The following is a 62,528-nucleotide window of genomic DNA, read 5'->3' on the forward strand; positions in this document are numbered from 1 at the left end:
CCCCCCCCGTAAACCCTCACCTCCTCCTGGCAGTCTGCCGTGTAGGGCGGCCCTGCAACGTAGCCGGCGAGCTCAAGATTTGGGTCACCCGACGCCTCCCCCCCGCTCCTTTGGAACATGCCCGGCGTTTGCGCCGCGGGGAGCCGTTGGCCCCATCGCGGCATATTTCCCTGTGGGTCGGGGAACAGAATACGCCCACAGTAATCCCTGCTTGTCGTAAGAGGCGACTAAAAGGGACAGGCGAGACCGGGGGCTGTGGCACCCGCGGTCAGGTGGGGAGGTATTCACTCCCCACCGGAGATGGCACTCCTCCCTTCATTGGGGGGGAGAGGCGCGGGGGGGCACCGGTAGCGTTCGTAAGAGATCCCGGTGCCCCTCCCCAATGCGCCGTGGCCAGCCATCGTGAGGTTTTAGTGGGTATTCCCCTTGATATCAAATCAAGGGGCGAGTCCCACACTACCCCCTCCTTATGAGGGGGCGTGCGTAAACGCATTTCCTCACGTAAAAAAAAAAAAAAAAGAAAACAAAAAATGGGTTGTATGTGTGAGTCTCAATCTTGGCGATGCTGTCGTTAAAGATCGGTTCACCTCCAATGTTTAAGATATTAGCCATTTCGTACAACGAAACCCAACGATTTCAGAAATTCAGAATTGTCTTTTCGCCCAATGGTTTTAGACCGCCAATATTCGATACAGTGAATTTCGCAGGCGATCGAATTGTTTTCTCTTTATTTTCACGTGTCGTCTGCTCCGCTTCGTCCAATACAAGCATCTCCCACTACGACCGTTGTCTCCGTACATGCAGTCGAACGGTGATCTGCTCCCCTCGAAATTTAACAATTGATCGTCTTGATCCACGACGCGAATCGTTATATCCGAAATGCTTCGTGGAGTGATCGGAAGGTAAATGATCTGTGTCGGTCTTTCCGATATCTTATATCCAGGTGGTACTGTAGGCGAAAACTCGTGTATCGTGTGCACGCTCTTGTTATTGCTGTAAGCACCGGCCATCACGTTGCATTCACTGCGAATAATATTTACGTTCATTATATTGATTGGCGCATCCGATTCGTGCCATTTTCGCGGTTGCAGTAACCGATTCGTCGAAAACCCCAGCAACGAGCCAATAGTATTGGGTTTGGTAAAATTAATGCTGTAATCGCACTTGATCTCGCTCTTCATCGTATTGTTGTTAGTTCTAAGTATCAAGGGGTTCCCATCATTACCCTGCGAAAGCGATCGTCGCAAATACATGTGAATGTCATCCAGCTCGTAAGATCTTTCGGGAATAATGATTTCCTTATCATCGTTATCGTAGTAAAACTTATTATTCGACAAATTTACATTCGGTATGGTGTAATAAGTCTCAAAGTCCGTAAGGCCGAACTCGTAATTACCATTGCACAGATCGATGGCCGGAAAATAGCTAGCTGCGAGAATGCTACCTTGCCTGGTGAGCGTTAACGTCAGCGACATGTTCAAACGAATACTGGAGTTAAAGTGTGCAATGACTGCTCTTAAATTGATTGTAAACCGTCTGCAGAAACTGCAAACATAGCTGTCCGCAATTGCTCTGATTATAGCGCTGATAAGGCCTTTTTTTTCTTTTTCTATCGTGGGGAAATGCACTACGCATAACTCGGCTTCTCGGGGGAGAAGCCGAGGCTATGTGGGACTATCATCAAAGATGTGAGCGTCGAAGCTCGCCCGTCCCCGATGGCTACCCACTAAAACCCCACGCCCGTCTAAGCTACATGGGAAGCGCCTGGATCACGCGAATAATCAACAGGACACTTCGCAGCTAACATGAATCCCGGGGGGAGGGTGTTAACCTCCCCCACGCCTTACTCTATAAGACCCCGGTCGGAGGGACTCGCCCGGTGTCGCCATCCCCGGAACCGCCGATATGGGGTTTTCGAGCCACCGCTCGGTCGACCGACGGCCCCCGACACCTTCGTGCCCATTCCGCTACAGGAGTCCCAAGGGTCCCCATGCAGACTGGGCAAGAAGATGCCGACACCGGTAAGGGAGGTTCGTCGCATGATCCTGCACGCCCCAAACCTCCCCACCCCAACCCTCACGGGCCCCAAAAGGACCCCGTGGTCCTAGTGGGGACGGTCCGACCACATTAGATCGGTCCGTCCCGAGGCGAATTGTAACCCCTCCAGGGGCCAGGGTCAGCTCACCCCACAATCGCTGCCTCCGTGCGAGGCACATGTCGTTGCGGGGGCGCCCTTCGCGGCCCCCCACCATTAATACCTCCACGCAAGGGCGTACGCCGGCATGAGGGACGTCCTCACGCTCACATCCTCCTTGCCGAGCCCGGGTCTCTTTCCCGGGCTCGCTCGGCGGCCTCCTTTTGCGACATAACCTCCTCGCAAAAGGAGGCCGCTGCCTTCTACGACCTCTCGCTCGAGACCATGTGGTCGACCATGGCCGCGAGCGAGAGGTCCCACCCACCCATTGCGACTCTTAGGGCACGGCGCGGCGCGGCCCATGCCGGACACTCCTCGAGTGTATGCCACGCCGTGTCCACCTCCTCGCCACAGTGGTGACACTGCGGTGTCGGCTCCCGCCTCATCCGGTGCAGGTACACTCCGAAGCATTCATGCCCGGAGAGCACCTTGCGTGAGGCGGAAGGTCAACCTTCTCTGCATCCTACACCATGTATCAAATATGAGCAGGATGGCCCGAACAATCGGACGGCCCGATGGAGCAAGCTCTTGCTTCTACCGGGCCAGCGTGTCCCTCCGGGCCTGGCGCTTCTGGCACTCGACCTCACGTACCTCCTCAGCCGCGAGTTCCACCCCCAGAAGGCGGCAGACGATCGTGAACATCGCCGCCCGCTCCACCGCCGCCAGATGGAAGGGCGGAATCACGGCAAGGAGGCCCGCCGCCTCGACAGAGATGGTACGGTATCCCCCTATGGCCCGTAGGGCGAGCCGGCGCCGCATTCTTTCGAAGAGTACCTGGTTGCGCCGGCTGCCCTCGAGCGAGCGATGCCACACGGGGACCCCATAAAGGGCTATCGACCGCACCACCTCCGCATATAAGCGGCGAACCCTCAACTCTGGCCCCCCGATATTGGGCAGCAACCGCGCTAACGCGGTAGCTGTCCCTTGCATTCTGGGGGCCAGGAGGTCAAAGTGCTCTGTCGTTCCCCAGAGCTCAAACTCAGTTATTGGTGTCCCCTTGGGGTACACCCTCCCTCCAATAGCTCCATTAAGGGTTATTTCTCCCTTCTCCTCTGCATAGCGGGTGTCCTAGGCTCTCAAAATTTAAGGTATACCTGAATCATAATCCCAACTAGGAAATTATCGTCACCGCTGGGGCATAACGTATTTGCGAAACCGTCAGCGCTGAGGCATAACGTCTCGAAAAAAATAAACGGGCAGGCAACGTCGGCACATTACAATACCAGTACTTTTAATGTATGCATCAACATTAAATAGCAAATTTCACATTTACATAGATAATAATAAATGTATTGTTGTTAATTATGTTAAACTGGATTAGCACAGGTATTGAGTATAGAGTTGGATTAGAATTCGTACGCTGGACGTAGACATTATCAATAATAATTCTTGTTAACCTTCGTTAACGAGCTTGGATGCTCGTGGAAGTTTAGGAGAAAATTGGATTTGCGTACTGGACGTGGAATTTGCATTATTTGACACACTTTACTTCTGCTGAAGATAATATATGTAGGTTGTTGTTAACAATTGTTAACAACAATTAGACGCCTTATCGTAGGAATGGAAATCAAGAAGTAAGTTTGATTTTACCTTTGAATTGGATATTAGTATTATTTAATAAATTTCTCATTTATTAAATTAATAGTTTATGTGATTGTTGTAAATCAAGAATTAATGATCTCAGGCGCTTAATTATTAATATTGAAGCGAAGATTTGTGCTACTACGTTTCTCCTCTGTACATATAAGCATTAATTTATAATAATCTAGAGGTGAATTATTAGAAGGTAGAAATATAGAGGAGTGTCCTTTTGGTATCTCCAACTCCTTAGTTTATTAATAATTATATTATTAACATTTTAAATGAAGGAATAAATTTCGGGCGAGTATCAGGAGAGCAAGAACGCGAGGAGTGTCGCGTCCATGCTTCCCGCCACTCGGACGAGTACAAAGATCGCTTGGCGCGTGCCGCTTATCGGCAGGTAGGAAGAGTTCCGAGCGTTGAGCGTGGCTCGGCTCGGCGCGTGTCGCGTATAAGTAGGTAGGAAAAGCTATAAGCGTCGCTCGTGAACTTAGAATGAAATGTAAAATATTCGTACTTCGGTGTACGAGGATAAGGTATGATATTCTATTCGTATATGAGATTCTTATAAAGTATTCGGTAAGAACTTAATATTTGATACACGAATATAGGAATAATTAATGTTCGACTAATATATTATAATGCTAAAAATTGGGGTGGACAGACGGGTGACGTCACACTCTTTTGAGCTGCTTCCTTTTAATGCGGAACTCGACGCGCAGATCTTCAGCAATGGCTCTTCCCCTCTTCATAGCTCTTTGAAATCTCCTCCTGATGGAGTTAGCTTCTCTCCTTAGCAAGGCTATTTCAGGGGTCCACCATACTCTAGTGCGCCTTGAAACTGGTGCACTCCTTGTGGGTTCCATACTGCCCGCGCAAGCAGCTTCAAAGGCATATAACACCTTATCGATCTCCTCTTCAGTTAATGGGCCATCAGCCGGGACATCTGCCGTCATTTGATCCAGCGTGGCTAAGACAGACAGGCCCAGATCGCGACCAATATCTAAAAATAAATGGGAAATAAACCTCACATCGCTCCCTCCATAAAAGAGTATTAAGGGTGGGCACGTTCTTAGAAAAAGGGGGGCATCGCGCGCCCAGGGCTCTATTGAGACCCGACCACGTGATGACCCCTCGGAATAGGATCGTGCCCGAGGGCGAATTGCGGCAGCGAGTACTAAAAGGGTACAATACCATGTAATACATTTAATAATAATAATAAAAATCCGATTTTGAGACTAATAAGCCACGACTTCCCTTAGCAGGCTGAGAACCACTTGTGATTCAAGGCCAAGTGGCAATGCCCTTGAAATCACAGCGTAGGAAAATAGCACATGGCCTTGGCGATAGCGAACGGCCTTGATAGCGGACGGCATTGATAGCGTGTGACAGTCGGCCAAAATTTTTGGCCCCTCAAATTTTTCCTACATATATATATATTATTTTGCCCGACCAGACGCCTCGCAAGTGCACGCCGCTCTCGGAACACCTATAATTCTGAAATATTATACAAAACTTAGTTATAATCACGCATAGCATATCTAACGAGTTGAGAACCGCGTGCGAGAACCACTGCAATTCTCGGAATTCCTGGCATTGACGTCACGGGTTTTTGCCTCTTCTCGGAATCATCCAGAACAAAGGAAATTCCTCAACACGAACCACGGCGATTCTCGGAATTCCTGGCATTGACGTCACGGGTTTTTGCCTCTACTCGGAATCATTGAGAACAATGGAAATTCCCAAACGCAAGCCACCGCGATTCTCGGAATCGGCGTCACGGGGTTTTTGCGAGCGTTTTTGTCTCTTCTCGGAATCCTCGAGAACAAAGGAAATTCCTCGAGGCAAACGACGTGACATACGCATATAAATACCGTGGTTTCCTGCGACTCGCCCTCTTTTCGGTTTTGTCATTTGTACGCGCTAGTTGTCGGTGAATCGCTCTAACAAATCTTACACGTGGTCTACATTTTCGAATTTTCGCAAAAGAAACTTTGCTATTTCCGAGTATCTTTATTCCACGATTATTGTAAACTCGTTATTCCATATTATTGTAAATTCCGTTATTCTATATTGCAGTAAATTCTGTTTATCTCCGCGCACGTGGTTTCGCGTAATACAACCGATTGTAATTTCGGCTATCTCCGACCATAGTTTGTGCTCGTTTGACGTTGTCATTTATTACGACGACCGCAAGTTATTAGTTCTACGAATTTCTTATTACGCCCAGTTAATATTAGTATCTCGCTAGTCGAAAACGCGTGTAAGACGTATATTATGTTACTTAGATTTAGGAATTATTATTGTTATTGCGACGTGTAAAGTATCGGGGAATCGCCCCGGGTTTCTTATATAAAATTCACATAAGTGCCAGGAGCACATAATTATTGTTATTACGACTACTGTAAAGTATCGGGGAATCGCCCCAGGTTTCTTATATAAAATTCACATAAGTGCCAGGTGCACATAAATCTCGCCTATTCTTTTCTCGTCACGTTCACCCGCTATAATATTGGATAGTAACGTCACAATTCTGGGTACGACTGCTCTCCCAGTGTGTCAGGTACGTGGACTCCTCCTACAAATCTATAACATCATATTCACCCCATTTTTCCTCCCATCCCTTGGCGAAACTCGTTTTCTGCCGGGATCGAAATTTCCCCCTATCCAGACTCTTCACCGAAACCCTTATCGCTTCACCCCGCTTCTCAGAACTAAGACCCCCTCTCCGTTCCGATTCTGTGGCGAAACTAGTTTTCAGCTTGAATCAAACACCTTTTCTTAATTCCTAGGCGAAACCCGTTTTCTGCCGGTATTGAGATCTTCCCTACCATTCCGATTCTGTGGCGAAATCAGTTTTCAGTCTGAATCAATACCCTTGTTACGAATACAGAAACTCTCCGTTTTTAGAAGTTCGCGTTCATTAATTTTACTTTATCTACCCTTCTGGAATTTGGAGCTCGGTCTCAATGGAGTGCATCCTGCAGCTGCATCCTCTTAAGATCATTTTTGACTCGCGTTGCGTGGGATACTGTCTAATCTACCCTTTTCCCAGGGCACACAGCTGCCGACCTCAGAGCAACGAAAATCCTAACCGTCAAATTTCCTAATATGGAAATCACTGGCGGTTCCCCACCAACATTTAGGGGTATATAAACCCACAATTTTCGTTGCTCGGGGGCTAGTACGAAAGAGTTACTCGTTAGAGACACATTGATCGTCAGTAGAGTAGTACTCTAGTGAGATCGGGCTTCAGTTCCTTTCGATCATCGTTACCATATAGATCCGCGAAGACGGTTTTAAAATCTATTACGGCCATAAAAGTACTCTCGACCCCCGCATCGCCAGTGCGTCAACACCGCGCAACACTTAGGTAATCTTAACTTCATACACTAACCGCGACAACACGACACTGCACACTTGTAATTAGTGTAGTTATTTTTGAATATATACTTTTTGTGTAAACTTACAAGTCTGTAAGATCAATCATCAAACCTTTACTTTGAAATCACCAATCCTAGCCAGTGTAACGATCCCACAACGAAATAACTTTACCGCTCGAGTTATTATTCTATTAAATTAACAAGTTGCGAGGCTTTATTAACGACGCGTGTTACATTTTAACGATACGATTTAGTCATTGTGTACTCAACCCGAACTCCTAAACTTAACCTATCCTGCGGTTACCCTTTACTGGGAGATACCGATTCCTGCTAGCTATCTGACATCGCGCCAGAGTCGCTGCACTTTTTTCAACAACCTCACAGTTCGAACCTTACCCTACGGTTACCCTTTACTGGGAGATACCAATTCCCAGCAGCTACCTGACTTCGCGTCAGAGGCGTCTGTATTTGTCTCCAATAACCAAGGCAATCAAACACCTTAACCTACGGTTACCCCTCACTGGGAGATACCGATTCCTGCAACTATCTGACTTCGCGTCAGAGTCGTCTGCATTATCTACTCTATCCTCAAATCTTCGGCTCCATTGATACATACTAATGGATAAGAAAGTGAAATGTGTGTGGGAGGGGAGATTTGCTGTTTCAGCATTTTTTTTGTCCATCTGACAAAGAGTGGGGGTATTATATAAAAATGTCTAAACGCATTTTTTTCAATCTTTGTTCGCAACATCGTTTTATCGTCTCGTATTGAAACATCAGCGATGTGGTCCAATGCTGAAATCGCTCGAGCAACGTGAGTGAATCTTCCGAACAAGAAGTTCAACCAACCATTAACAAAGAAATTGTGCACACAGTAAGTTCTTTGACAACATATTGCAAAATATGCAGTCAAAATTCAATATCCTTTATAATTTTTTGTTTTTCTTGTCAGTGATAGCGATAATGTTCATTCGGAACGTGGAGTAATACGCGTGGTGCGTATACTGGGGAGGAGATATCCCCTGACGGATACATTCTACAAGTATCTCGATATCGGGGTTCGAATCGGTGGTTCCTGCGACGTAGAGCTGGCTATAGGAGACTCGTGGAAACGAAATTAAATTTTCTATGGATACGTGGAAAGGTCTACTACGAAAGAGGTATAACATTCTGCAGATTTTTATTGATACATCGGGAACCTCGAGCGAGCCGATAAGCATTAATGATGTAACAGTTAAATTCCGACAACTAAATGACCAAAAACTCGCAAAACTCTCAAATTCTACCGTCTCTATGTTCATGAGTGAAAAAACCGTACAAAAGTTGTTTGCTTTCGAGTATTGTATCGATCACATGTACAGTTGGCTGTCTGAAAACTTGTACCTGGTAGAATCTAAGTACAACAAGTTTATAGAAATAATACAAAATGCTGAAATTAAGGATTATGCAAAGGCAATTGTTGAACATGAAAATTTTGAGCATCATTCATTGATTGACTCTAAATTGTTAGCATTAGGTTTAGATATAATGGTGGAATACAGTTATCAATAAAAAGAATAGCTTGGATATGTGTCTTTCTTTCTAGCGCATTTCCGCCCATATCATATATTCATCCGGTGTAATGTTTTAAAGCACGTTCTTCAGTATTCTCATCGCCAATGAATGATGTCATCTCTACCGTTTCTTTAATATTTAGTCCTTGATAAATTGTATCGCGCAAATAAAAGATTTGCTGCCGGATTGTAATTTTCAAACTTTGCGTTTTTGGATCTTCTGCTCGAGACCATCGTCGCGAGACGTTCCTACCGATATCGTGCGCTGTATAAAGATTGTAATGTAATATTATATGTTGCACGGGGCATGAGTGCGAGGAAGAAAATACTCGGGCGCGAGAGAGAGGGAACCCGCGAGCCCGCAACGACGCCTCCACTCCTGCGCGCGAAGAGGACGGTTCTCCTCCCTTATGGCGTGCGCGCTTGCCTGCCGCGAAGACGACGAGCATCGTTTCCCCCTCCCTTACAGCATGCGCACTTATTTCGTTACATGTACCATTTGCGTGTTTCTTTTTTACCGATCACTGATAATTACCGACCGGTGGTGTCCCCCTTTATCTTAACGACCGTAGGTAATAATTGCATCCTACCTTACCGACCGTAGGTAATAATTAGCGACCCCCCACCACTCGTGCCCCCGCCCCCGCCCCCGCCCCTTGCCCTCGATTCCCCCTTCCCCCGCTCCCCCCTCGGAGCTCCTGAGGTAGAACCCGCCTATCTTTACTACTGACATCTCGAATTGCAATGATGTATATAATTCAAACAGTATTTAATTTATAATCAAACCAGCCTCGCGAAGCTCTTCTATGATTGACATAATTTCGTTGTCGTGACTTGTATGGCCGACCGCTCGTGATGACGATAGCAATCTCAGTCTATCTACTAATCATCAGTCATATCATCAGGCAACAACCCCAAGCACCCTCGTCCGTACTGTTGTCGCACGTTCTCTGAAGACGTACGCTTCAATTGTTTGAAACCGCTTCCTTCACGCTTGTTAAATAGCGGTGCAATAATTTTTTTATACTTGTATCCCCGGTTACCCATTATAGGATTGCTCGCCAAGTGAGCACACTTGTACGCGTTTGTAACGAGTAATATGTTCTTGCACGTCTGTAGATCGGCACTTGAGTACAACGCATCATCCGGTATTCGTTTAAATATTCATTCGTACAGACCACGAGTACCTCTGTACCTCGTACCGTTTATGATGATGTTGTCGTTGTTGTCCACATCAAAGTTAGAGTTACAAGCATTAACCCATTATTTTTAAAGTATACACCGTAAACGTTGTCTGTTTGTTTCTTACTGTCAACGAAGAAAAAGTTCAAGTATTCTCGTGACAGTGGTCCGAGATTTTCCGCTAAGAACTCATTCACATCTTTATGACTTTCAGGATTCTCAACGATTTCACGCATCGATGTTTGTCGCATTCATGTTTCGTAGTGGTTTAAAGTGGTTCGATAGGGATTCAAAGCGGTTCGATAGTGGTTTAAAGTGGTATCGTAGACGTTTTCCAAACAACTGACTCATCTACTGTACGACAAACTCGTTAAATCCTCGTCGATAAGGACCTTGATGCGTAGGACTATCCTTGTCTATAACCAAAAACCCATAGTTCCGTTGCCAACATTTCGCGCAAAGTTCGTTAAATTTTTGAAACGTTAAATCGGTGTTACATGATCATCATAAACGTGGCGAAAATTCATACTATCCTGTTTGAACAGGATCAGCAAATTGGTATTGTCGCGAATCAGGTGTTTCGGTATTCTCGCGTACGATTGACAAAGATACAGACAGTCTACATTCGAATGTCTACCCATGGGAAAATACTCTCTTATTACGTCCTGCTTGTCACATGCCACGTCATCAAATATAAATATAGAATTCGGTAAACCTTCGTTGGGTGGAACGTCATCGCTATTATTTGAGAAAGGCAAATATCTAATATTCTCCACGGATGGGAGCAGTGTTTCCAAATATTGATACTTTGGCTGTTGCAACGACTTTGAGAACACGTATACATTTTCGAATCGCACACCGTTCGGACTCTCCAGCAAGCTAATAACAACGTTGGTTTTTCCACAATTCGAGGGACCGCAGACTATACCATGTATAGTGTCGGGTAACAACGGTCCGTGTCTCTGAAAGCGTTGAACGGTGTCGTCGAACCTTCTGTCCGAAATTACTCGAATTTCGACAGGCTCTCGTATGAAACGCATATTGGTACCGCTGTTGACGTTGTTGCGACAATAAAAAGGGGCTAAAATGATGTCGCGGGTATTTATACAAGCGCCGTACAAACGTATCGCTTAGTGTGACAATGACTTTTGTACTGATCGATGGTGATACACTGTTTGATTTGACTACGGAGCAGCTGGAATACATACCAAAGATTGTACTCTTGAATCGTTTTGCTCGCGACATACATTACGTGTGGGACAAGCTACCGAGACATATCAGAGCCGATCCTAAAGTTCACTCTTATCGCAGATGCTTCTTACATTACAATCGGCCGGATCAACGTACGCACATTGACGGACCACCGCCCATGATCAAATACTGTTTTCTATGCATAAAAGGAGGGGAGCAGGACTATTGAACAAGGTGATAAACAAATTACCGTTTGAACTTCATATACCAGGATATCAATTTTGTGGGACGGGTACATATTTGCAAAAACATTTAGCTCGTGGTGATCGTGGTATCAATCCGCTGGACGCAGCCTGCAGACAACACGACCTCGCGTATTTGGAACGTAAAGATCTGGAAGACCGTCACGAGGCAGATCGAATTTTAGCCGATCAAGCGCGACAACGCATCGGAGCAAGGGGCGCGACTTTTGGTGAAAAAGCAGCAGCAGCGACGGTGTGGGTGGCCATGAAGGCTAAGACGAAACTCGGTATGGGACTTGAGGGAAAGAAGAGCGATAACGAGAAGAAGAAGAAAAAGAAACGAGTGTTACCCGTAGCAAAGCGTGGTGGTTTCCTCCCGTTCCTCCTTCCCGCCTTATCAGCCATAGGAGCGCTGACCGGTGGAGCGGCAGGTGTAGCTAAGGCTGTAAACGATGCCAAGGCTGCGCGGAAACAGCTGGAGGAGTAGCAACGTCATAATCGTGCTATGGAAGGTCGCGGAGTACATCTCGCACCGTACAAGCAGGGGCGAGGTTTGAAAAAGAAAAAAAAAACTTCGATCTACGAGAAAAAAAACAAAAAAATTAGGGAAAAAACCAATAACAAACATTCAACTAGAGAAACTTGGGAAGAAGAATATATCGTACTTTCGCGGGGTGTACATGCGTGATACTCTTACGACAAAGGTACGAGTCAATGAAAGCGGTATAGTTAACTTGGATAACAACGATGGGCCTGGTACACATTGGGTCGCATACGTGAAACGCGGTAGCAAGGTACGATACTTTGACAGTTTCGGGAATCTTCGTACACCTCGGGAACTGATTGATTACTTTGGGCAGAATGTAAAAACTGTATACAATAATACTCGGTTCCAGAATTTCAATCAAAGCATATGCGGTCAATTGTGTTTCAAGTTTCTTCAGGAAACCTCGATATAAACTTGTGATTTCTGATAGGTGCGCCCCATTATTAATTTCATCTTTACTAAACGAGGATGTCTCTAACATTTACCTTGACGGGTAAAAGCAGCGTGCTCTCGGTGACGTACTTTCCACCGATAGATTTGAGCGATGGACTGTATGAACTAGGTCTCATGGATTTCGCGACGTTTCACACGATACCCAACGTTGATTCGAGCAACAATCAATTTTATTTTGGAGAAGATGATGAAGAAATTGTGATTCCTGAAGGATCGTACGAATTGGAGGCGATCGATGAATACTTAAGACGTGAAATATTGAGAAGATATACTATCCCTCTAAGAATAATTCGTACGATGAATACCCTCTCATCGTGCGAGCAAACAACAACACTATGAAGAGCGAGATACATTGCTCGTATAGAATCGATTTTACGAAACCAAACAATGTGGGATCTCTGCTTGGATTTTCCCCGAACCGTGTTTTATCGTCCGATGTATGCGATGAGTCGGACTCACCCGTAAACATTACAAACGTTAACATGATTCGTATAGAGTGTAACGTAACTACGGGTTCTTACAGTAATGACAGACCTGTTCACACGATACACGAGTTTTCACCCAAAGTGCCTCCAGGATATAAGATTTCGGAAACGCCACCACGTGTCATTTATCTTCCAATCGTCACGCGATCAATAGATGATTTGACGATTCGTATCATAGATCAAAACGATCGCCTAATAGATTTTCGTGAAGAGGAAATTACCATCAGATTGTACGTACGACGACGAGACCAACGCTCTGCGTACGATTAAAAAGAGAGGGAGTAATATTATGCTAGTGTACGGTAACGTGATCAGTAAACCTAAAACCAGGACAAGCGTATCCGCGGTTCTTGATAACACCCTGAACCCACGTTCTGTCCTACCAAGAGGAAAAGAGCAAAAAGATACGAAGAAGAAGACACTGAGCGTGCAAAACAAGCGTTTTCTACAATCATTGGGATTCATCGTAAAGCAATAATGTCGGACATATTGGATATTGACGGTACACCTGTCTTTGACAATCGCATAACCAGCATAGAGACACACACCTATAATCCATATGCAAATACTAGACTTGGAAACAATGATGAGATAAGGATACCGATACAGTAGCAGGATCTGTACACGCTACCGTGTGAGAGTCACTTATACATCGAGGGAAAACTGAGTCTACTGGAGAAAAAACCGGAGGGAGTGAAGGAAAATGTTGTTCTTGATAACAACTGTGCTGCCTCTCTGTTTGATGAAATTCGATATGAAATGGATGGGGTTGAAATAGATCGTTGCAAAAATCCGGGAGTAACGACTGCGTTAAAGAATTATGTATCTATGTCTATTGAAAAAAGTAAAACGTTAGGTAATGCTGGCTGGTATCATAAGCAAAATGCTGCAAATCCAGATTTTAATTTTTGCGTGCCACTTGGTATGTTATACGGAATCCCTGGAGATTATAAACGCATCGTAATCAATGCGCGCCATGAATTGATTTTAATTCGATCGCGAAACGATGAAAACGCCCTGATTGGTCCTAGCGTTTTGAAACCTGTACTCAAATTGTTTAAAGTTCAATGGCGAATGCCTCACGTCGGTTTGGATGAATTGAACAAATTGGCTCTCTTACGTATTCTTGAAAGTGGTCGACTGATTTCGATGAGTTTCCGCTCCTGAGATCTGTATGAATATCCGTTATTACAAACAACCATGAAGCATACTTGTTCTGTGAAAACTGCAACACAATTGGAGAAACCGCGATTTGTGATATTCGCTATGCAAACCGATCGAAAGAACAAATTGGACAAAACATTTAATCACTTTGACAATTGTAAACTATCAAACATACGACTACATTTAAATTCAAAATCTTATCCATACGATGACTTGAATCTGGATTTTGATAAGAAAAAGTATGCGACACTTTACGATATGTACGCAAACTTTCGAAAATCATATTACGGATACGGTGAACCCCTGCTCGATATGTTAGAGTTTTTATCATGTGGTCCGTTTGCAGTCATAAATTGTTTGCGTCAGAACGAATCTCTAAAGAGTGTCACGACTGATGTTAGGATAGATTTCGAATGCAAAGATAACGTGCCGCTCAATACAACTGCTTACTACTTGATTATACACGATCGCACAGTCGAGTACGGCCGTCTGACGAATGTAGTACGCAGACTAAACTAATACAGTAAAAATCTCTGCTGAATGTTCAGTCTCTTCGAAACTGTCGATACAACAAAATGGCTCACCTAACGTTCGTAGACTTGCAAGGTTTCAAAACGGACTCGAATGATTTTATCATAAAAGAGGTGGCTGTCCTCACGCAAGGAAAAAAGTTATCGCATTGGATATTTGAACCTCCATTTGGATTGCATCGTCTAACGTCTAACGAAAAACGTGGTGTTTGGTGGTCAACGAAAAAACACCATGGAATCAGTTGGACGGATGGTTACGTACCCTACGCGAAGGCGAGCAGCCTGTTACGAACCGCGTTGGAATGCACTGACAGAATTTTAGTTAAAGGGTCGGAAAAGAAGAGATGGTTGTACAATTTAACTGGAATGGAAGTCTTCGATGTTGAAACGGATTTAGAAGACAGAGAAATACCGAAATTGTCTACAATGAGTGAAGGACATTACAGATGTACGTTTCACGATGGCGTTTGTGCCATGGAAAATGTGTTCAAAATATATACGCTATTTGATGTAGAAATGCAAACTGTTTTTGAAATATGAAATAAACATGACGTCATGGTACAGAAAAAAGAAATGCTGCATCATTAATAAATTCCTTAAATGATAAGGGGTGATGGAGGGGAGTGGATTCGATATAAAACGGAAATTTGCGATACAGCGGTTAGAAGATTGTTAGATTTTAACCAATTTAAATGTCAGTGATGTGGACTGCTGCTGAAGTTGCTCGAGGAACGGAGGAGAAATTTTTAGATGATAATTACACATTGCGTCCAGTTTCCAAGAAAATGCGTACATGATAAGATGTTCGTTTCCTCGATGTAAAACGTAGGAAAAATATGCATCATTCTTTTCATATTCTTTTCATTTACACAGTGAAACCAATGATTCGCCCGAATTGAAGTCGAGCCGCGGAGTACGTATTTTGGGACGGAGATATCCTTTGACGACTACCTGGTACAAGTATTTAGATATTGGAATAAGAATTGGTCGTCGCTGTGATGTGGAATTGGCTATTGGAGATAACCGCGGCAATGAAATCCAGTTTCCAATGTTTACCTGGAAAAAGCTATCGGAGAGAGATGGACATTTTACGGAACTTTGAAATGATCCGATACGTGTTTGCGATATAACGATTGAGTTTCGCTGCGTGGACGATGTTAAAGTCGCGAAACTCTCCACTTCCGTCAACGCCTTGTTCCTCACGGAAAAAATTAATTTCGAATACTGTATCAATCATATGTACACGTGGCTTTCCGAAAATACGTTTCTCGTCGAGCGCAGATATGAAACTTTTGTAAAATTAATACATAATGTAAAACCAAATGATACTGTAAGAATAATTACCGAAGATGAAAATTTTGAACGTCATTCATTGATTGATTCTGAATTGTTAGCCTTAGGGTTGAATGTAATTCAGCATGGTGATAAAATATAATGATGTATTTTCAATTGAATATTATTTCTTTCTTCATAAGCGCGAATCACTGGCGGCAGATGCTGGTAACACAGAACGTTTAGCTTGCAGTTTTTGACTTTGTCCCTGAGACAACGTATCGGTGTCTCGAATATTCCACGCATTCCTTCACGTATGTCCTTGAAATAGAGTATCCTGTATCCATGGTTCGATCGTGAGTCGGTATGGATATTTGATGATCTAATCTTCCGCGAATAATACATTTGCAAAGAATGCATTTCATTACGTATGACATTAAGATGGTAACACAGAACGTTTACCTTGCAGTTTTTAAATTTGTCCTCGACTCGCGAAACTTCGCGAATCTTTGCACGTGTCTTTGAAATAGATCCATTAGCGCACTTTTAAGGGGTGTGGGGAGAAGTTAAATGGCCCCTCGAAAAGGTGTTCAATCAAAAGTGGGCGGAGGTGGGGCCTTATTAACTAATTAAAAAACACGAAGAGGGGCAGCCAATTAAAAAACAAAATGGAGCCTTGAAGGGGGTGGTCAATCAAAAGTGACGTCACACTCCCCCACCCACGAAGCCCCGCCCCTCGCTTCCCCCACCAACAAGGCCCCACCCCTCGCTTCCCCCGTCCCCGCGCCGCCCTGAGATCTCACTGTTCCAGAATCGGCATACTTTACCTACTCATTAATTTTATTTGGACAAAAACTGGGTAAGACAATTATCGACAGTCTTACTAGGATTGCGAACACATGTGCGATTAGATACAGGTGCATCTCCCGCGGAATATGTTTACGGCACGACACTTAGAGTTCCCGGGGAATTTTGTCTTTCGGATGAGTACGCGCCAAATCCTCAAACTTTCGTGGAGGAATCCCGCGAGCACGTGCGTAATGTGAGACCCGTTCCAGTAGCACATAAACACAAGAAACGTGCATTCTTTTATAAAGAATTTCATACATGCTCCCATGTATTTTTAAAGACCGGAATGATTAAAAAACCCCTGGAACGACCGTATACTGGTCCACACAAAGTGCTAGAGAGAATCAGCGAGTAAAATTACAAAATTAACTCCAATGGTACACCGCGCGTAGTCACTACAGAACTATTGAAACCAGCGTACTTCGTTCCTGAAGATCTCACGACAGAGACTACAGCAGAAACGCTGATAGGTGAACCAAGTACCTCTACGCCAAAGACTTATGCGCGAAAGAAAGCGACAATTAACGTGGCGATGAACAAGACATATCAGATGTAGTTTATCGCAAGTAATATTATAGTTGCCGTCACCAGAGTCCATACCCGCTGGAGGACCAGTTTTTGTTCTTTCTTGTGCATCATTTCTCTGATTGGTGCCCTCATATTCCCACTCCCACACCCACGCGCATGCGCGTATCCTCTTGTGTTGTGGTGACGCGACGTCCCTGACGCCAAAATCGACCATTTGAGGCATTGTATATATTAAACACTGTTCCTTTCATATTCCATGAATTCCATCCATTTCACCGTACTTTTGTTTCACTCAGTATATTGATCACAGTCAATGAAGGGGGTTAGGAATCCGCGGAGTGGGATTATCGAGTTTCGATAAGTTCCTCCCACTACCTTCTAACCAGCGCGAAGCAGGTATGGACTCTGGTGACGGCAAGTATAAGTATGTAATCCGCTGCATTAGTTTGTAAGGTTGGCAAAATGTATAATTCCCTAAAGTATGTACAAAAAGGACAATAGGGGGGGAAACATTAGGGGGGGAGTGTGTGGGGATCAACCTTTACGACTACCCGAATAGTGGGGGAGAAACAATTGATGCGCGGGAGAATTGAAGACGGTAGAGAAACTATTCAGAGAGTAGAAACTGCGACACGTGGAACGTCTGCCGATAGAAATAAAGTTTTATTGTGTTTAATAACGATTTCGTTATTCCACCCCTACCGAAGAGAGTTGGAAGGGGGTACTGCATCATTGTGATCGACTCGTCCAGGGTGCAGAGCGCCCACATCACATGTTACACTAATACCCTCTGCAGGAGGGACAAGTAAATATTTCTTTAAGATCACAGGAGTGGGGATAGAGTCGGTCCACCTATCTTTCTTACACCGTGACCTTACCCATGTCAGTGAAATCCGCCAAAATCCCTATCCTCGCAAGCCGTGGCCGCAACACAACAAACTTCAAATCGTTATATTGTATCGAATTTTCTGTATACTAACTTGTACGGAATGTGACTTCAGTTTATAACGATTAAGAGTACAATTCGCAATGTATTCGATATGTAAAAGTACTCATCCTGCTACAGGAGTAGAACACGCTATTACATGTTATTTCTTTAATCGTTCAGAAAAATGTCTTGTTGTGGCCGGTGCAAATATTATCAGAGTATTTTGTTTAATACCAGACGTAGACATAACGAAAAGAGAAAAATATACAGGTATGTTTAGTTATCTGTTACTTAAAATTTGTTAATTATCTGTTTAAGTCAATTCTGTCTTATACTACTAATGTTTCTCTCTAGCGTGCTTTGAGTTAAGCATACTTCAACGTTCTTTTTCTTCAATAAATATTAATGAATTTTATAATAATTCTTAACTAAATAGAAATAAATCATTCGATGTTTCGACAGCGTAGATAAAAAATATTATTTGAGATATTCAACATATGCCTTACATACATGTATACAACTTGGTAGTTATTATATACCAGTCACTTAATACACCCTTCTAGTAATTATCGTCGATATAATTATTTTTATTTCCTATTACATTATCAAGTATATAATTTTGTTACCATCTATTTAAAAATCAAATAGTAAATTACAAAAGATATATATGTTCAAATATTTTTTAATTTGCAACTTTATATTGTTAAATGATTAATTTATTTTTTTCAGAATCACGTCCACCAAAAATGAAGTTGGAATGCTTATCTCAATACACATTACATGGAAATGTAATGTCAATGCAAGCCGTAGCTCTTGTTGGATCTCAAAGGGATTCTCTCCTGTTAAGCTTTCGTGATGCAAAATTATCAGTTGTAGAATATGATCAAGATACACATGATCTCAGAACAGTATCGTTACATTATTTCGAAGAAGAAGAAATCAGGGTAATTTTACTTTGAAGTATTTTTGAATATTTACAGTATAATATTTTATACATATAGTTTCATTTATAACATAAAATGAAACAAGTTTTTAGGAAAAGTAATAAAATACATTTATTTATTTCTTTAGGATGGATGGACAAATCATCATCATATTCCTATCGTTAGGGTAGATCCTGAAGGAAGATGTGCGGTAATGTTAATATATGGTCGAAAATTAGTTGTATTACCTTTTAAGAAAGATCCAAGTCTCGATGATGGAGATTTATTAGATAATTCAAAAGCATCATCTAATAAAATTCCTATATTGTCATCATATATGATAGTATTAAAATGTTTAGAGGAAAAAATGGACAATATAATAGATTTACAGTTTTTACATGGTTATTATGAACCAACATTGTTAATATTATACGAGCCAGTTAGGACATTTTCAGGGTAAGTTTAACATTTGTACAATTAATTACATTATATATACATTAACTTATTTCTGCAAGATCTTTGAATGAGTAACTAATACGATATAACATTGTAGACGTATCGCAGTCAGACAAGATACTTGTGCTATGGTTGCAATATCGCTAAACATTCAACAGAGAGTACATCCCATAATTTGGTCTGTATCAAACTTACCATTCGATTGTTATCAGGCAGTACCAGTGAAGAAACCACTTGGTGGGACTCTAATTATGGCGGTTAATTCTCTCATTTACTTAAATCAGAGCATACCACCTTACGGTGTTTCCTTAAATAACCTAGCAGAAACCAGTACAAATTTTCCATTAAGTTAGTATTAAATAATGTATTTAATGTATTCTTTATCCAAGATGAATAAGAATCTTTACCCACATGTTTTATAAATACAGAACCACAAGAGGGAGTAAAGATAAGCTTAGAAGGTTCCCAAGTTGCATTTATATCTTCAGATCGTTTAGTAATTTCTTTGAAGAGTGGAGAGTTGTATGTATTATCCTTGTTTGCTGATAGTATGCGTTCAGTGAGGGGCTTTCACTTTGATAAAGCTGCAGCAAGTGTTTTAACTTCATGTGTAAGTACATTTGAAAAATAAATTGTGTTTGATTTATATATATGAAATATGTATCAACAATGTGTAAACAGTGTATCATTCTGATTTTAATATGTCATTTCTACAATTTGAATGATATACTAGTTTATACATATGTGTGTAAAATTTAATTTATAGGTATGCATGTGTGAAGATAATTACCTCTTTCTTGGGTCACGTCTTGGTAATTCGCTTTTATTAAGATTTATCGAGAAAGAGTCAGAAAATTTGCAAAATACATATGAAAGCGAAATAACAATCGAAGAAGATGAAACCGAAGAAACTCCAGCAAAAAAGATAAAACAAGATTTTATAGGTGATTGGATGGCATCTGATGTACTAGATATAAAAGATCCAGAAGAGCTGGAGGTGTATGGAAGTGAAACACATACTTCCATCCAAATTACATCATATATATTTGAGGTATTTACATGTAAAAACACATTAGAATTTTTAAAAAATTTGTTTCATTATATAATTAAATCTTTGCAGGTATGTGATAGTTTATTAAATATTGGACCGTGCGGCAATATATCTATGGGTGAACCAGCTTTTTTATCTGAAGAATTTTCACACAGTCAAGACCCTGATGTTGAACTTGTCACAACTTCTGGATATGGTAAAAATGGTGCACTTTGTGTTCTTCAATGTGCGATTCGACCTCAGGTGATTGTTTCACGCTTTAATATTTAAATTAGTAATTTTACAATGTAATTATTCTAATATTGATCTAAGAAGAATATTATTTCATAATGAAACAGGTTGTAACTACATTCGAATTACCAGGATGTGAAGATATGTGGACAGTCATTGGCACATTAAATATCGATGAACAAGTAAGACCTGAAGCAGAAGGATCACATGCTTTTTTGATTTTAAGTCAAGAAGATTCAACTATGGTATCGTGTATTTTATACTTATTCGATAGTTTTGTTTCTAAATATAATATATGTTACTTAAATTATAATGTATGTAGATATTACAAACTGGCCAAGAAATTAATGAAGTGGATCAAAGTGGATTTAGCACACAGGGGAGCACAGTATTTGCTGGAAATCTTGGTGCAAATAGGTATATAGTGCAAGTCACTCAAATGGGTGTACGTCTTCTACAAGGAATTGAGCAGGTATCTATAGTATTAATACGGTAAATAACTACTTGTGCACATGCTTGTATAAAATCCTAGATATAGTTTCACGTATCATAATTATAGATTCAACACATGCCTATAGATCTTGGATGTCCAATTATACATGCAAGTTGTGCAGATCCTTATGTAACATTACTTTCTGAAGATGGACAAGTTATGTTATTGACTCTCAGAGAAGGGCGTGGAACTGCAAAATTGCACGCTCAAGCAGCTAATTTATTATTCGTAAGTTAATTACTTTATTGAAACATTTGCTACTTGTTATTTCTAATTTCAATTATCATCACTTAAATTTTAGCGCCCTCAAATAGAAGCATTATGTGGCTATAGAGATGTTAGTGGAATATTTACAACACAATTACCTGAAAATGTAGAAGACGAAGTACATGAAGAAGAACATAACATTGAAGAACCACCTATAGTTACTAATATCGACAACGAAGATGACCTTCTCTATGGCGATGCACCAGCCTTTCAAATGCCTGCACCATCAGTTGCTAAAGTATCCGAAGGAGCATCAAAAAAAGCTCCTTGGTAAATAGTTACTTTACAGTTGATTCCTTTATTAGAAATAATCGTTCTCCTAATTAATAATTGTTTACAGGTGGCAAAAACATTTACAAGAGATAAAACCAACATATTGGTTACTAGTATACAGAGATAGTGGAACACTAGAAATTTATTCTCTTCCTGATTTACGTTTATCTTACCTTATTCGTAATTTCGGATATGGACAATATGTATTACATGACAGTATGGAGTCTACAACGCTACAAACAGCAACTGTTAACGAAGTTCCCAATCCTGAAATGCAGGTATTGCAAATTAATTAAATGATTTTAAAAGTATAAATATATAATTTGTTTGGTATATTCAAGACAAATATTGTGGCATATACATGAAATATCATTCAAGGTCATTTCAATGGCTTGAAGTTTTCTTCTTCACTGCACGTCTAGAAAATGTTTCTTATCTTCTAAATTCAAAAAGATGGGTTTGAATGCTATTGACATTAATGTTTACAAACACAGAATATCTGCTAGCACAACGAATTCGAGTACTAATACTATTGATATTCATGTTGCAAGTTCTAGTTCTAATTCCTTCGAAGTGGTGAGTAGGTAGATACTACAAGCGTTCTTCATTTTGATAACGATTAATTTTACGATGGCTGATTATACGCCTAGTGAAATTGTTGATATGATTTTGGTTTTGGTAGAATGTCAACGAAATTATAAGCAAGCTGTCCGAGTGTATCAGGAAAGATTTCCGGATTACCAGAACAAGTAGCTTTGTTATTAGAAATTATGATATTCGGGCTCGGAAAGGATTTTTGCATTGAAATCGTCGTGGCTATCGTTCAGAAATATCGGAACTTGTAACGCTAGTAACGGTAGCAGCAGATCCTCATACTAGCACTCGGGTCATAGAAAACAGTGTCGGCGTATCACGATTTACGGTGTCAAGAATCCTTCGACGATATCATTTTCACCCGTATCACATTTCTTTACATCAAGCATTACGTGATGCCGATTATTGTGCCAGATTGAAATTTTGCCAATGGTCTCAGCGTAGGATAATGCGTGATCCTTTATTTTTCTCCTATGTGCTATTTTTGGATGAAAGAACTTTCAAAAACACGGGAGAAGTGAATCGTCACAATTTCCACTATTGATGTGATGAAGACCCTCACTGGCATCGAGCAATTGAACATCAGCGTTTAATGGTCTCTAAATGTTTGGTGTGACATTATTGGTGGCTATTTAGTTGATCCATATTTTTTTAGTGGTACACTAACTGGAGAACGATACAATAATTTTCTTCGTAATGAGTTGCAAATCCTTTTAGAAGACATTCCAGTGCCCACCAGAGTGCGTATGTGGTTTCAGCATGACGGTGCTCCAGCTTATTACGATCGCCGCATTCAACAATCTTTGAATGAAATGTTTCCTAGATGCTGGATAGGTAGAGAAAGTCCGATACCTTTTCCACCAAGGTCACTAGATTTAACATCTTTGTATTTTTACTTCGGGTTACATAAAAGATAAAGTTTATGTGGAATAGCCAACACCAGCCGAAAATATGAAGGCTCGAATAATAAATGCTTGCAGGCAAATTGCTAGGGACACTTTAGAACAAGTTGAACTGTCATTTAGAAATAGAATCAGGTGCTGGATAAATGTTCAAGGTCGTACTTTTGAATTTAGAAGATAAGAAACATTTTCTGGACATGCAGCGAAGAAGAAAACTTCAAGCCATTGAAATGACTTTGAATTACATTTCAAGGTCAATATAATGTAGATCAATGGATTTGTCTTGAGGTAAGCTATGTGTCTGGCGTGAAAAAAACTGCGTTTCCGTTTAAAAAAACAAAGGTCACCTTGAAATCTCGAAGGCGCCTCCACTCAGAAAAAATCAGTGTACACCATTGAATGTCCCCCTTCAGATAGAGCATATTTCGTTTAAAAATTTTTTTTGATGAATATTTTGCGAGATAATCGCGTGGAAAGATTATAATGAGACACCCTGTGTAGTTCAAATAAGCACTGTTCATTTATGTAGGTAAACATTTGTACTCTTAATGTAGGGTCTCTTTGGAACAGAAACATTAATTATTAATTTCTGCTATCCTCTGATTAAGAATTAAAACATTATATAAATAAGTGCATTATGTTCGTTTGAACTAAGTATAGTATAATATTGGAATGGCTTGTATATCAATTAAAGTATCAAGTACATCTTTTATACAAAAATATATTGTTACAGGTGCGTGAAATTTTAATGGTAGCATTAGGTCATCACGGAAGTAGACCAATGCTTTTAGTAAGACTAGATTCTGGACTTCAAATTTATCAAGCATATAGATATCCAAAGGGTCATTTAAAATTAAGATTTAAGAAATTAGATCATGGCATAATACCAGGACATTTAAAGTATAGAATTTGTTTCTTAAACTGTATAATTTTTAATTTTTGCATACTATAAATTAGTATTTTATTTTATAGGTCAGTACCTAAAGACGAAGATATGCCTTCAATGAATGAAACTCGACATTGTATGATGCGTTACTTTAGTAACATTGCTGGATACAATGGTGTATTTATTTGTAGTGATTATCCGCATTGGATATTTCTCACGGGACGAGGTGAATTACGCACTCACCCAATGGGTATCGATGGCCCCGTTACATCCTTTGCACCTTTTAATAACATAAACTGTCCTCAAGGTTTCCTCTATTTCAACAGTAAGGTATCATCGTGTTTATGTTTGTTTTATTTTCATAATTGTTATTGCGTATGGTGTGGTATTACTTCGTATGTTTATGAAGGTTTTCATGAACATGTTCGTGAAAAATGCTTAATGTGTATAAAAAAGAAATTATCTTATAAGGAGATGCATGTACTTTACCAATTCTGTTCAATTACGTGTCAAACATTATATTTTATAGTGGATCAGTTTCTATGTTTTTTTCCTTATGAGGTTATAATGTCGGAATATTAATAAACACATGAAGTAATGATATCACCGTCCTAGAACCATTGTCTATATTTCTTGTTTATAAGTTATGGTAACTATATGCATTCTTGCGTTGTCGTTATCGTTACAACTACTATTGTTAAAGTTCAAATGAAATGTAAATATTCATGTTTTAATTTTTTAGGAAGAATTAAGGATATGCGTTTTACCAACCCATTTATCATACGATGCGCCATGGCCTGTTAGGAAAGTACCATTACGATGCACGCCACATTTTGTCACATATCATCTTGAAAGTAAAACTTATTGTGTCATAACGAGTATAGCCGAACCACTTAAGAGTTACTATAGATTCAACGGCGAAGATAAAGTATGAACTTAGGAAATAACAATGATATTTTTAAAATGGTCGTAGCAACGTTACTACTTTAATTTTCTTCTTTTTGCTTTAGGAATTCACAGAAGAAGAACGATCAGAAAGATTTATTTATCCCTCTCAAGAACAATTTTCGATAGTGTTGTTCTCGCCTGTTTCATGGGAAACTATTCCTAATACTAAAATTGAACTAGATCAATGGGAACATGCCACTTGTTTAAAAAATGTGTCTTTAGCTTACGAAGGAACACGATCTGGTTTAAAGGGTTACATAGTAGTGGGAACGAATTATAACTATGGCGAAGATATTACAAGCAGAGGAAGGGTACACCTTACTTATATTAAATATACTACGTTTAATACGATTACGATTTCAGTTTTGAAATTCTTTTCCAGATCCTCATATTTGATATAATCGAAGTTGTACCCGAACCTGGCCAACCATTAACGAAAAATAGATTCAAGCAGATTTATGCAAAAGAACAGAAAGGTCCGATAACTGCTATCACGCAAGTATCAGGGTTTTTAGTCTCAGCTGTTGGACAAAAAATATATATTTGGCAATTAAAGGATAATGACCTTGTCGGAGTTGCTTTTATAGATACACAAATTTACATTCACCAAATGTTAAGCATTAAAAGCTTAATTTTAATAGCCGATGTATATAAATCAATTAGTTTATTACGATTTCAAGAAGAGTATAGAACACTATCTCTTGTCAGTAGGGTAAGTGTAAGTTCGCTAGCAGTAGCACGTTCTTACTCTAGAAAAATATTAAAAACAGAAATACTTTTTCAGGATTTTAGACCAGCAGAAGTATATACTATTGAATACTTGATTGATAACACAAATTTAGGATTTCTTGTGGCTGACGGCGAAAGCAATATAGCTTTATTTATGTATCAACCAGAGTCGAGAGAAAGCCTTGGAGGACAAAAGTTAATTAGAAAAGCTGATTTCCACTTAGGCCAGAAAATAAATACGTTCTTCCGTATAAAAAGCAGACTTTCGGATCCCGCAAACGATAAGAAACACTTTTCTGGTGCGGACAAAAGACACGTAACCATGTATGGTAAGCTTAAAAGTTTAAAGTTTAAAAAGTCATGAAAAAAATAATTGCGAGCTCAATTTGCAAGTAAAATTATATTAATTGTATTTTGTATTAGCAACTTTAGATGGAAGTCTTGGTTATATTTTACCTGTGCCAGAAAAAACATATCGACGGTTACTTATGTTACAAAATGTGTTGGTAACACATATTTGTCACATTGCTGGATTAAATCCCAAAGCTTATCGGTAATTATCTTGCTGCTTGGTATTCATAAAGCATATATTAAGATCAAAGTTATCTTCTGTAATTATTTTTCCCTTTTCAGTACGTACAAAAGTTACGTCCGAACTCAGGGAAATCCTGCAAGGGGAATTATCGATGGTGACTTAGTTTGGCGATATCTTTATTTACCAAATAATGAAAAAATAGATGTAGCCAAGAAGATTGGAACGCGTGTGCAAGAAATAATAGAAGATCTTACAGAAATAGATCGACAAACGGCTCATTTTTAAAATTGTGCCTTTCCGTCATTCATGCAACAAAAAATATTTTCTTAAAAAATACTTCCGAATAGCGAAATATTTTATTCAAAGAATATTTTTTCTGCTTTAAATAAAAATAACTTCTCGTGTGTATTTTTTTGCATCAAACATACATTTAATAATAGCAAGAATAATATTTGGTATTTTTCAAAAAATGTGAAAACCTGAAGTGTGAATAGAAACTAATATGAACAATATAGATATATGTATGTCAATTAGATTGAATTTTGTACAGATTAAAAATTTATTGTCGATTATTTTACTTGCTAAATTCACAAGTTATTTTTTATCACGGAAACGTACATAATATTAATTTAAAACGTAAGCTATTATAAAGACTGAAATATTTTAACTCTTTTTCGAGATCTATATAGACTATCACATTATAAACAGGTTATAAGTTAAAATAGACTTCGCAATACAATGCATTCAGTATCAAAACATGATTCCGTTCATCAAATGTCAAAATCGTCTAGAGGACAAAGCATGTTTTCGAGACGATCAACAAGACGCGATACTCTACGTAGTATGTATGAACAATTTACGTACATACGTGAAATATTTCGAACTATTAACGTTAATATCACAAATAAAGAATTGTATTATTGTAAAGAAAAAATAAATTTTATACACATATCGAAATCACATACATGTTTACTTTAAAAATGTATTGATCAAACATTTACAAATCAACTACAGTCAGTCAGTCAGTACGAGTGTAACGTAGTTTCTTTAGATTTATTAATGTATATAAATGCAAAGCAGAAAATGAGTGAGTAAAACATTGTGCAATATATCAAAATGACCAATAACATATTGAGAAGAGAAAGTGTTAAAATCGATACATTAATAAATTTATCACTTGATTTGTTTCCATATACTTACCTATTATGTATTGCTTTTTCTATTCTATAATTTTAAATCATAGATATCTATTATGTACTTTTCAGCTTATTTATGTTATTTCCGTACAGTGTCTGCTTTAGAACCAACTCTCCTAGAGAAAAGGCTTTGTGAGGCATTCAATGTATTTGATAGCGGAAAAGTTGGTGAAATAGATGTCAGTGATTTAGGAACAATTATTCGAGCATTAGGATGTGTTATTACCGAAGCAGAATTGCAAGAGATACAAGTTGAAGTGGAAAATGTAGAAAACAATTGCGTACCATTAAATAGATTCCTAGAGTATATGTGTAAATCTATAAACGAACGCAAGTTAGTTATTTGCATACTTCCATTTTACTTAAACAAAATAACAATTAGATATCTGATCTCTTCTATGGCCTTATCTAAAATTCAAGTTTATATATTTCTTCTAGATTTAAGCCAGCTGAACCAGAGAACTTGTTAAAAGCATTTCAATTACTAGATCGTGAAAACAGAGGATACATTATCCGCGATGTCCTAGAAAAAGCAATGATGGAAATTGCGGAACCATTTTCGGAACAGGAAATAACTGATATGATGGCTATTGCATGTGATCCGCAAACAAACAGAATCAATTACGAGCATTACATTAATTTACTAATTGTATGTATTGTATACTCTTTTTCGTATACACATCTACACTTACAATCCTACTATAGAAATTACTATTATTAAAATTAATGAAAATTACATATAGAACACTTTAAAATACCGTTTGTAGGTGAAAATATCTAACGAATTAAATGTATACTCTATCGTTGATGAAATGGATGCTGCTTTATTAGAAGCTACACCTAAAAAACGTAGACTGGAAAGTCTTCTTCAGAGCTTTCAGACTTAACTTACTGGAAAGACATAATTTTGTGATTAATCGAAGTAATATCGTCTACTAGTACAGGAAATACAAGTAGCAACGAAAATTTGTTATTAGTAAGCAAAGTTGTTGCCTTAGAAGCTGCAATAGTATTAACAGGTTTAAAAATAGTTCTTTATTACAATCTGTTTAACATATAAAATATCAAATATAATGTCCAAAAATATATAAGTATAACAAGTCATATATTTAAAAATCCTTCGAAGATATATTATGTGTGTCTGTATAATACTCGTCTGCCCAAACAAAACACACACACTCATCCCATATAGTAAATGCAATGCTTCTTGGTCATTACTTAGATATTTAATATTATATGCAATTGCCAAGGTTCTATTGTACATTTAAATCTCTTTTTATAATTTTGAGAAAAGTGGTGGATCAGATTTAGTAGCCAGTGACACAGAAGCATCCAAAAAATCCTCACTTTGAAGCATAACTTGATTATACATAGCCTGCAAATATAAATAAAAGAAATATAATTATATCCAAATGACGATAATTATACCATTACAGGTGGAGTAATATTGACGCTTACAATATGATCAAGACTATCTTGAACAGGATGATCTCTCGAATAAACTAAACTTAATTTCGAACCTTGTACCGCAACTGGACTTTTACTTGCTATCTGTTCTGCAAGTTCCATTGATCCTTTCAATAAACTAATTGGAATAAAAAATATTTTTAACTATGTAAAATTAAAAGTAAGTAAAATTGGCAAAATATAATATTATGTATTATTTAAATAAAATCAAGAAAATTGTTTACCTTTCCTGGTTATGAAATAAGCGACTAACAAAACCATGTTGTAATGCCTCGGAAGCTGCAAATTTTCTTGCAGTATATACAAGTTCTCTAACTAAACTGTCAGAGCCTACGATTTTTGAAAATCTTTGCAATATACCCACATCGGCAGCCATACCCAATGCAACTTCTTTTACTTGAAACCAGGCATCTGAGGAACAATATCGAATATCTGCTGCTGACACCATATTTATACCAGCTCCGATGCATGGACCATGTATGGCTGCAATTACAGGTTTTGGGCACTAAAGGATAATTTTATGAAAAACAGTTATTAAAACTGATTAATTATGAATATTAAGATTATAATTAACGAGTAACCTTTTCGATAGCATTAAAACTATCTTGATATTCTTTTATCTTTAGTTGTAAAACTTTGCATTTTCGTGCAACATCTTCATGTTTGGTTAATTCATTTCCTAGTTGCATCAAACTTTGGAAATCAATACCTATAAAAGTCATCTTACACTGTTTTTGCACTATTTTTTTTACTAAATTAAATGTTTATAAAATAAGAGCTATATATTTTGTGCTGTATACCTGCACAAAATGTTTTCCCAGCTCCTGAAATAATTATGACTCTGCATTCTGGATCTATTGCCAATTCATCAAAACACTTTTTGAATTCTCTGTACAATTACATAAATAATATAAAATTTTGAACGTAATATTAATCAAGATTTCATATAAATACATACTTCCACATAATATCGTTCATAGCATTAAATTTGTCTGGTCTGTTCATTTGTACCATATAAATAAATTCCTTTGGTACAGATACCGCTAACATTTGATATTTTTCAGAAATCTGTTTATTACTATAATTCATTTTAGAGTTATATTGCCCTCCTGGAAAATACACATTTTAATTAACCTTCTTATTTTTAATACACTTTAAAAATAATTCAAAATGCAAAAGTATATACATATTATAAAAATATTAACTTTAATACAACATATAAGTCAAAATAGAAGTACACAAGCTTCTTACGTGTTTTTTCTGTGCTCGATAACAAACAACGTCTGACCATATTTAAAGCCATTGTTACAAACAAAAAAATACAATGTAAAAATAAAACCAAGAATTCTACTTCTAAAGGTGCGCAGGATCCAGAGCCAAACTCCGAGTTGACTTCAGCGACAGTTGCGGAGAAAGTAGGAAACTCTGGGACAAGGACAGAGAGGGGGATACAACAATTGCAGGAGAAACGAGGACAGGGCGATTAGGCTAGCATGATTTTTGTCAAGGATATTGAAGCAAAGAAGCAATATTTTCTAATAATTCTGGTTTAAAAATATTCCTTATACCTTGGCGCACACCACTGCAAGGCCTGATTTTGGAAAAAGTGTTTGTAAACAAATATCTTCTATAAGAAAAAGAAAACCATACTTTTACTATTTATAAAGTTTTAAGACCGAAATTGCAAAATCGTGCTTTGCAGTGGCATGCGGAGTGATGTAAAGAATATTTTAGAAAAATAATCGTAAGAAAATATTGCTTCTTCGCTTCAAAAAACTTGATCAGCTTCGTTGCTGTGAAATTTTGATGATTTGTATGGTAATATGCCTGCCTCGTTATCGCGCTTTCTGTTGTGGCGCTGTCGTCGTCTGTTCTGTTGTTACTAAATCGTCAGTCTACACTAGAGATGGCTAGAACTGCTACTTGTGAATCACTCGTGATTCGATCACGGTGATTTTTCACAGTGATTCGTGATTTTTCGTGATCGCTTCTGATTGGTGAAGAACATAACTGTTCCTTGCATGCGTTGTTAGAATCTTCAGCCTAAATGTATATGCGCCGTAATGAAAAACACCCTACCTGTATATTTTACATATATTCTATATACATAAGTATGTAATTAACGACATCAAATACATCGCATAAAATAAAGTAAAGTAAGGAATAGTAAATAAAGGAATGCTTTAATGAGGAAGAGTGAAGAGTAATGAAAATAAGTCAATAATTATGAATTGCAAGTTTTAATTTAATTGTAAGCGTCTTTAGATTTTTACAAAGTGTAACACAGTTAGAAAATATAATTAATAGATAAAACATAATACAAATACTATAAATAAAATACAAAGAACAAAATAACAGCATAGATAATTTTTCTGCCTGTAATCTGTTTCTTTTTTCTGTTAAAATTAACCCGGGTTTAGAAAATAATCTTTCGCATAGCACTGAAGTAGCCACCATGCAAAATAAATTATTTACTAATTTAGTCAATAACGAAACTTAAAATTGATGGTCTTCCCACCAAATTAATGGGTCCCGAGTTCTGCCGTAAAACTCCTCCCTTAAATATTGCTGTATTTCTGTTGCTATTATGTTTTCTGGGATCATGACTTTCGGCATATTTTCTTTTACTTTATTTTTTAAGGCATCCCAAATAGATAATTCATCTGTATCTGTATCTGTATCTGGTTGTATATCTATTTCTATGTTTATTATATTTCCAGTTGTACTTGTGCTTCTATTGTCAATTAATATATTTATTATCTCTGTTTTTATTATATCAAGTTTTTCTTCAGAAAAAAAGGCATTTTTAAAACGTGGGTCTAAAAATGTGCAAATTTGTATTATTATGTCTGTTTCTACTTCTGTAAATCTTTCTAGTATTCCTATTTCAATATGGTGTATTATCTGTTGCGGTACTGTTGAAAAATCTTTTTGTTTTAGTTTCTGGCAGATGTTTTTTAATCCTGATGTCAATGGTATTATAATAGATATGGTTGGATATTGTTCTCCACTTATAATTTTTGTTGCTGATTCAATCGGTTTTAGTATGACTGCCAATTCATGCAATATTTCCCACTCTGCACTTGTAATTTGTGGTACGTTCTTATTAATGATTGCTATTGTTGCTTTAATCGGCTCTTCTAATATTATAAATCTGTCTATCATATTGTAAGTAAAGTTCCATCTAGTTGGTACGTCGTGTATCAACTTCTGTACATTTGTGCCTAAATTTAATTGGTATTTTTTCAATTTTTCTGCAGCTGTGGTGCTTTTTTAAAAATAATTAACAATTTTTCTAACATTTTCAAGGAGTAAATTAATTGCATCATTATTTAAACTAGATTTTACGATTAAATTTAAACTGTGTGCAAAACATGGAATATGTTTCCATCTACAATATTTTAAAATAGCGGTTTTCATATTTGAAGCATTATCAGTTGTAGCAAAGTCAACTTTATTAAAAATTTCCCATTCATTGCATATTATTTTTAATTCATCTGAAATATTTTGACCTGTATGGGAATCTGTCATTTGCACGCAAGTTAAAAGAATTGATTCTAATTTGAAATTATTAATAAAATGTGCAGTCACAGCTATAAAACTCAGTATTTAGTTGTGTCCACGTATCTGTTATAATAGAAACTTTAGTACTGTTTTCTAATTTTTCTTTGCAGGTACGTTTGACTTCCTCAAAGCGAGCCAGGATTAAAGAGTGTGAAATAAATTTGCGATTTGGAAATTCGTAACTTGGATTCAAAGCATGTACAAATTCTTTGAATTCAATATCTTCAACTATTTTAAAAGGTTGCAAATCATTTATAAACAGGCATAATAATTTTTCATCAATATTTTTGCAGTTTGCTGCTGTCATCTTTCGTGGTAGGAATGGTGTAATTCGCTGTTGAGTTGATATTGTTACTCAATTTACAGTATGTGCTGAAGTGTCTTGAAATGTTGACAGTGGCAATGGCAATACGTTACTTGGATCAGGTTGAGAATTTGCAGTATGTCCTGAACTGTCTTGAGTTGTTGGCAATATGATAATATTGCTTGGCCCAGCTTGAGGAACTTCTGGATTATCAGGATCAGTTGCGGACTGTGATGACTATGGCTAGAAAAAATGGAAACATGGAAAAATACATTCTACAATCAATAGATATATGAAAAAGCATGCAGGAAAATGTTTTTAGATTAGAGATAATTACAGTGTTAATACGTACAAACAAAAATAGATATTTTTGTAATATTTTTACATTTTTCATTTCATTTTATTTTATTTTAGCTTACACGTTTTAACACAAAATAAGTTATAATTATTTACTTATTAGGGGTGTGTGGGTACCCGAAAATACAAATCGAGACAGATTGCGTAGTTATCGGGTCGAATAGGGTATGATTCTGAAAGTATGCTCAATGCATACATTTTTTGGATACATGCACACCCATACTACTTATATATTTATTGATTATATCTTAATTAAGCTTACCTGTGTTTTTTGTCTCCATGCTAACTGCCATGGACTGGAATAACTAACATCATTTCTCGTCGAATACTTACTTGGGAGGATTCCGTTGATCCATCGTTGTAGTTTCCGCTCGGCTACCTCATCTGCCCTCCTCCTGGAATATTGGTCCATGATACCTGAAACAAGAAAGGGGAATTAATACCTATTCTAATCGTAGCTAGGACCTGTCGCTCCTTAGCTTCGAAATGGCGACCGAAGGCTCCCGACCCTGATACGCAACAGGATCGACGAACCCGGGGCGTTACAAGTTCATGGGGGGTGAAGTTAGTTGCTTTATGCGTGCTAGTATTATATGATAACATGGCTAGATCAAGCCACGTATCCCAATCTTGACCCTTGTCGGTTTGGATTTTCAGTTATTCCGATAGAACGTGATGTGATCTCTCCAACGAGCCGTTCGATTGCGGTCGGAATGCCGTTGTTCTGAGTTGTTTAATATTGAATCTCTTTGTCACATGTTTCATCACGGATGATATTAAGTTGGCTCCCTGATCGGTTAGTATCTCTTTAGGAGCACCAAAAATACATATCAATTTTTTTAACATTTGATCTGCTATCGCGGTCGCACTTATATTCTTTAAAGGAACTGCCAGAGAATATTTAGTTAGAAGGTCTTGCATCGTCAATATATGAGTTACCGTCCGTGGTCGTTGGGAGCGGTCCCATAATGTCTATCGCGACCTTATCGAAGGCTCTAGCGGGTGTATCTGTAATTATCATTGGTTGTCTGGTCTTTACTCGTGTTAATTTCTTGAGTTGACAAATTTTACATGCCCGAATGTAGTCTTGAATTTGCGTTTTCATATTAGGCCAAATGTACCTCTGTTTTATTCGACTGAGTGTCTTGGTTACACCCTTGTGTCCATTCGTAATCGAACCGTGTACGTTCGCGATAATAGATGATCGTTCTGTAACTAGAGGAACTGTTATCTCGCTGGTGCAATAGGTTATAGTGATTCTATAGTTTTCGAACAATTCTCTCAATTTAGTATTGACGAAGTGCCATGAGACGTCCCCTAGTGGGTCTATCATTCGAATAGAGAAAGAGTTAAGGTTCAACTCGTCCAGTACAGATCGTATCATACGTAAACCTGAAAGAAGTTGGCTTTTATTAATGGGAGCTGTCGGACGTTCTTGGATAGGAATGGTTATGAGGTATTTTTTGTTTAGATTCTTGACGTGTGGGACATCTGGGATTTGCGTAGAAATGGGAGGTGAATAAGGCGGGTTGGTCGGTGTTGGAGATCGGTCGAAGGGTTGATCCCTTGACGTGGATGGTTGATTTCTTTCAAGAAGGTCAGCTTCGGTTTCATCTTCGAGTGCTGGTGATTAGCCTATTCGCCTTTCTTTTCTAATGGATTCTTCGGAAACGGAGGATCTTCGGCGTTTTCGATCTTTGCTCGGAACATCGATTAAAGTATCGTAATCTTCAGACGACGAGGTGTTTACTGGCATAACGGTTACGGTCTCTGGAGGATTTCGTGACAATGCGTCCGCGTTCAAGTTTGTGGTTTCTTGTCGATATACTATGGTGAATTCATATTCCGAAAGTTTTAATTTTCATTTCCAGAGTCTGGAGGTCGGATCCTTAATATTGCTAAGCCATACGAGCGGCTTATGGTCTGTTATAATTTTGAATTTTCACCCATATAAGTATGGTCGGAAATGATTTATGCTATAAACTACGGCCAAACATTCCTTTTCGATTGTGCTGTACTTTTGTTCGTGGGTATTCAATGTGCGGGATGTGTATGCTACTGAGAGGTCTTTCCCTATTTCTCCTTGGCTAAGAATTCCTCCTATGGCATAGCCAGAGGCGTCCGTGGTTAAGATAAAGGTTTTCGTAAAATCTGGGAATTACAAAATGGGTGCCGTGCACAAAGCGTTTCTTAAAGTTTCAAATGCTTGTTGTTGATGGGAGTTCCAAACGAATGGTTTATCTTTCTTCAATAAGTCGGTGAGTGGTTTAGCCAGTTAGTGGTTAGTGGTTAGTGGTTTAGGTAGTTTTCGGTATTGGGAATTTCTTCACGGCTTCTAATTTTCGTGGGTCTGGTTGGACTCCTTCTTCGTTTAGTATGTGGCCTAGATATGCCACTTCTTTTCGTAGAAATTCGCATTTGTCCGGTTGTAGCTTTACGTTTCCTTCCTTTAACTGTTCCATGAGCCTTGTGAACTTGACCTGGTGTTCCTTCAATGAAGATGCGTATAGTACGAAGTCGTCCATATAGATAAATAGTTCCCATCCCTGAAGTCCGGATAAGAGATTGTTCATATAACGTTGGAACGTAGCTGGTGCGTTTTTCAGACCAAAAGGCATTCTGGTGAACTCGTAGTGACCGTATGGTGTAGAAAAGGCTGTTTTTGCTGCATCTTTCTCTTCCATTGAGATTTGATGAAAATCTGACGCTAAATCAAGCACACTAAAGTATTTGGCTCCTCCGACCTGGTCTAGGATTTCGGTGATATTAGGCAGGGGATATGCATCTCCGATTGTTTTTTCGTTCAAGCCTCTATAATCTATTACTACTCGCCATTTCTTATTTCCGACTGAGTCGGCCTTTTTAGGTACGATCCATATTGGAGAGTTATAGGGAGACATGGATAGCCTGACTATCCCGTCTCTGAGAAGTTCGTTTATTTGTCTGTTGATTTCTTCTTTATGAATAGGAGGGAATCTGTATTGCTTAGAGTTTATCGGAATATCATCTGTGGTCTCAATTTTATGCGTTACTCCCTTGGCGTGCGACAATGGTTCACCTTTTAAATGAAAACGTTCTGGATAATTTTTTATCAGTTGTATCACGTGTTGCTTTTCCTTCGAATTGAGGCGTTCCAGCCTCAATTGTTTAATAATTTCCTCGATTCTGTCATCCTGTGTGCTGCATATGTTAATATTCCTGTGTCCGGTATCTTCCGGCATGTCGAAAGGTAGCGATTCTGTTACTGGAATTTCTATTTCTTCGTCCTTCATCGTTGTATTGTAGCACATGGCCATTGCTGGGCCAGTATTATTTGTAACGGCGCATCGGCCTAAAAATATTCCTTTCTGAGGAGTTAGGAGATTTATGTACCCTGTTTTGTAGTTGGAGTGTATGACGAACAAGTTTATTGGCGTTACGGATCTGGCTTTCACCTTAATCTTGGTAGATGTGTAGAATGGAATCGTCCATTGGTTCCATTTAATGGCCTTCTTGGCATAATTTACTTTGGCTGAATGGTTATGAAGGAAATCGGCTCCTAGGATCCCGTCATAAGGGATATTGAAGTCGTCGTCGACGACGTGGAATGGGACTGGATACCCGAGTGTGCGTAAAAGGACTCGTCCTCGCGTTGGGGCTAACCCTTGCCCGATTCCCCTAAGGGCTGGACATACGCTGGTGTCGAGATGTAGTGAGGTAGGAAGCGTCGATTTCTTGATTAAATTTATTTCAGCGCCAGAGTCGATCATAAAGGTATGCGTTTTGCCAGAGTCGTCGATGAAGAGTTTAACCATGGGTACAGAATTGCTGTCGATAGGATGCAGATTTATGTTTCGAATAACTGTCCGAGTAGGCTGTCGTCGGCTTGTATCGTTTCTTCCTCTTCGTTCAGGACTATTTCCTCTTGTTGGGGAATCCCTTTTGATGTTCCGGTCGTCATCGTATATGTTCCACGGTTTTGATTCGGAGAAGGGCCCTGCCCAGCGCGGTCCTGAGGCGAGCCGTTGGCTTTTCCCTTTTTGAATTCTCTTCGCTCGTATTTCCTTCGGGCTTGTAGTCTCTGACATTCTTCGATCGTATGGCCTGAAGTTTTGCAGTAGCGGCATTGTTTATCAGGTGGTCTTGCGTCTTGATTAGAGTAAGTGTTCGGTCTGGGGTCCACATTTGAGATATCATTCCTTCCGTCGTTATTGGTTCCGTTGTCCCGATTCCGTCTCAAGTCTCTGTTATTATTATTATTATTATTATTATTATTATTATTGTAATTGTAGTTGTTACTGTAATTGGGTCGAGGTCTCTCTTGATTGCTATAGTTATTACGATTGTAGTTATTGCAACCATTATTGTATCGCGGTCTATCTTGTCGTTCGTGTTGTCTGGGTGTCGGTTGCTGCGATCTGTAGTCCTGTCTTCTGTCTTGATTCGAATTATAGTTCCGTTTGAATCGAGATTGTTCGTCCACGATGTCTGTGTGAATGCGAATCGCTTTTTCAATTGCATCTTCTAGACCTCTGCAACCTTCGATACGCAGTCGAGTAGCAATGTCGGGTAGTAAACCCTGAATGAAGGCTTCTAACGTTTCCTTTTGTACCTCGTATTCGGTTCGCTCGTCTAATGAACCATATCTCTGTTGGTCTCCGTCTAATGAACCATATCTCTGTTGGTCTCCGTCTAATATCAGGTCTCTTAATTCTTGGATTTTAATCGCGTAGTCCAATACAGTTTGATGTGGTGCCTGGAAAGTGCGGCTTAGTTCGCCTTTGTAAAAATTCGCGCTTTTCATCGGGGAAAACAATCGTCGTATCTTGTCGCATAATTCGGTTACCGTTTTAAATTGTGATCGACCGATAATTCTATAAGCAGGTCCGCGGAGTTTATTGAAGATAGTTCGCGTCAGGAGAGGTTCGTCCACCTGGGAGTAAGTAGTCGCGTGCTCTTAGACAAGATTCACAAAAAGGAATAACCATGGACCTCGTGCCATCGAAATTTTGAATTCCGTCTGTTGCTTCTTTGACTCTTTTGTAAATACCTGATGAATTAGAATCTAATGGTGTGGGAACTATCGGATGACCTTGAGTGTTTACGGGATCTTCGTAGGCGAGACCTTCGCGGCTGGGTGTACGTTCTAGAATCGCGGGTCGGCTTTTCAAGTCTTTAATTTCGCTGACTAATTGTTGAACTATTGTTTTTAGACGATCGTGTTCTTTCAGGATCTCTGCCTGTCCTTGTAAAATAGCGTTTCTTTCATGGTCCATTTGAATCTGTCGTTCGTTCATTTGTTTCTCTAAAGTGTGTCTATCTGCTTCTACTTGTCGTTCTTGTTTGCGTATTCTTTCCTCACGTTGCGTAATGTGTTCGGCCATCCTTTCTAGTTCGTCGACCGTATAATGCGCAGAATTAGTTGTAGTAGAGCGCGTTTGTACACCGTCCTTGGAACTCATATTGAATTAGAAATAAATTTTATTTGTTTGTTGGTACCAGTGCTGTATCTTGAATAGTAGCAAAAATAGAGAATATAATCTCTGAATTTATGAAAAAATTGTAAATTTTAGCGGATATTCCCAAATTTTAATGAAAATATCAAAAATTTGATAAAACGTGTCGAAATATTAATAAGATATACCAAATTTTAATAGAATATCCCAAATTTTAGTGGAATATCCGACCAAGCTGTCGCCAATTTTATTTATGTTACGTCTTGTTTCAGGTTCAAACTGCCGGAGCGGCTCGACAGAGGGAACCAATGAACCAAGACGGTGTTAAGAAACTGTCTAGGAGACGGAAGGTTCTCCTTGAATGTCAGGTAAGGTTTCGAATAATAATAATAAAGGTAATGAGTAAATAATCAAGTTAATTAAATTTATAAATTTTAGGTGGGTCCGTTGACTGTCAAGAGGTTTGGCGAACGAATACACGTCCCTACAAACGTAGCAGTCAAAAGAAGGGCGAGAAAATACGAAAGTAATGGTCAACGTGGTCGTGCGAAGAAAAACGGGATTAATTTAAGTATTCGAATAATTGTTAATAAAGGTTTAACGAAAGAGACCGGGCACTTTGTTATAGTTACTCACCTTGATTGAAAACGATGCACAGACTGACTGCTGGTTCCTTTGCGTGGTCGACGGATGCGCGGTTAGGTTATAGATTATAGGGTTTAAACGCGAGACAGACGTAAATTATCAGATAGAATCTGTGTGAAAGAGCCTCAATCGTAGGCTCGATATTTGAAAGAAAACAACGGGGTTTATGTTTGGGATTGCTCCATTGTAGAGAACGCAAACGAGAGCTGCTCAGTACAAATGGTCCGAAGCATGAACAACCGTGCTAGTGTCTATGGACTCTTAAGAGGTTTCCTTCGAACCGCGTGGTATGGTGGCTACGCGATGTCTCCGGAAACTCGGTGGAGTCCTTCGATGATCATATAAAATAATATTAAATTGGCAAACACTGATCCTTGAGAGGTAAACGGAATAACGTCACGAGATTAACAGGTAACAAGAATTTAATATAATATCGAGTAGTATACACTTGTAATAATATGAAGACAGTGTTAGGTTAAATCGAAGGTAGACGTACGATGCGTCGCGATTGTAATATTTAACGTTTAAGACGTACGTTAAGATTGTCGGAATGGAACTCGTAAACTGTATGAAACTCGGAATGGAACTGTAACTCGTCGACGGTCGGGTTGGAACTCGTAAACTGTATGAAACTCGGAATGGAACTGTAACTCGTCGACGGTCGGGTTGGAACTCGTAAACTGTATGAAACTCGGAATGGAACTGTAACTCGTCGACGATCGAACTATAGCTCGTCTATGGTGGTTCGTTGTTCCCACCACCGCGACTTCTTTGTCTCAACGGGCTCGACCGGTGCAACGGCGAGTGGCTTATCTTAGCTGACGCAGCATCCGGTGTACGGCGAGCTGCTGGGACCGAGCGAGCCTTATCTTTGCTGACGTAGCGTCTGGCGATTGACGGCTATCGATGCAGGTGTGCGCTCGGATTTGTCTCCAAGGTTTAGTTACAATTATGAAGGGTGATCTTATTCCTACGAGATTAATTATGTCTAGACGCTAACGATGCTTGCCAAGAGTCCTATCGCTCGGACGTATTTGGTTACTCGAGGGGACGATTATATTCCTATGTCCCACGCTTGGGAATTTAATGCGTCGGCATTTGCCAAGAGAATTAAGGTATGAGATTGATTACGATACTGTGCTTAAGTAGATAGTGAATAATGCGTGGTAACAGGTGGGTAAAAGGTACTGGGACGGTCGAAAACCTACCGCGCGTTGATTAGTTACCGGCAGTCGAGCGTCTTAATGGTATAGGGTCGTTAATATCTTATGCGTTACTGACAGTCAACGACTTATCCATAGCTAGTGTCGTTAATGATAATATCTGTTTTAATAAATTGGTAAGTGAAATGAAGTAAACGTCTGTTACTGACTGCGAGTAGGAATATACACGCGCGTCTTGGCGTTTGATTAGTATTACGAAAAAGGGCATAAAATGTAACATTTATGTGAGAGTAATGGAAAAAGAAATATGTATATATATATACTATTTTTACGGAGAGACACGAGCATCGACGCAATTATCGGGAGTACGCAGTATTTTGGAAAAAGTAAGCTGTACAATGTTAAATGTGTGAATTCAGCGCGTGTTTCCCTTATTTCGTTTGAAAATGTAACCTTTGGTAAGTATATATTATATAGTATTACACGAGTAAGTATATGATATAAAATATAATATTACGTGAATAAGTATATAAAAAAAATATAATATTAAGTGAATGTGGTAAGTATACAGATATTACATGAGTACGGTAAGTATATAGATATTAAGTAAATATAAAATATAATATTAACTGAGTATTTTTTTGTTTTTTGTTTGTTTTGGTTTTTTTTGCTTCTTTTTTGTATATATATATTTTAGAATAATAGTAGTAGCAGTAGTAGGAATATATGTGCGAGAGAAGAGAAGTAATTAATAAACGAAAATATTTACACTATATACAAGGAAAAATAAACAAAAACACAGCCAATGGCACGGAATGTGGGCAAAGCGCAAGAAAAAACCAAAACATAATACTGCACTAGGCAAGGAATAAAAATAAAAATAAGACTAAATAAGACGGCTCGTTGCTTACAGTAAATACCCTAAGGTGGTTTCCTGGGCCATGATCACTCGATATAGCGGCATGGACTGCTGCGTGAAGGCGATTCTCCTGTTTGTGGCGATGCACTTCGCGAATTGGCACGCGAATACGCCGCAGTCATAGCTGTTGGTCTGCCGTGGAATCCTACGGATGTGCCGCAGTTTCCATCCGCTGAAGTCGATCTTGGTCCCCTTCTTATCTTGATGTTCAGCCATCAAGTCCTTTTAGGTGAACTTATTGCATCAAGTTCGTTTTGATACGTGTTCGATGGTATTTATGACTGTTGGTCCGTTTTGTTACGCTTATGGCTTGTTTAATGCGCGTTCGGTGGTATTTATGTCCAATACCTTCTTTCGCTGTTCCGTGTCGTTTTACAAGGTGTTTATGGTATCCTAGTCCTCGACGTTTATAGTTACTGATGACACAGGCGGGATGTGCCCGTCCTTGATTTCGTTTTCCGAGGCCTTGTCCTGCCTTGTAACCCATGGATGTCATTATTCTGAGTATCTTAGTTCTTTGTGTGTCCTTGATATTAATTTTTGTTTCTGCGTTCTCTTTTCCTGGTGGCCATGCTGGTGTGGAATCCATGATGTTGAATGGTTCTAGGATGCTTCCTACTGGTAAGTCGGCTTTTATGGCGGTGATTTTTTCAACTGAGTCCAACAGATTTTCAGAAATAATTTCTTTTCCTTGTGGCCATGCTGGTGTGGGGTCCACGTGTATGCTCGCGACCAAACAATCTTCTACGAGGGTTTCTGCTTCGGGTTCTATGGTCCATTTGGAAAAGAGAGATAAATCAATATCCATGTCATCTGTTTTCCTGAGTCCTTTGGTCTTGGGAGTTGGTGGATGATTTCCGTTTTCTTTGATGAATTGGATAAGAGGTGAGCGCGACTTTTCTTTTTTGCCGATGAATAGCATTCTCACACCTCTAAATTCGACTTGCTCTTCGGCGTAATTGATTGAAGCTTCATTTTCGTTGAAGAACTCACTTCCCAGGATCCCTTCTTGTAGAATAGGAAAGTCGTTAGGGACCACATAGAAGATGACTTTTTGATGGAAGAGGTTTACATCAATGGATCCAATTGTGGTCACGAAGTCGCTGCCTATTCCACGGAGCTGAATTCGGTGGTGGGAATTAATCCGGACATGGTTCTCCAAGACTTTATTCTTTAACAGGTTTACTTCTGAACCTGTATCGACCACTACCACCGTGTTATTTTTTACTTCCTTTACAGGTAGTGTTACGGAAGGTATCCAATCAGTCCTAGTTAACTGCACTCGGGCAATTCTGTATCTTCTATGTTCGCTTGAGAGGTATTGGTTGGGTGCGTTGCGACGATTACGCTCACGCGGCAGCACCCTGATTCAACCGCGGAACTGAGTCGTTTCCCTGGTTCTTGTTGTTAACTGGGTCGTTGATACGGTTCCTGCTGTCGTATTCCTTTCTACGGCATTCGGTTGTACAGTGGCCTGAGGTTCCACAATATTGGCACGTTGGACGAGTCTGACTAGGTTCTTGATTCCTCTGGATTCCTGGCATTGCAGCATCTTTGTGGTCGAGTGCAGTGTACGGAGAATATGTTCTTCTGCACGTCTTGGCGATATGCCCGAGGATTCCGCAAAGTTGGCAGGTTGTCCTGATTTGGTTGTTGTTAAACCTTAATCGATGTCTTTCAATTTCATTTTCGACCGCTATGGCCTGGTTAAAAACGTCTTCTAATGAAGGTAGTTCTCTTTGCTGCAACCTTAGCCTCGTCTCAGGTGGAAGTCCATCGGGGAGTGTGAGGGCTGGAAGGGACTCGTACGGGCATCGCCTGGTCGAGAACCCCGATGGATCTGATGTTCCACCAATATCCGTTCGAGCTTGCTCGGACAGTGAGGGGAACTTCGGAGAAGTTGGGGGCCCGACTGGCCCAAGTCCACTCATCGCACCTCCACGCGGTGCTCCTGGGCCTCCGCATCAGTAGTCGAGACTCGCTTGCGAGGACCGATTTGCTGAATGCGGAGGGCGAACGCGATGAGTTGGCAAGGTGAGGAGTGGTCGTTCCCGCGCGGTGGCCCACTGGGAGTGCTCCCGCCTGTGCGCTGGCTTTGCTTCTGCTGGCCTCAGAGAGGGGGGGGGGGGCTGATGTGTGCTTGCACTGCCGAGGTGGTAGTGCCGCGCGGGATCAGGAGCCGGCCCCTTCGGGACTTCGACCAAGTAGTGCGCGGTGAGGTGCGGGTATCGGAGCCTGCACCTGTTACGGGCGGGTGCCCCCCTGTGCGGTATTCCCAGGTGGGTTAAATGCGAAGGACGGGCCCCGGGGAACTGGGGTAGGGGGGCATGTCTTTCGTTAGGCATGTCCCTCGAGGGTACACCCGTTCCCGTCCAGCAGCCTGCCCCGCCGCGCACGATGCGCCGGTAAACCTTAAATCATAGAAAATTTATTTAAAACCGTAGGAAGCAGTGGAGCCAGATCGGCCGGCGAGAGCAGGGGTGGAGTTACCCCGGCTCGGGAAGTCGAGGTGAGCCACCAGTCGACTGGTGGTGGTGGTAGTGGAGAAGGAGCGGAGGGGCAGAGCCTCCGAAGCGAGGGTTCTGGGTCCGGGGCAGTTGCGGCAGCCGACACTGTAATGGAGGCTAGTCGGCGAACCCGTGCTGCCGGCTCCTCGCGAGAGGAGGGCCCTCCATGGCTGCGGGTCGTCCTTCACCAGATCGGGGGGAGTCCTCGCGAGGAAGACATGCGGTCAGTAGGCTCGAGGGTGTCGAGCCTCCGGTCGGCGAAGCGCGGGATTCCGGCGGTTGATGCGGACGACGCTGACGCCTCTACCGCTCGACCGGACGGGGCGAAAAGGTCCCGCTACCGAGTCCCGGCCCCTACGGTGGCTATGCGCTGGGAGGCGTTGAGGGGTCTCCTGCAGGGGGAGCTGCTGGCCGCTGTGGTTGACGCGAGTCGCGTGGTGGAGGCCACCGCGGCGAGTAGCTCCAACCTGAAGGGCACGGCCATCCGTGCCTTCAAGGACGCGGCCAGGGAGATCGAGGCTGCGGTCAGGGAGCTGTAGGCGAGGAACATGCCTCATGGCCCCTGCGGTTCCCTCCCCTCGGCGGCGCAGGAGCCCACTGGAGAGATGGAGGCTCTCCGGGCGGAGAACGCAGCTCTCCGACGGGAGATCCGGGAACAAAAGGAGTCCCTGGATGCTCTCCGAGGAGAGCTGTTAGCTATGAAGCGCTGGTGGGATGCACCTTCTGCCGGGGGAGCGGGCGCTCTGATGGGCCAGATTGGGGCGCTTATTAATGCGGAATTCGCGGCGATACGCGGGGAGCTCCGACTGGGTCGGCGGGGTGCCCCCTCTCCTCCTCATGCGAGGAGCTATGCGTCGACGACGGGGGGACGGGTCCCCTCCACCACGGTACCGACGACAGGGGTTCCTCGGGGCGTGGCGGTACCTTCTCCCCCCGTTGGAGGGGGGAAGAGGAGGAGGAAAAAGAAGAAGGCTCCTCTTCTTCTTCCTACCCTTGCACTTCCGCCACCGCTTGTGCCTCCTCCACCGAGGGAACCACCTGTGGCTCCGGCCGTGCCTGGGGAAGCATGGACCCAGGTCCTTGGCCGGAAAGCCAGAAGGAAGGAGAGTGCCGCGGTAGCCACTCCCCCGGCCGCAACGAAGGCGGCTGGGAGAGCTTCGACGGGGAGGACCCAGAAGAGCGGGCCTCCTCGCGTAGCGTCTCCCCCGCGAACGGCGGCGGTGACGATCACCGTTCCGGAGGGGAGCAGCGCGACATACGAGGACGCCGTACGAGTGGCTCGCCGGGGCATTGACCTGGCAGCGCTCGGTATTGAGGCCCTCTCGTGGAAGAGGGCTGTGACCGGGGGCCTGATCATTCAGGTTCCCGGTGTTGAGGGTGCCGCCAGGGCCGAGGCCCTGGCGGACAAAATGAATACGGTGCTGGGGGGGATGAACATGAAGGTGTCCAGACCCGTCAAGAAAGTGGAATTCCGCCTGACGGGACTGGACGTCTCCGTCACCCCCCAGGAGGTAGCGCTGGCGGTGTCAGCCATCGGGAAATGTTCCCCGGATTCCGTGAGGGTGGGGTCCCTTAAGATCCCCCCCTCCGAAATGGGAACTATATGGATGCAATGCCCGGCCGCGGTGGCTGTCGCCGTTCAGAAGGCGGGCACAATAAGGGTGGGGTGGTCCGCAGCCCGGGTGGTGGTGCTGGCCGCAGGACCGCTTCAGTGCTACCGCTGCCTTGCCGTAGGGCACGTTCGGCAGCGGTGCTCTGCGACCGTTGATAGGAGCGGCCAGTGCTACCGTTGTGGGGACCCCACCCACAAAGCGGCTAATTGTTCGAGGGCCCCCAATTGCGTGGTTTGCGCTTCGCTTGGGAGACCCTCGAACCATAAGGCGGGGAGCAAGGTGTGCTCCCCGCCGCCCAAAAAGAAAGGTCCTGTGGCGGCGGGGGGTGTGGCCCCGCCCCCTAAAACTAAGGACAGGGTAGGTGGGGCGGCTGTATCGGCCCCGCCAGTCCTCATTCCGGTTAGAGTGGAGGTCGAGGCCTGCCCGGCTGTAATACCGGGACAGGCCTTAGAGGGGGGATTTGAGAAGGTGCATTCACGCCTGCCAAGTCTCCCCTAATGTTACTGCAGGCCAACCTTAACAACTGCCGCCGGGCGCAGGACCTTTTCGTCCAATGCCTGGCGGAGTGGCAGGTTGGCCTAGCGGTGGCCGCGGAGCCCTATCGAGTCCCTGAACATCCACACTGGTTCGGGGACGAGGCGGGCTCCGTGGCGATGTGGTGCCGAGTGGGTCGTGGTGTGCCCCCCTGTTCCGTGGTCTAACGGGGCAGGGGTATGATCTTGGTAAGATGGGGAAGGTCGTTGGGTGCTACTGTTCACCAAACAGTGGCTCCGCCGAATTCGAGAGGTATTTGGACCGGCTGGGTGCTATGATGGCCCTGCATTTAGCCGGTCTGGTGCTGGTTCTGGGCGATCTCAACGCCCGATCTACGGATTGGGGGAACCCCAGAACCGGACCTCGCGGCGGAGCCCTAGAAACTTGGCTGGAAGGGCACGGACTACTGGTGTTCAACCGGGGGTCCGTCCCAACATGCGCGAGGTGGAACGGGTGATCTATCGTGGATATAACGTTGGTCACCCCGGCCGCTTCGCGCCGGGTGTCTAATTGGCGGGTGTGGGGAGGGGAAACCCTCTCCGACCACTGCTATATCCTGATGGATGTGGTGGTGGTCTCAGAACCGCCATTGGACACGCCCCTCCGTAGTGGCACCCGTCCAGCGCCCAGATGGGCGCTGAAATGACTGGACGAGGACCTATTGAGGGCCGTTAGTATCGGTACTGCCTGGCCAAGGGCCAGGGAGCGCGGAGCGGAAGAGGGGTTGCGATGTGGCGATGCCCCGGATCCGGGATCGTCCCCAGAAAAGAAGTGTGTACCGGTGGTCGGGCGAGTTGACCGAGCTCCATAGGCAGGCCGGCCGTGCCCGACGCCGGTACACCCGCGCTCGTCGCCGCCATTTTCATGGTGGCGACCAGAAACCGATAGTCGCCAACCTGTACGAGGTGTACAGGTCGGCGGCTGAGGCCCTCAAGCGGGGTATTGCCTCGGCCAAGGCTGTAGCCTGAGACGCTCTCTTGTCAACCGTGACGAAGGATCCGTGGGGGCGCCCTTGTAAGGTCGTGCTCAATAAACTTCGACCTTGGGCGCCCCCTATAACGGAGCAGCTGGATCCGGAGCTCTTGGGACGTGTCGTCTCCACGTTATTCCCCCCCAATGATTCGGGGTGGGCGAAGACGACGCGTCCACCGGCCCCGACCGTTGAATGGTTGGAGGAGCTCCGGGTTAGCCACGGAGAGCTATCCCTGGCCATCCGGGCGCTCCAGGACAAAGGCGCCAAAGCGCCTGGTCCAGATGGAGTGCCTGGAAAAATTATGGCCTTGGCCGTGGGCGAGGTCCTCGCCCCGGCGTACATGGAGGTGCTAAATGCCCACATGTCCCGGGGAACCTTCCCCAAGGTATAGAAAAAGGCGAGTCTGGTCCTCCTCCGTAAGAAGGGTAAGCCTGCAGAGTCTCCCTCTGCGTACCGGCTGGTGTGTCTCCTCGATGAGGCGGGTAAGTTGTTCGAAAGAATAATTGCCGCCCGCCTCATTGAGCACCTGTCGCAGGGTGGTCCTGATCTCAGCGACGGCCAGTTTGGATTCCGGAGGGGGCGCTCTACAATAGATGCCCTTGAGCGTCTGCGCCTTCTCCGCGAAAGAGCCGTCGCTGCGGGCGGGGTGTTGATTGCGGTGTCGTTTGATATTTCTAACGCTTTCAACTCCCTGCCCTGGAGGAAGATAGTAGGGGCGCTCGAATATTTCGAGGTGCCCCTCTATCTCCGCGAGGTGATTCGGGACTACCTTTGCGACAGAGAGGTCGATTTCACTGGCCGGTCCGGTAATCGAATGTGAAGGGAGATACACCGCGGGGTCCCGCAGGGCTCGGTCCTTGGACCGTTACTGTGGAACCTAGCGTATGACGCGGTGTTGCGGGCTGTTCTTCCCCCCAATACGGGTGTCATCTGCTATGCGGATGACACCCTGCTTTATGCGGAGGGGCAGAACTGGAGGAGGACCAGGGCACTCGCGGAGAACGCCCTGGACTGCGTGGTTGGTCGGATCCGACGGATGGGGTTGGTGGTGGCGGTCGGGAAGACCGAGGCGATATGGATGTATGGGTCGCCTCGGGGCCGACTGTCGCCCCCACACGAGAGTCATCTCCGGATCCGGGACGGTGAAGCCTACGTCGACGTCAAGCCCAGTATGTGTTACTTGGGTCTGACGATCGACGGCCGCTGGCGCTTCGAAGATCACTTTGACCTCCTTGCCCCCCGAGTAGAGAAGACAGCGGCTACTCTAGGGCGGCTGCTGCCGAATATCGGGGGGGGGGGGGGCAAACGTGAAGGTGCGTCACCTCTACACGGGGATGGTGCGGTTTATAGCCTTGTATGGAGCCCCCGTCTGGTCCCGCTCGCTCGGGGGCAGCCGGCGCAGTCTCGCTCTTTTTGAGCGAGTACGGCGCCGGATGTCCCTGCGGGCCATTCGGGGTTACCGCACCGTCTCCGGGGAGGTCGCTGGCCTCCTGGCCGGGATCGCCCCACTTGACTTGGTGGCGGCGGAACGGGCGCGGCTATATCATATAGTTTGCGCCGCCCGCCGACCGCCAGGGGTCGATCTCGGCAGAGAGGAGGCCGAGGAGGTCGAAGAAATGAAGCGTCAGGCCCGGACGAACACGTTCGCCCGGTGGAAGCAGCGCTTGATTGATGCTCCATCGGGTCGTTCTATCGTCCGGGCCATCCTGTGCGTATTTGATACGTGGTGCAGGGTGCGGAGAAGGCTGACCTTCCGCCTCACGCAGGTACTCACCGGTCATGGGTGTTTTGGTGAGTACCTGCATAGAATGGGGCGGGAGCCAACCGCGCAGTGTCACCACTGCGGCGAAGACGTGGACACGGCGCAACATACGCTCGAGGAGTGCCCGGCATGGGCAGAGCAGCGTCGTGTCCTCCGAGCCGCGGTGGGAGGGTATGACCTCTCGCTCGGGACCGTGGTCGACCACATGGTCTCGAGCGACAGGTCGTGGAAGGCGGTGGCCTCCTTCTGTGAGACAGTAATGTCTGAGAAGGAGGCCGCCGAGAGAGCCCGGGAACGGGACCCGGGATCGGCCCGTAGGGTGTGGGCGCGGGTGCGACCCTCGCGCCGTAGACCCCCGCCAAATAGGCGGGCAGCTTTGAGCGGGACTGTGCGGGGCTCGCCCCCGCGCCAGGTCACGTCCCCTTCGCAAAGGGGGGGAAGGGCCAATAGGCCGAGAAGGCCATCGGACCGGGGTGTGAGCTGACCCGGTCCATTGAGGGAAGCTATGCTTCCCTCGGGGTGGTCCGGCACCCGCTTATCCCCTCGGATTAGGGTGCCGGCCTCCCCGACAATTTGTCGTGGGGAAGGGGGGTGGGGCGGAGAGAGCCGAGGTGTGCCGGAACACACCTCCGACGGCTCTCTCTTACCGGGAGTAGGCGTCATCCTGGCCCGTCCCGGGTGGGCCCTATCGTAGGGGTCTTACGCCTTGGACGGGACACGATGATGCCAGAGAGCTGTAAGTGGACCGAGCGGGGGCTCGGGAAGCTTAAGTCGAAGGCTCTCATGGGATGGGGACACCGGGCGGGTCACTCCACCCGGGCTCTTTTTAGCGTAGGGAAAGCGGGGGCTAAGTCCCCCGCATGGGATTTTATGTATAGCGGAGGCTGTCCTGTTGAGTACACGCGTGATCCGGGCAGTCTCCATTTAGCTATGAGGTGTGTGTGTGGTTTTAGCGGGTATGGCCAGGGCTGAGTCCCGCATACCCCTGCCTTTCCCACCGGGAAGGCGGGGCATGCGTAAAGCATTTCCACACATAAAAAAAAAAAAAAAAAGGTGGAAGTCCATCGATGAAACATTCTCTGGTCAGGACGCTAATGACTTTGAGCCCAATGGTCGACGGCATCTCTTCCTCAATGATGGCGTCATGCAGATCTCGGGCTCGTGCAATGTAGTCCAGCATATGTTCCCTTGGTCCTTTGATTATATTCGCCAATTCACCTCTATGATGGTTGGCGTTCCTGGCAGACGTAAGGATGGTTCGAAAGCGCTTTGTCAATTGGTCGACTGTAGATATTGGCTTGCCTTCAATGGCCAAGTAGGCGTGACCTTCCAGTTTGGTTTTTATAAGGAGCACTAGTTGTTGTTCCTGTGCTTTGGGAGTCACTGATGCAGCACGTCTGCATGCCTTGATAAACTGCATGAGTGGTATATTATGTCCGTCATACTTAGGGACATTCTGAACTGCGTCACGAGGTGAAAGTGTTGTTTCCCGTGAGTCTTCAGTGGAAGTGTTGGCTTTATGTACGGCGAGAGAAATCAAAGTGCTGAGTTGTTTAATAGCCATTCTCATTGACCTTAGCTCTTCGTGATTTGATGGTCAACTTCTGGATCCACAGGTATGGTACGGCGTTGGAAGTGCTGATTTTCTAAATCACGCTGTTTTTTCATCAGCTGTTGTAATTGCTTTTGCAAGAAATCCGTAGTGGAGACAGACTCAATCCGACCAGGAAACTCGGGCTCTTGCCTGTCTTCAAACTGAGAGTCGTCGAATCCTGAGTCTTCAGTCGCCATCTTGATGTGGTGTCTTCAACAGTCCCTCGATGTTGTCCGTAGTAGGTCTTTGTGGGTGTGAAATTGTTTAGATTTCACGAACTAATCCCACCGCTGTCACCAGTGTAACGCCCCAGGTTCGTCGATCCTGTTACGTATCAGGGTCGGGAGCCTTCGGTCCCCATTTCGAAGCCAAGGAGCGACAGGTCCTAGTTCCGATTAGAATACGTATTAATTCCCCTTTCTTGTTTCAGGTATCATGGGCAAATATCCCAGGAGGAGAGCCGATGAGGTAGCCGAGCGGAAACTACAACGATGGATCAACGGAATCCTCCCAAGTAAGTATTCGACGAGAAATGTTAGTTATTCCTCTTCTTTTTTCAGGTTCCAGACCGAGCGGAAATCCGGAACATCCTCGTGGCAGGATGGCAACGTAAGTATCAAAAGATGGATAATTTTCAGGTTAGCGTCCCGTGGAGCGAATGCGGAACGGTAGGTAATCTATGTGTTTCAGCGAATAGGAAAAGGAACGAGATTTAGATACAGCGAAATCGTACCCTCTGAGAATAGCGACCAAGTGTTATTTATATAAATGAACTAATGCGCTAAGAATTAGGAGAAGCGTTGAGTGAAGGATACATTCATATCCCTGATCACCCACCAGACAAGGTAAGAAGTTAAAGTGAGATGTAACTAGGATACATTCATATCCCTGCTACCTACAATGGGAAAGGTAAGGAGTGAGGTGTAGCTAGGATACATTCATATCCCTGCTACCTACAATAGGAAAGGTAAGGAAGAGTAGCTAGGATACATTCATATCCCTGCTACCTACAATGGGAAAGGTAAGGAGTGAGGTGTAGCTAAGATACATTCATATCCCTGCTACCTACGATAGGAAAGGTAAGGAAATAGGAGAAGGTGTAACTAGGATACATTCATATCCCTGTTCACCCACCAGACAAGTTAAGGAATTAGGAGAAGGAGTAGCGGTGGCGCGCGCCTCCGACGGCGGCGCCGACTCTGATGAGTTGGCTAGCTCCTTCTGGTCGGGGCGCTCCCTCCAACCCGCGTCTAAGAGGAAACGGGGTCGCCCCCCTGCCACAGGGGACCAGGTCGGCCTCGCGGAGGCGAAGCGTCTGACGCTTCGCGAGAGGGAGCCGGTCCTGGCGATGGACGTCGCTGACACCTTCGTGTCCCCCGTCCCCATCTCCAGGTTCTGCAAGCCCCTCAAGGGCGAGGAGGAATTGCCCGCGGAGATGCGCCATGCCCCGACCGCCGAGTTGGGCTCTCGAATCTTTGAGAGCTCGGAGGCGGCCCTGAGGGTTGCTAGGTGCTCTAACAACCTTCAAGAACCGATGGTGCACCAGCTGCGAATGGCAGCGGCCACCATAAGGCACGCTGCCATCGAGCAGTGTAAGCGTGCCAAAACCTCGGTCCGGGAGGCGGAGCTCGAGCGGACGGTCGCGGAGCTGAGGGCTCGTGTGACCGAGCTCGAGGCCCGGCTGGCGCGGGGGTCGGACGCGGTTGCTCATGTGCCGGCGGTGCCGCCGCCCGTCGCTCCACCGTTGTCGCGGCCGGTTCCCCCCCCTTTTTTTTTTTTTTTTTTTTATTGTGGGGAAATGCGTTGCGCATACCTCGGTTTCCCGGGGGGAAAAACCGAGGTTATGTGGGACTACCATCGGGGAGGGGAGCGCCAAAGGCGCGCCCGTCCGCGATGGCTACCCACTAAAACCCCACACCCACCTAAGCTACATGGGAAGCGCCTGGATCACGCGAGTACTCGCAGGACGCTTCCCAGCTTACATGAATCCCGGGGGGAGGGTGTTAGCTTCCCCCACTACCTACTCTTTAAGACCCCGGGCGGAGGGACCCGCCCGGTGTCCCCATCCCTGGGGCCGTCGGAATGGGCTTCCCGAGCCCCCGCTCGGTCCACCCACAGCCCCCGGCATCTTCGTGTCCGTACTGGTTCAGGAAACAAAGAGCTTCCTGAACGCCAGGACAAGAAGACGCCGACACCGGTAAGGGAGGGTCGTCGGAGGCTTGATCCGGCACGCCCCGACCCTCCCCACCGCACCCCCATGCGCCCCCACAGGACCCGTTGGTCCAAGTGGGGACGGGCCGACCACACAACCTCGGCCCGTCCCGAGGGGAATTATATCCCCTCAGGGGGTCAGGGTCAGCTCAAGGCCCCTCACATTCGCCGCCTCCATGCGAGGCACCTGTCGTCGCGGGGGCGCCCCTCGCGGCCCCCCACTATTCATACCCCCACGCAGGGGGGTACGCCGGCGCGAGGGACTTCCCCGCGCCCATGTCCTCCTTGCCGAGCACGGGTCTATTTCCCGGGCTCGCTTGTTGGCCTCCTTCTGCGACATAACCTCCTCGGCCGGTTCCACCTTCGAGGCCAGGAGCGTCCTCCGCGGCTGCGTCGGGTCGGCCTGCGGCTTCAGTCCTGCGCCCGCTGGTCTGTCGCGGGATCCTGCGACAGGTGCCGTGGGCGTAGAGGGCCTCATACGTCGCCTTTGCGGTGAGATGGAGGTGCGCCTCTCAGCGCGCCTAGGGGCGGTCTTGCCTGTGGCCGCCGCGGGGGGTGCTCCTCCCCGGGTGCCGCGGGCCGTGCCGGCTCCGCCTGCGCGGAACCCTGGCCCCTCCGGAGCGGGGAGTCGCCCTGGAGCGGGCAGCGGGGAGCCCGCGAAAAAGAAGAGGGGTGGCAAAATGAGGAGCGGGAAGGGGAAAGCGGGTGGCGCCGCTGCCCCTCCCGCTCCAGCCTTGCCGGGCCGAGACCGGCCCCGTGCTGTGCCTGCTCCGGCTGCGTCCCGGGCGAGGCCTCCGCTCGCGCCTGTTGCGCCCTCCCTGCCGCGTCCGACACCCTAGACGTGGTCGAGGGTGCTCGGGCGCGGGGGGAGGCGCGCGGAGGCGGCGCGCTCGCGCTCTCGCGGGGTCCGGCCGGCCGGCGTTTCGGCTCCGGCCGCGCCGCGAGTTCGGCCGCCGCGGGCGCCGAAGAGGGCGGCGGTGGCCCTTACCGTCGATCCGGGCAGCGCCATGACCTATTCTGAGGTCATGGCGAAAGCGGTCGCCGGAGTGCGGTTGCGGGATGTCGGCGTCGGCGTCGCAAGGGGCAGACCGGGTCCTCCATTTTGGAGATGCCGGGCCCGGACAGTGCCGCCATGGCGGACCGTCTGGCCGGTCGCCTGGCGGAGCTCTTCGACGGCACCGACGTGAGGGTGTCCAGGCCCGTTAAGTCAGCCGAGGCGCGGATTAGCGGCCTTGACGAATCCGTCACGGCCGACGGCGTGGCGGCTGCTGCTGCCGCCGTGACCGGGTGCCGGGTGGACGAGGTCCACACCGGCATCATCCGGCGTTCTGGGTCCGGGCTGGGCTCGGTCTGGCTCCGCTGCCCGGCGGCTGCCATGAGGGCCCTCCTGGCGTCTGGCCTCCTACTGGTAGGCTGGTCGTCCGCCAAGGTGGAGGCTCTCACCGCACGTCCCCTCCGGTGCTTCAAGTGCCTGGAGCTTGGGCACGTGCGACAAAAGTGCCCCCAAGAGGCGGACCGCGGTTCCCTCTGCTTTAGGTGCGCCGGTGCGGGCCACCGGGCGCGCGACTGCGCGGCGCTCCTGCGGCGCGGTATACCCACTAAAACCCCCCCGATGGCCAACGTCGGGCATTACGGAGGCCGTGAGCACTCTAAGAAGAACTCCACCACGGCCGCCGTGCCCAGGCTCCCCTAATCGTTGGGGAGCTCATCTTCTGAATTTCTCTCGGCGCCAGGGGCCATACCCTGACGCCGACCGCCTTGGGACCGGTCATGAAGGCGGCGGCGCCCTACCGCCAGCCGTCTCGGTCCCCGCGGCCCCTCGCGCGACACGCAGGGTCACCGTGACTTTGACCCATGAAAAACGTGCGCGCAAGGGGCCGTCTCACCATTCTGGCCGCCCTCGATCAGGGCGGTCGGCGGGCAGGCAGGCCATTAGGGGGCTCCTGGCACCCCGGTACCGATCCCTCCAGCTGTGTGGGGATCGGCCGGTAATACGGCCGGACGCCGCCTCCAGGCCCGCCGAACCCTTCTTCTCTCTTGACGAGCGGGATCGGAGCGTTCCCGATACCGCTCGTCTGCCTCCTTTTGCGATATGACTGCATCGCAGAAGGAGGCTACCGCATTCCACGACCTCTCGCTGTCGATCATGGCAGCAACTACGGCCGGCAGCAAGAGGTCCCCACCAATCTGTATTTGGAGTGCCCGCCTTTGGCCAGCAAAGGACGGACACTCCTCCAACGTGTGTTGGGCCGTGTCCAGCTCGATGACACTCGGAAGTCGCCTCCGCACCCACCTTATGCAGGTACTCACCGAAACATCCGTGCCCGGTGAGCACCTGCGTGAGCCGGTAGGTGAGCCTGCTATTCCTGCGGTCCAGCCAACCATCAAGGTTGGCCAGAACCGCGCCGACAGTGCGCTTGCGGGCAGCGGGGCTGTTTAGCAGCTCCCACCACCACGCATCTCGTGCGCACCGCCGTGATTGGCGCTTCCGTCGTTCGACCGCTTCAGCCGGTGGGTCCTCCCCGCTCCGGCGATGCGGATCCTCCAAACCAACCTCAACCACTCGGCCAGGGCGCAGGACTTATTTGTCCACAGTCTGGCCGAGTTGGGTGTGGGGTTGGCGATCGCCGCGGAACCGTACCGAGTTGAAGCTCGCCCGAATTGGGTGGGCGACGCGCTGGGCTCCGTGGCGGCAGTGGGCGACTGCACCGCGGCTCTCCGCGTGATTGCCCGCGGCGACGGGTTCGTCGGGATGGAGAGCGGCGACCTGGCCCTGATCGGGGTTTTTAGTGCCTTTTAGTGCCCCCCTCGCTGCGTTCGAGCGGCTGCTGGACGAGGTCCGGGACATATTGTCCCGCTCGCCAGTGGCCCGAACGCTCGTGCTGGGTGATTTCAACGCCAAGCCCACGGCGTGGGGTTGCACAGCGACGGACGCGAGGAGTCGCGCCGTATTGGAGTGGGCGGCGAGTGCGGACCTCGGGCTGCTTAACCGGGGGTCGGTAAGCACGTGCGTGCGAGTCGATCGTCGACTTGTCGTGGGCGACACCTGCCGCCGCACGTCTCGTGTCGGGGTGGAGTGTAGCGGAGGAGGTGGAATCACTTAGTGACCACCTCCACATCCTTCTGGATGTTTCCGCTGCCCCTCAGAGCCACCCCGCTCGCGGCCCCGAGGCGGGCCGACCGCCGCGGAGATGGGCGCTTAAGCGCTTGGATAGGGACGCCCTGATGGCGACCGTCCTGGCCGGACGCCCCGGCAGGACCGGTCGCGGATGTCGACCGGGAGGCGGATTGGCTGCGGGAGGCACTGACGGCGGCGTGTGACGCCGCCATACTCCGAGCCAAGAAGCTCCCGAGGCGGGCCGCATACTGGTGGAGCGACGAGATTGCCGCGCCGCGTGCTACATGTAGCGCGGCGCGACGTCGCTTCACCAGGACCCGCCGTCGGCGCAACTGCGACCCGGCGAGGGAGGCAGAGCTATACGAAGTCTACCGACAGGCCACGGTAGACCTCCAGCGCGCCATCAGGAGGGCCAAGGCGAGCGCCTGGGATGAGCTTCTCGGGACTCTGGACAAGGATCCGTGGGGGCGGCTTTATCGCATCTTGCTGGGTCGCATACGACCGGCCGCCGCCCCAGTCACGGAGTCCCTCGACCCCCCCGTTCTGGAGCGTGTCGTTGATACCCTCTTTCTGGTAGACCCGTAGGAGGACCCACGGCTGCTCCTGCCGGCGGACGCGACCAACTTGTCCGCGGGCCTGTTGGTCACTGAAGGGGAACTCGGGATGGCCGTCGGGCGGATGGTGGCCAGGAACACGGCACCTGGTCCCGACGGTAACCATGGGCGGGCGCCCGCTTTGGCGCTGCGCGTCCTGGGGCCCCGGCTCAGGCGGCTGTTTGGCGGCTGCCAAGAGTCGTGGCGGGTTCCGCTAGCCTGGAAACAGGCCCGGCTGGTCCTTGTCCCGAAAAAGGGCAAGCCCGCGGATTCGCCTTCGGCGTATCGGCCGATCTGCCTCCTCGACGAGGCGGGCAAGCTTTTCGAGCGTGTGCTCGTTGCCCGCCTGTCGAGGGGCCTGTCCGACGGTAGTCTGGAGTTGGCCGGCTGCCAATACGGTTTCCGCGAGGGCAGGTCGACGCTCGATGCGATCGACCCTGTGCGTGCCCTCGCGGACCGGGCGGTCTCCCGGGGTGGGGTGGCGTTGGCGACTAGTCTCGACATCGCCAACGCATTCAACACCCTGCCCTGGGGCTCGATCCGGGAGGCGCTCCGAGAACACGGAATGCCTCCGTATCTACGGGTCGTGTTGGCGACTACCTGTCGGACAGGTGGATCGAGTACCTCGGCAGGGGCGGGGTGCCGATGCTTCGGGGGGTCAGCCGAGGAGTGCCCCGGGGGTCCGTTTTAGGACCCTTATTATGGAACCTGGGGTACGACTCGGTGTTGCGCGGGCTCCTCCCACCCGGTGTCTTTGTGGTCTGTTATGCAGACGACACATTAATCACCGCGGTGGGTCGGGACGGGACCAGAGTTCTCAGGCTGGCGGAACTCGGGGTCGCGATTGTGGTCGCGAGGATCTGGGCTCTGGGGCTCCAGATCTCGCCGCAAAAGACGGAGGTAGTCATGTTCCATGGACTGCCTCTGCCGCGGCGGGTTCCCCAGACCTGGATCCGAGTGGGCGATGCGGCTGTCATAGTCGAGGGCCGGATGAAGTATCTGGGTCTCGACCTGGACAGTCGCTGGCGATGGGAGGGGCACTTCGACCGCTTGGTCCCCCGAATTCAGGCAGTGACGACCCTGTTGGGTCGTCTCTTTCCGAACCTCGGGGGGCCGGAGGAGAAGGTCCGCCGCCTCTACTTAGGGGTCGTGCGGTCCATGGTCCTGTACGGGTCTTCCGTATGGGCGTACGATCTGGAGGCCTGCCGTCGTGGCCGGCACCTGCTGCAACAGGTGCAGCGTCACATGGCCATCAGGATTGCGCAAGGGTACCGCACAATCTCCCACGAGGCGGCGGCTGTCCTAGCGAGGGTCGTCCCCTTCGATTTCCAGGCGGAGGCACAGTCCGACGTGTACCGTCGGCTGCGAAACCTCCGCCGGAACGGGGACGATCCGCCTGGCGAAGCGGTCGAAGTGCTCCGACGCCGGACGAGCGGGCGGCTCGCGAGAAGTGGCGGCGCCAGCTTCTGGAGAGCAGCGCCGCCCGGCAGCGTGCGGTGGGGGTCTCCTTGACTCCTGCCAAGCTTCGATGCTGGGCTGGACCGCCGACACGGGCGGCTCTCTTACAGGCTCACGCAGGTGCTCACCGGACATGGTTGTTTCGGTGAGTACCTGCACAAAGTGGGAGCGGAGCAGTGGCCCGTGTGCCACCAGTGCGGCGCGGAGCTGGACTCCGCGCAGCACGTGCTGGAGGACTCCGTCTAGCTATTGAGGGAGACCTCTCGCTCCCGGCTGTCGTTTCGGCCATGGTCGAGAGCGAGGGGTGGCGGAGGACGACGAGCGGGATCGGGAGCGGACCGATCCCGCTCGCATCGAAAGGAGGAGGTTGAGGCGGGCTAGGGGCCGGCGGTTAGCTCCCGCCCCGGCAGTCTGCCGCGTAGGGCGGTCCTGCACACGTAGCCGGCGAGCTCAAGCTTTGGGCTCGCCGGCTGCCAGCAGGGCCGCTGGGCATGGAAGGGGGTTTGTCACCCGACGCCCCCCCCACTCCTTCGGAACATGTCCGGCGCTTGCGCCGCGGGGTCCGTTGGCCCCATAGCGGCATATTTCCCTGTGGGTCGGGGAACAGAATACGCCCACAGTAATCCCTGTTTGTCGTAAAAGGCGACTAAAAGGGACAGACGAGACCGCGGGCTGTGGCACCCGCGGTCAGGTGGGGAGGTAATCACTCCCCACCGGAGGTGGCACTCCCCCCTTCGTTAAGGGGGGGGGCGGGGGGGGCACCGGTAGCGTTCGTACGAGATCCCGGTGCCCCTCCCCAATGAGGGGGTGTGCGTAAATGCATTTCCTCACGTAAAAAAAAAAAAAAGGGGACCTCCAGCGAAACACAATAGAAAAGGATGATATGGTGGAGATACGAGACGCCCAGTCGGTGATCGGCACATCCTTCCTAATGGGATTACCCCCGATGACCAGGATAAGAACGAAGCTCATGCTGACGGGGTTCGATACCCTGGAGCAACTATTCGTTTACGCCCTCACCGTTGATAAGGAAGTAGCCTGGGATGAACTACTATTCCCGGAACCTAAGAAACTAACCCCACCCGGCAACGCCAACTACACGCGAGAAGCGACTCAACGCACTAACCCCGCAGGATGTTCACATTGCACAGGAATGGACTGCGCTACGAGAAGTTGCGGAACCCAACCCGTCAGCAACCAGAGGAGAAGCTTCGACCGTACTACCACAACGACTAGCAACCCACCTGACCACCACGGAACTGCCGAGAGGCCTCGCCCTACCTACGTCGCCGCTACAGGGGCCGCATCTCCAGTAAGGCCCAGTTGCGCAGACGTCACCAAAAACAAGCAACCCAGCCCGCCCGTTCGTCCTGTCCACGAAACTGGCCGGGCCTCGCCAACACTCGCCGAAACGTCGCAGAAGCCGCCTAGAGCCAGAATTGAGGAACTTCTACAACTCATCTCCCTGAACCACCTAAACGCCGAAGAAAAGAATCGTACGACGCGCCTAATCACCGAATACCACGATCTCTTCCACCTGCCCGGAGTAGTACTGGGCCACACCTCGGCCATATCCCACGAGATCGTCACCACAGACCCATCGTCGATCAACGTGAAGCAATACCGATTTCCTCCGGCACAAAAACAAGAAATAAAAACCCAATTGCAAGACCTACTCCGAAATCGGGTGGTGCAGCCATCTGTATCACCGTATAACTCCCCGGTATGGGTGGTCCCCAAAAAGACGGGGCCAGACGGGGAACGGAAATGGAAAGTTGTCTTTGATGACAGGGGACTCAAGAGCAAAACGGTTGGAGACGCGTACCCACTACCCAACATCACGGAAATATTGGACCAACTGGGAAGCGTCAAATACTTTTCGGTCTTCGACCTAGCCTCCGGGTTCCACAAATCCCGATGAAACCGTGGGATACACCCAAGACCGCCTTCTCGACCCCGCATGGCCACTTCGAATTCACGCGGATGCCATTCGGACTACGAAACGCCCCTTCGACGTTACAACGCCTCATGAACCACGTCTTGACCGGGCTCCAAGGGGAAGAGTTGTTCGTCTACCTGGACGACATCGTCATCTACTCCAGCTCCATACAGGAACACGACATCAAATTTCGGAAACTGGTACACCGGCTACGCCAAGCGAATCTGAAGCTCCAACCAAGTAAGTGCCAATTCCTCAGGAGAAAAGTGGTATATTTAGGGCACAAGATAACGAGAGACGGCGTCCTACCGGATGGCAAACTCGTCGACTCCATAAAGCGGTACCCTGCTTCGAGAAACGTTAAGGAAATCAAGCAGTTCTTATTATTGACTGGGTATTACCGCCGTTTCGTCCCGGAGTTCTCCGAAATAGCCCGACCCCTCACAATGCTATCACGCAAGGACGTACCATTCAAGTGGGATACATCTCAAAATGACGCGTTCGAGCAACTGAAGGACTTCCTGACCTGCGAACCCATCCTCCAGTATCCGGATTTCGGGAAGGAATTCCAGGTGACCACGGACGCATCAGAATACGCTATAGGGGGGGGGGGGGGTCCTGAGCCAAACCACCGAAGGAAAAGAGCTACCGATCCCCTACGCATCCCGAGTATTGAATCCTGCAGAGATGAACTACTCCACCATCGAAAAGGAGCTACTGGCGATCGTCTACTGCACTCACTATTTTCGCCCCTATATTTACGGCAGGAAATTCAATTTAATTACAGATCACCAACCGCTTGTCTGTCTCCACAACATGAAGGACCCTACTTTGCGACTGGTCCGGTGGCGACTGAAATTGGCCGAGTACGACTACACGATCCGGTACATACCTGGCAGAAGCAACCGCCTGGCAGACGCCCTGTCACGGAACCCACCAGTGGTAAACACCAAGCCTGTCAGAGCCCGGAGAACCTCCTCCGAAGAAACCTCAAACCCGAACGAAGCCAGAATGAAGAAAAGGCGCCGACTCTCTTACCGAAGGATAGTCAACCCCTCCCTATCGGACTCAGACGAATCCCTCATCACCGCACCGACGAAACCTAAGGCCAAACGTAAAAAGGACACCCACTCCAACGGAACCGGGACGGACACTGGATCAGACACCACTACCCCGACGAAACCTCGGACCCGACAAACTGAAACATCTGAAACGCCACCGCCGGGACCATCGCAGCGGATTCCTACGCCAAAGAACCACCACTCTAAGCGCGACCACACTAACCCTTTCAAGTGGGCCTGCGGGGACTGGACGAACTCGGACACCGACCACCCAGAAGCCGACCAACACGCCCAACCGGACCACCAGACTAACCGTGATCCCGACTCTTCCGTTACAGAACCTGCTAGCATCGATCGTCGCTCAAGCTCCTGTTTTTCCTCATCACCAGTGGTGTCGCCTGCGATAGGGGCGGAAGCAACCTCCAAACGACCGGTATCCTACCCATCAAAGGGGGCCTAATAAGAGGTACTACGACCAGCAGCTCAACCAGAAGACGTTCCTCGTCGGGGATCAAGTCCTGGTCCTGAAGGAACCCAGGAAGGGTAAATTCGACGACCAATACTCGGGGCCACACACGGTGCTAGAGGTTCTCCCCAACAACAACCTAAGGATCTCGTGCCAGAGCGGACCCAGGATCATCCACGCCGACAAGGCCCGATTGGACCCAGCCTACGGGAGAACGTCGTCGCAGCTTATTGTGCAGGACGACCAGACATCCTCCTCTAGCGACTACTAAACCGGCCCCACCGCGTTTCCTATTTTATTTCGCCTTATTGGTAGTCTCTCTCTCTCTGGTTTCCGTTTCTACAACAACGTGCTTATTTTCTCGTTCTGCTTCCCATCAGCTTCCCCCTTTTGATTCTTTTCTGTTTTTTTTTGTTCTCATCCAACGCCTATAGAAGGCAGTGATGACCGAAAAAGGCCACGATGTATCTCAATGTCTAATGCCTAACTGAGCCTCCTATTAAAAAAGAAATTCTTTACCAGTACTGCTCTTTCAATTCACGTTTCTTTTCTGGCAACCGTGCAAACAAACGGGTAGCTTATGAAATCACGCTGAGAACCGTGCAGAATTTAAAACCCGTGAGAACGCCAAAGTTTCTTAAAATCAAGCCAAAACAATAGAAAATACATACAAATCGAAGAAAACACCCACTTTTCTATACAAAACGTGAAACGCGAAAATTACTTAAGAAGTGCAAACTTGAAACAGGAGAGAGACCCCCGCAATAAAATCGTGCTACCACACCGATACCGTGCAGAATAAATTATTGTAAGGGTTTCTGAGAGCGGGTTTCCCTGCCTTTTTCTTAGAAATGCACGCATTTCTCCGCGAGGGGGGGAAGTGTGACGGTCGGCAAAAATTTTTGGCCCCTCAAATTTTTCCTACATATATATATATATCGTTAGATATGATATGCGTGATTATAACTAAGTTTTGTATAATATTTCAGAATTATAGGTGTTCCGAGAGCGGCGTGCACCTATAATTCTGAAATATTATACAAAACTTAGTTATAATCACGCATATCATATCTAACGAGTTGAGAACCGCGTACGAGAACCACTGCAATTCTCGGAATTCCTCGAATCGACGTCACAAGTATTCCGAGGTTTTTTTGTCTCTTCTCGGAATCATCGAGAACAAAGGAAATCCCTCAACGCGAACCACAGCGATTCTCGGAATTCCTGGCATTGACGTCACGGGTTTTTGTCTCTTCTCGGAATCATCGAGAACAAAGGA

General features: G+C 45.9%; 3 protein-coding genes and 3 long non-coding RNA genes across 13 annotated transcripts; 4 read left to right on the forward strand and 2 right to left on the reverse strand.

The window, feature by feature from the left end:
* The first annotated feature begins 5,689 nt into the window (after positions 1-5,689).
* Positions 5,690-8,716, forward strand: LOC128882747 (uncharacterized). The gene is made up of 3 exons (XR_008458532.1): positions 5,690-6,338; positions 7,939-8,032; positions 8,111-8,716. It is a non-coding gene; the product is annotated as an uncharacterized LOC128882747 (long non-coding RNA).
* A 9,321-nt stretch (positions 8,717-18,037) lies between these two features.
* On the forward strand, positions 18,038-26,659 carry LOC128882741 (cleavage and polyadenylation specificity factor subunit 1). Of its 2 annotated transcripts, none has more exons than XM_054134470.1 (20): positions 18,038-18,352; positions 18,812-19,026; positions 19,154-19,461; positions 19,559-19,809; positions 19,890-20,071; positions 20,228-20,512; positions 20,582-20,755; positions 20,851-20,988; positions 21,066-21,215; positions 21,303-21,464; positions 21,538-21,773; positions 21,844-22,054; positions 24,006-24,172; positions 24,245-24,488; positions 24,901-25,086; positions 25,169-25,417; positions 25,489-25,818; positions 25,891-26,164; positions 26,268-26,388; positions 26,469-26,659. In XM_054134470.1, exons 1-20 carry the CDS (start codon positions 18,184-18,186, stop codon positions 26,653-26,655), a joined length of 4,239 nt encoding a protein of 1,412 aa, XP_053990445.1. In that variant the 5' UTR covers positions 18,038-18,183; the 3' UTR covers positions 26,656-26,659. The 2 variants fall into 2 exon arrangements, with proteins under 2 accessions (XP_053990445.1, XP_053990444.1); XM_054134469.1 differs by having other exon boundaries at positions 18,039-18,352; positions 26,259-26,388.
* On the reverse strand, positions 20,636-23,996 carry LOC128882748 (uncharacterized). Of its 2 annotated transcripts, none has more exons than XR_008458533.1 (5): positions 23,620-23,996; positions 21,950-22,043; positions 21,602-21,799; positions 20,873-20,932; positions 20,636-20,769 (listed from the first exon to the last, which is right to left on the reverse strand). It is a non-coding gene; the product is annotated as an uncharacterized LOC128882748 (long non-coding RNA). The 2 variants fall into 2 exon arrangements; XR_008458534.1 differs by lacking the exon at positions 23,620-23,996 and adding an exon at positions 22,518-22,595.
* Positions 26,660-27,080: 421 nt separating the features above from the next.
* LOC128882744 (dynein regulatory complex protein 8-like) lies at positions 27,081-29,141 on the forward strand. 5 transcript variants are annotated; one of them, XR_008458529.1, is made up of 5 exons: positions 27,106-27,211; positions 27,636-27,900; positions 28,005-28,215; positions 28,334-28,542; positions 29,003-29,140. XR_008458529.1 is itself a non-coding variant. In XM_054134474.1 (4 exons), exons 1-4 carry the CDS (start codon positions 27,109-27,111, stop codon positions 28,451-28,453), a joined length of 675 nt encoding a protein of 224 aa, XP_053990449.1. In that variant the 5' UTR covers positions 27,081-27,108; the 3' UTR covers positions 28,454-28,474. The 5 variants fall into 5 exon arrangements, 4 of the variants coding, with proteins under 4 accessions (XP_053990449.1, XP_053990452.1, XP_053990451.1 ...); XM_054134474.1 differs by lacking the exon at positions 29,003-29,140 and having other exon boundaries at positions 27,081-27,211; positions 27,660-27,900; positions 28,334-28,474; XM_054134477.1 differs by lacking the exon at positions 28,334-28,542 and having other exon boundaries at positions 29,003-29,141.
* Positions 28,579-30,441, reverse strand: LOC128882743 (delta(3,5)-Delta(2,4)-dienoyl-CoA isomerase, mitochondrial). Its single transcript, XM_054134473.1, has 7 exons — positions 30,285-30,441; positions 29,992-30,142; positions 29,834-29,922; positions 29,615-29,742; positions 29,258-29,538; positions 29,025-29,151; positions 28,579-28,941 (listed from the first exon to the last, which is right to left on the reverse strand). Exons 1-7 carry the CDS (start codon positions 30,334-30,336, stop codon positions 28,843-28,845), a joined length of 927 nt encoding a protein of 308 aa, XP_053990448.1. The 5' UTR covers positions 30,337-30,441; the 3' UTR covers positions 28,579-28,842.
* A 192-nt stretch (positions 30,442-30,633) lies between these two features.
* Positions 30,634-39,309, forward strand: LOC128882746 (uncharacterized). Of its 2 annotated transcripts, XR_008458530.1 has the most exons (7): positions 30,635-31,284; positions 31,974-32,128; positions 32,708-32,912; positions 32,995-33,822; positions 33,916-34,054; positions 38,966-39,061; positions 39,132-39,309. It is a non-coding gene; the product is annotated as an uncharacterized LOC128882746 (long non-coding RNA). The 2 variants fall into 2 exon arrangements; XR_008458531.1 differs by lacking the exon at positions 33,916-34,054 and having other exon boundaries at positions 30,634-31,284.
* Positions 39,310-62,528: the final 23,219 nt, after the last annotated feature.

The sequence above is a fragment of the Hylaeus volcanicus genome, unplaced genomic scaffold (genome assembly GCF_026283585.1).
Source record: "Hylaeus volcanicus isolate JK05 unplaced genomic scaffold, UHH_iyHylVolc1.0_haploid 12172, whole genome shotgun sequence".
NCBI classification, from domain to species: Eukaryota; Metazoa; Arthropoda; class Insecta; order Hymenoptera; family Colletidae; genus Hylaeus; species Hylaeus volcanicus.

What these genes read in the sequence shown, in the direction of transcription:
- LOC128882743 (XM_054134473.1), bottom strand. Translation starts at nt 30,336, where the DNA reads ATGGCTTTAAATATGGTCAGACGTTGTTTGTTATCGAGCACAGAAAAA. An exon ending in ATCGAGCACAGAAAAAACAC is followed by an intron (nt 30,143 to 30,284) that starts GTAAGAAGCTTG and finishes TGTATTTTCCAG; the next exon opens with GAGGGCAATATAACTCTAAA. An exon ending in AAGATAGTCTTGATCATATT is followed by an intron (nt 28,942 to 29,024) that starts GTAAGCGTCAAT and finishes TTATATTTGCAG; the next exon opens with GCTATGTATAATCAAGTTAT.
- LOC128882741 (XM_054134469.1), top strand. Translation starts at nt 18,184, where the DNA reads ATGTATTCGATATGTAAAAGTACTCATCCTGCTACAGGAGTAGAACAC. An exon ending in TCGAAGAAGAAGAAATCAGG is followed by an intron (nt 19,027 to 19,153) that starts GTAATTTTACTT and finishes TTATTTCTTTAG; the next exon opens with GATGGATGGACAAATCATCA. An exon ending in TTCCCAATCCTGAAATGCAG is followed by an intron (nt 22,055 to 24,005) that starts GTATTGCAAATT and finishes ATATTGTTACAG; the next exon opens with GTGCGTGAAATTTTAATGGT.
- LOC128882744 (XM_054134474.1), top strand. Translation starts at nt 27,109, where the DNA reads ATGCATTCAGTATCAAAACATGATTCCGTTCATCAAATGTCAAAATCG. An exon ending in AAATCTATAAACGAACGCAA is followed by an intron (nt 27,901 to 28,004) that starts GTTAGTTATTTG and finishes TATTTCTTCTAG; the next exon opens with ATTTAAGCCAGCTGAACCAG. An exon ending in ATTACATTAATTTACTAATT is followed by an intron (nt 28,216 to 28,333) that starts GTATGTATTGTA and finishes TACCGTTTGTAG; the next exon opens with GTGAAAATATCTAACGAATT.